Raw genomic sequence first — 72089 nt, forward strand, 5'->3', positions numbered from 1 at the left:
CCATGTAACTTATTTATTTGCCTTCATAGGTTTTGATTCATTGAATATTTGTTTTGACAATTTACACTTCCAGGGTAGGATATGCCATAAGCGTTATTTATTTGCCTTCATAGATTTTGGCAGGGTACGCCATTTTCGTGTGCCATAACCATTCACTGAACAGTACTATACTCCCATGTGACTTATTTATTTGCCTTCAGGTTTTGATTCATTGAATATTTTCAATGAATCAAAGTGTGTGTGTGTGTGTGTGTGTATGTGTGTGTGTGTGTGTGTGTGTGTGTGTGTGTGTGTGTGTGTGTGTGTGTGTGTGTGTGTGTGCGTGCGTGCGTGCGTGCGCGCGCACGCGTGCGTGCAACATAGCAGAGGTCAGAGGTCAAATCGGTCACCATATTCTTTTCACTTACAGTACCTCATGGATACATGTACAATTAGGCTGGCCAGTTGAAACACTTTTTATCAGTATAGGCTTTCTAAGTATTCCCTGTATAACCTAATACACTATGGTACTTTGATTTGAAATGCAATGCAACCACAAGGTTACAGCAGTTTGAGTTGTTTCAAAACAACAAAGTCCTGAGACTTTATAGTTCCATTGTGGTTCCTCTCACAAGCAAGTTAATAAGTTAAAACACTGTACAGTACAAAATAAATGAGAAAAAAAAGAGAAAAAGAAAAGCGATCTATGTGTCCCTAGACAAATGACCTTTAACAAGCTTGATTAAAAGACCTCAGATTGGTTGTCAGTTTGACACTGCATGGTCTCAAGGTTGTTCCACTGTGTAGATCAGGGGTCTGCAACCTTTTCTAAATGAAGTGCCAAGTGTTTTTATTTTCTAGATCGTCAGTGTGCCATATCAACATTAATTAATTTTAATGACACCACATTATTGTCCACAAATATAGTTTGTAAATATAGTATAATAACAATAAAGTTTTTCCTTCTTTTTAAATATTTTCTTTCACGTTGTTATAATGATCATTATACTCAGGGCAATAACAGAGTTCAGTTTTAATGACACTTAGAATGCAGGATGTAATTTACACACAAATGTGAGGGATTTGACTCATTTTTTAAAATAGTTTATTTAAAACCAAAAATACTCTCTCACACACTTCCCAGTGTGCCAGTGATCACCCTCCTTTGTGCCAATGTTGGCACTGGTGCCTAAGGTTGCCTACCCCTGGTGTAGACACACTGGTGCCTAAGGTTGCCTACCCCTGGTGTAGACACACTGGTGCCTAAGGTTGCCTACCCCTGGTGTAGACACACTGGTGCCTAAGGTTGCCTACCCCTGGTGTAGACACACTGGTGCCTAAGGTTGCCTACCCCTGGTGTAGATGTAAAAAGGCACATACAGTATATCTTCTACACTGGCTCTGGTGAAATGATTGTGAACTTCCCTTAGCCGATTGCATGAGTACATCAACCACTTTGTTCTTTAAAGCAGGTGAAATCAAGCTCACAAGCTTGTAGAATATTTTTGAAAATACTGACGCAAGATTGAAAGTGGTTAAAGATCCAATCCAGGATTTTTTTTTAAAGATAATATATAAGGGTTATATCTACACTTGCATTCTTAAGGTCCTTTCAGACGGGGAGCGTGTGACACAGGCATTGTCACCTGCATCAACGACAGGTCTGCTCAACACAATCCAGGTCTAGTCAGTCGCACGAAACTAGCACGCGCGCGACAATTTCACGGGACCGTGCCCACGAAAATACGCTTGTGTTGTCGCCCCTCAACTTCTCTGTGCGTCTAAAATAAACGCACGCCATTCATTGAAAATTAATTTTCTAGGCGCTCCAGTCACTGCCCATCTGAATAGACTTTTAGACTCTTGCCCGTCATAGCTTCACCCTTTTTAATAATAGCTGATGCCAAATATGCTGATTTATGGCTTATTTGTGCTCTTTCATAGGAGTTGCACACTGAAAACATCCAATATGCTATTTTCTGAACACGTGAGCATAAAGTATAAAGCTTTATTGTAAGTGAATAGATAGCGCCAAAGTAGCTCCGGTGTAATTGATTTTGTTATGAGATAAGCTGACAGCTTGTAGAGCAGAATTAGAATTACAATGCCTTCGTTGTCAATATGGTGTTTTATATTATTTGGCATCTTTTCATATGTGTCAGAAATTAGCTGCTGTGTTCAATATTTGGATTACTGTGGCAGTGTAGCAGTGATCGATGTTTGTGTTTTTGGTCTGATAAGCAGTGGTTCTTATTTGGATGAAATCGACCGGTTAGTTTTGAAGTATTTGTTGGTTGCTAATTCGTTTTCAAGTAATTGATTCCCTGGATCAGACTTTCACTCATCTGTTGTAGACCTGAAAAGAGTGTTTAGCCCTTAAAATTATGCTTTTAATTCAACTGAATCAGATATTATAGAAACATAAATATAAGCCCTATTAATGTAGACTGCTATTATAGTAGGGCAGTGAGGGAAAAACTACTGGCAGCGGTGGCCGAACGGTTTGCGGAGCGGTCTTGTTATCGGAAGGTCGCAAGTTCGTATCCCCGGACCGGCACGTTAAAATGACCACCGCTGAAGTGCCCTTGAGCAAGGCATTGAACCCCTACCATGAAATGTTCTATGAGCAGGGTCTGGCTGTAAACAAGTTCGTCGAGCTTAGTCCATTCACCCTGGGTAAACAAAGAACTTTGCTTTGCTTTGCTTTACTTAACTCACACTGTTGAGCATCGAAAGGCGTTGTCGAGACTTTGTGAAGTTTCTCTAACATACAGATATTGTAATTGTGAATGCATACATACAGTAGGCTATTATCATAATACACTAGCATAGCCCCATTATAGCATCCTGAAAGTGCAAAATAGTGCATCACTGTACAATCACAAGAATGAGACGGTTCAGTTGAATTTGTATTTATAATGAACCCTAACCACATATCTACTTTTTTTTTTAGTACGAATTAAGTACCAGTGTGCAATATCAGGATATCGTCTCTGTTGGGTGAAAACATCATATGTCCAAAAACGTATTAAAATTCAAAAGCATCAAAAGTAGCAGAGTGACAAGCTTGAAACGTGGTGCGAAGCAACACATTTTGAGCTTTGTGGTGAAGTTTTAACTAGTATGACTGTATGAGTAGGGCGTTGATTTACGATATGATATGATATAGTACTTTATTGTCAGTTCACACTGAAATGTGTCTTTTGACCCAACAGCCATATATGCAGAACACATATACACACATTTGACATAGATGTAGCACAAAGAACAAAACAATATTACAATAGACAAGAGCAATGTCCACCGCCTAGATTACCCCATGGCTACTACAACTCCTGATTAAGCCTCAAAGTCGACTGGTGGACAAAGGATGCTGGGACACCATATCTCCTTCCTGATGGTAGAAACCTATATTCTCCATGCAACACATGGCTAGTGTTTACGGGGGAAAAGGAAACACCAAAAATGTTACTATGTTTCTGCCCGACAGCGACAATACATTTCCTTTCAGAGTGGCCGTACTGTTACTACTGTACATACATTCCTGTAGCGAGGATTAGACAGACACAGGCCGCTACAGTATAAGGAACTGCTCTAGGCTCTAGCTGCTCCTAAGTATAGCAGGTGTGACTCCGCCTTCCTGTGGGAGTCTCCTGTCAGTGCCACAGGTCAGCTCACCTTCAGCACACTTATCAGAGAGCTGCTACATGGAATCTGTATATTGCTTTGGACAAAATGCTTCTTTGGAGATATCCAAGTTTATTCATTCAGCAGATTGTTAACGTTGCCTCATCTAGGGAATAAAATAGCCTTTCGAACTGAGTTTTCTTTTTTTTTTAAGGATTTGATGTGGATTTTACAAATTGATTTTTGGATTATATATTTTATATATATTGCACCAAAGCCCATGGATGTGTAGTTTCTCTTCGCCAAATATAATATTGATTCAAAGCAGCATCATAGAAAAACCTTTTGGTAAGTGAACATTTAGAAGCCTCCAGTAACCTTGAGTCTGTGTCTATCTTTGTTGTTCCCCCCTGTGAATGATCAGAAGGCTTTTCTGAAGAGATGGTTCACTGTTGGGTGGAAGAGGTCAATCCACCGGGTGGTTTCATAGTAAGAGATGCCATTTCATTCAGACATACAGTTCAAGTTTTCCACCTGACAGTGACAATATGATGTGTTCTGAGTTGATATGACGACACATGGCTGATACTAGAGGTTTGTTTATATGATGTGGAAAAAAGTTATTTTGGAGGGGGTGCCTGGTGTTTACAATGCCTTTGGAATGTACACACAAATAATTGTTTGGAGGCTGTACTTTGTATTGATTCATCAGCAAGGCTACCTTTGTTACTGATTTGATTTCTTTGATTTCAGCATGTGCCCGGTTTATCTTAAATTTGTAATTCCAAGTTGTAGCTGTATTTTAAGGATTCTGCTTCTTGCACACTGGCTGCTGCTACAGTTTCACTGCAATCACTAGACTTGAGAACATCTGGTGATTTACAGTGTGCACGCACGCACGCTCGCTTGCACGCACGCACGCACGCACGCACGCACGCACGCACGCACGCACACACGCACACACACACACACACACGCACGCACACACACACACACACACACACACACACACACACACACACACACACACACACACACACACACACACACACACACACACAGGGTGAGTTATGGAGATTAATATGCTGATGTGATCAGTAAAACTTGGACTAATTTTTAACTAAATAAAAGTATCAAAACCACAGTTTAAACATACTTTGTCACAAGTAAAATAAATAAATATATATATATATATATATCTGTATTTTAGCATCACAATAAGTAGCCAAAGTAAAAGTACAGTACTCATTTTGCAGATAGTCCATTTTTGAATCATATACAGTATCATCATGCTATGTTATAATTATTGACCATGAACCATTAAAGCCTTATTTTATACTTCTTTTCTAAAATATCTACAATCATACCTGGTAGATCTGCTATTTTTTTTAATATCTTTGACTCAACTAATGAATCTGAGGTGTGGTGTATATTTTAAGTAATAGTACTTGAGTAGGCCTATATATTGTACTTCATGGTTTCTTCGCACCACTCTGCTTGAGGGGATGTTCAGAGAACTGTGTATGAAGCCAGTAATCCTTTGGCTGTGAATGCGTAACAGTTGGCTTGGCAAGTGGTGCTGAGTGCTGACACCTTGACACTTGATGGTGTGCCCCCGTGTTGTTACATAATGCAATCACTTGTGTGCTTGACTTGCTAATTTTATCCTCTTTACAAGGCTTAAGTCTCATTAGCGCAGGAGCACAATGTTTCAGACAGCAAGGCCTGATGGATTTACGTAGTTGCTCCCCCCCCCACACTTCCCCCCATTCCCTCGCTCCCTTGTTTTTGTAATAATAAGAGGATACTAAATAAATCATCTAAAAAACATTTGCGCGCCCTTTGAAGTAAGTCCATTAGGATTGTATCGTGTCCAACACCATCCTTTAATTAGCATTTTCTATTTGTCTTCCATTAAAGATGATTGCAGAATAACAAAAAGCTCAATGGTTGATACCGGGAGGAGCAGTGACTCAGGAGATACTAAAACGAAACAAAATGTTCCTGTTTTGATCTCTGGCTAACACCTGGCTGCATTTCAAAGTAAGCAAGATATACTGAACCCTAACCCCTACTCCCGATGAGCAGGTTGGTGCCTTGCATGGGTAAATGTAACAGACATCGTAAAACACTTTGAGACACTTTAGAAATGCAGCCAGACAGATATCACTGTAGCAGATAGACTGCTAGACCTGTGTTGATTCCAAGGGAAATTCAGTTCAGTCATAGCCGCACCACAGGGATAGAACTAGAAAAAGTGCCCTTCTGGGCACAGGTCTCCACCAGGAGGATAGGAGTGTGTGTGTGATGTTTGGCAAAATTAGGAGCAATATAAACGTGTGTGTGTGTGTGTGTGTGTGTGTGTGTGTGTGTGTGTGTGTGTGTGTGTGTGTGTGTGTGTGTGTGTGTGTGTGTGTGTGTGTGTGTGTGTGTGTGTGTGTGTGTGTGTGTGTGTGTGTGTGTGACGCGGCTTGGCCTGTTGTAGTGCCACCATGAGGCTGATTTGAAAACTGGCATTTCTTCCAAAGCCTAGTGGGAATATGCATGCACAGTTTCACCACAATCGGACGCTGCATTGAGTAGTTGTGGCAATATGTACAAAACGGGTACTAAGCGGGCTACTCCTGAAAAGTTCAGAAGCCAATCGTAGCCAATGAGGGTGGATTATGAGAAATCAAACCCGTCTTGATCACATGACTATGAAGAGCATGTGTACCGATTTGCGTGAAATTTGGCTCAAATCTGAAGGAGTAATATTAGAAAATGTGTTTTACATATGTCGGCCTCCTGGTGGCGCTATAAAGAGCAGATGTGAAAAATTCCAGGCAAAGGTTTTTTCTTGGCCTCTAGGGAGTTGGCATACAAAGTTATCCACAGATCCGTGCAGTTAGAGGTAAAACACTTTTCGGCCAGTTATAGCGCTACTATGAGGCTGAGTTGAGAATGTTCATGTGGCATTTCTTCCTCGACCTAGTGGGAAGGAATGTGCGTGCACAATTTCACGGAAATCACACAATGTGTTCATGATTTGCAGCATTTTGTTTGAAACTGAGCACTCCTGAGAAGTCTGATAAATCTGAAAGACCCGTTTCGTTGAATGGCTCTAGAAACACTGTGTACCAATTTGCGTGATGTTTGGACAAAATCTGTAGGTGTACTGTCCAAAAACTTGTATTGCACAAAGCGGCCTCCTGGTGGTGCTATAACAGGCCGTTCTGGAAATTTTGGGGCAGAGGTTCATCATTGGCATCCAGGGAGTGTGTGTGCAAAATGTGGCATCGACCGTGTTAACGGTGCCGGAGATTAGCTGTTCACAGACGGAAGGACGGACGGACGGACGGACGGACGGACGGACGGACGGACGGACGGACGGACGGACTGAGTGCAAAACATACTCTCTCCCCATGCCTTCGGCCTGGTGGAGACAACAAAGATACTGTATCGGTAGAGAATAAGTGATGCAAGGCTGCAGACTAGCTGACACAGTTGTGAGGACTGCTGGATCACTTCCCTCCACTCCCTCCCTATCCATCATCAGGGTCCGGAGCTCTGCAGTGAGCTAGCAACACTAGGTCTGCTGCCCCGCCACAGTGATGCGCCCCTTCCAGCTGTGCTTTGGCTTGGCTCCAACCGCGTCTGTTTGCTTGCTACCAGTTCGGCTGCCTGGCACAGTGTCAGCCTCATTGATTGAGTACTTTATTGATGATTTTACAGGCAGTACAACAAGTTAAAAACACGCTAAATAGATGAGACAAAAAGCCAGAGGCTTAATTGTTTCCGTCGTGTTCCATTAAACATTCAACAATTGGACAGTGCAACAAAAACGACTACACAACAATATAGAAAAAACTCAATAACTCATCCTCGTCTCCCTGACCTTGTCCGTGACCAGCAGGAGGCCAACTTAAAGGTCCACGTTTCTGATGTGCGTGTGTGCGTGTGTGTGTGTGTGTACGGTTGTAATGCACGTAACTCGAGAACCGCTTGCCCCACCGACTTCAAATTCGACACACGCGTTCCACACCCCTGCAGGGAGTGCAGTGCCCGTTATCGAGTCGGTCGGACCCACGGTTGTCCAGAACCACCACAAAAGGCTCTGGTCAGGCTCTGCCAGTGGGCCTAATGAGGCCAAGTCCCCTCACCAAGTCCCCTCATCTCACCCCTTCCAACCTCTGCCTCAGCCAATTGATTGCCATGGCAACCCCACACCTGACAATTGATTACTTAACCAGTCCACTTTTCACAGTCAGTCAGTTTGCCCTCTTCAGACACAGGCAGACAGGCAGATACAGAGATCTCCATGTGGGACACAGACAGACAGTTAAAACGGTATTATTAGGTTCCCAAGTTGCATCGTTCTCAAGTAGGCCGGTGAGAGACAGGCACGTACAGGTCTAGTAAAGGCAATTTAACATCCAACCTGGCCCTCTGCGCCTGGGCTGACCAGGTATAGCGCAGTGCTTCCCAAACTGGGGGTTGCGACACCATTTGCTTATGATTAGCTTAATGTGCAACATTCCCCAGGTTAAATCACCACCTGGAAAGTTTGGGAACCCTTGACATAGCATATATGAGCCACTATAGTAGATAGCGATACAGGCATAGGTATCATATTTGCTTTTAAGCTTACCAGATTCCAGATCTGGAACAAATTGACAGCCCAGGACACACAGGTGTCCTGATGACATGGTGAAGGTACAGGACAAAGGACATGGGGGGTTACATGGGCATTCCTGGGATACGTAATCACTAACCACACAGAGGATTTAAAAGGTTGTGGATCTTTAAGGCAAAGAGTCTTTAAGCCACGAAGTCTGACACTGACCACAACAAACCTGCTGGTGTTGTGTTGCTTCAGCAACGTCATGATGAGAAGCACAGGTGGAGGAGGAGGGCACATGAGGGGAAACCAGGCTCTAGACTAGAATCTGTCACAACTCACAATTGCCCAGAAGCCTTAGTTGTCTCCACCAGGCCGAAGGCATGGGGAGAGAGTATGTTTTGCACTCCGTCCGTCCGTCCGTGTGTCCGTGTGTGTGTGTGTGTGTCCGTGTGTGTGTCCGTCCGTCCTTCCGTCTGTGAACAGCTAATCTCCGGCACCGTTAACCCGGTCGATGCCAAATTTTGCACACACACTCCCTGGATGCCAACGATGAACCTCTGCCCCATAATTTCCAGAACGGCCTGTTATAGTGCCACCAGGAGGCCGCTTTGTGCAAAACAAGTTTTTGGACAGTACACCTACAGATTTTGTCCAAACATCACGCAAATTGGTACACAGTCTCTCTAGAGCCATGCAACGAAACGGGTCTTTCAGATTTCTCAGACTCCATCCTGATTGGCTAAAATTGGCTTCCAAAGTTCGCAGGAGTGCTCAGTTTCAAACAAAATGCTGCAAATCATGAACACATTGTGTGATTTCTGTGAAATTGTGCACGCACATTCCCACTAGAGGAAGAAATGCCACATGAACATTTTCAACTCAGCCTCATGGTGGCGCTATAACTGGCCGAAAAGTGTTTTTACCTCTAACTGCACGGATCTGTGGATAACTTTGTATGCCAACTCCCTAGAGGCCAAGGAAAAACCTTTGCCTGGAATTTTTCACATCTGCTCTTTATAGCGCCACCAGGAGGCCGACATATGTAAAACACATTTTCTAATATTACTCCTTCAGATTTTATCCAAATTTCATGCAAATCGGTACACATGCTCTCCATAGTCATGTGATCAAGACGGGTTTGTTTGATTTCTCATAATCCAGCCTACGATTGGCTTCTAAACTTTTCAGGAGTAGCCCGCTTTGTACCCGTTTTGTACAAATCGCCACAACTACTCAACGCAGCGTCCGATTGTGGTGAAACTGTGCATGCATATTCCCACTAGGCTTTGGAAGAAATGCCACTTGACAGTTTTCAAATCAGCCTCATGGTGGCGCTACAACAGGCCAAGCCGCGTCTCACACACACACACACACACACACACACACACACACACAGACACACACACACACACGTTTATATTGCTCCTAGACATTTTGCCACACATCACACACACACTCCTATCCTCCTGGTGGAGACCTGTGCCCAGAAGGGCACTTTTTCTAGTTTTCACTGATTCACTGAAAAAACCTTCCAACCACTTTTTGTTAAAGCATAACGTTGCTGTTGGACAGAAACCGTGTATCACCATATTTCACATGTTTTTTTTCCATAAATGAATGCCCTACTACTTTGTCACATATCAGTGTCATACTCATACAGAAGTAGCAACATGTAGCAACATGATGACAAGTAGGCCTTCAACTGTGTCTCAACGAGACAAAAACTGAATACGTAAATATATGCAAATCCAACAATAACCACCTTATCAAAACACTTAACAACACTCCTTTGAAACAGGTTGATGACTACAAGTATTTGGGTTTACAGCCTATAGTATCTTCTTCCCAAAAGGACTTTCAAACTAGGAAGGGTATGGCCTGGTCAGCCTGCAATGACATGCATAAGATCTGATCATCCCAGCTTAGTAAGAGGTTCAAAGTAAAAGTATTTAGGACGACCGTCGAGCCGATTCTACTCTATGGCTCCGAGACATGGACACTTTCAAAGAAATTAGAGAAACGGCTGGATGGCACTTACACCTGCCTTCTAATGAGAGCGCAAAATCTCTTTTGGAAGAGCCACCCATCGACTTCTCTAATATATGGCAACCTTCCCCGTGTTTCTTCACTAGTCCGATCCAGAAGATGGCCACTGTTACAGAGCTGATCATGAGGATACAGTATATTTTCCCTTCTTCTCTGGAATCCTACCTCAAAGCAGACCAGAGGTAGAAAACTGTCGTTCCCTGATGCCATCGCTAGGGACACATGCATCAGTAAGCAGGAACTGGTGAGTCTGGCGTGGCATTGTGAAATCCATGATCTCTACCGCGGTCGAAAAATGATGATGATGATGAGCAAGTAGCAAGATGATTTGAAAATGGTGGACCCTGATGTAAAGAAGTCTTGTGCTTTTCATGGTTTTGTCCACAAAGTAGCAGCTTTTGTATTGACTTGTGCTTTTGTTTGAAATCGAGTCCGTCACGCCCCGTGACACGCTCCATATATGGCCGTGTCCAGATATGAAGATCACGATACTGACCTCATCAAACCCTGGGTACATGGAGGAGACTGGATCATCACCTAGATATGGAGTCGGCCAGCAACTCTACATCTGACCTCAAACCCTTAGATCTCCATAGAGCTGACTTGTTCTGACATTCCATATGTTGATCATTCCCCACCCGTCCTTCCTCTTTGATTTCTCCCTTTTGACTGATACCTGCAACTGCATGTCCATTCAAACTCTAGACGGGCCTGCCCCAAAGTTGTTACTTGCGCGAGCAGAGCGGCTGCATATGTTGGTGACACCCTTGGCCAATCTGGGATTGTGAAGTTTTGGTGGTCCCCTCGGCCAATCAGGGATTGTGTATTTCTGGTGGTGTCGCTGATCGGCCAATCCAATCAGGGAATGTGTATTTTTACTGGCGTCGCTTGGCCAATCAGAGCGCAAGTTGGCAGCTTGTTGCGTATGTCGGTGGCCCCCTCGACCGATTGGATTGGCTCCGTATGTTGGTGGCATCGCTCGGCCAATCAGGGATTGGCTGATGACGTTCTTTATTGGAGATTCTTTATTGTACATAAATATTGGCATATCGGAGGTAGATGAACTAATAAAATGGTTTGAGAATGAAGGAAAAGAACAAATATCTAAAGACTTCGGAACAGTCAATCAAAGCAACAGAGTTTTCTTTAAATATTATAGAAGGAAATAGATCAAAGGAAACCTTTTTTATAGTTGTTTTGGAAGAATTATTCATTTTCAAAGAGAAGAGTGTCTTGATATCATAGGCCTATCGTGAAACTTGTAAGAATATAGTTTTGTTTTCGATCGGTGTAAGTTTTATTTTAAATGTTTGTTTATGGGTTTCATCATTTCAACTTGACAAGAGTCACAGATAAGTTGCGTGCTCTGCTCGCACACAAGTAGGCCATTCATGGCCAACTTAGTGCTAAGCTCAAGTTGGCAGCTCATCAGAGTGCATTTCTAGTTAGTGCAGCCGTGCCTGGCAGCTGGCAAAAATTGAGGCCTGGCCCTACCTGGGCCCTCATCAAACCCTCTACACTCAAGACACTGCCTGTCCCCACTGCCACCCTTAGATCTCCATATATGGAGCTGACCTGTTCTGACATTCCATATGTTTATCTGACCTCATCAAACCCTGTACACTCAAGACACGCTCCATATATGGCCAGTACAAAATTCATTCCATATGTTGATCCTGACTCCCCATAAAACAGCACACAAATATTCAGCCAAAAAATGTTTTATTTTATTTTATTTTTACTATAAACCAGCCTGCTCACACTCCCCTCTCCCTCCTCCTTCTCCTCCTCCTTGTCCTCCTCTCCCTCCTCCTCCTTCTCTCTGTCCACCTACTCCTCTCGAAGCAGAGGGGTAAGAGTGAGATGAGGAGGAGGAGGAGCCTCCTCATCTCACTCTTACCCCTCTCCTTCTCTGGTTGTCGATCTCTTCAAGGTTCTCCATTGTTCACCAAACAAAACAGAGGCTCTCAAGTCCCTTTTATGCTGCAGTCCTGATTGCAAATTTCTCACCAGACCTGAATTTTATAGATTTGACTATTTGTGTGTTGTAGGTTGATGCTTTGAGATTTTTGTGAGAAGTGTGTGCAACAACATTTTGTGTAGTGTTTGGACAAGGACACAAGGTGATGTGTAATTGACATCAGAGTGTAAAGAAGGAAAGTCGGAGTCTAATGCAGATAAGGGAGTGTGATGTAGTGCAAATTGTGTCGAGCGATTAGGTACATGAAGTGAAGGTTGTGCAAATTGTGAGTTTTCGATTTTTGTCCATTGTCAACATCGGCTACATTTTCCTCCAACTTCTCTATATAATAACATTCAAGTCATCTGTCTGTGGTAGGTGGGCGGACAGATCACGGCATTAAATAAACACTACCGAATCTACCATCCTAGGCAGTTATCTACTAAATGATACACTACATACACATTATAATAGACACATTTGTTGAAGCCAGGGCCAGGCACAGTCTAGACTTCTAACCACTAAGTGGTTAGAAGTCTAAATTTGTCTTTTAAGATAGTTTCCTACAAATAACAGTAATAATTAATTACACTATTTACAGTATACCACACTCCATATATAAATAAAGTTTATTAAAGTTATACCATAATAGCATCAAAAGGCTAGAAGGCTGTGAAAAGACTAACAGACATAAGTCACATGTTATGTATTTATGCTACGTATTCTGGTTCATTCAATCCATTTCCATTCATGTCATTACTATTTTCAACTCTTAAGTTTGAGAATGAACTCTTGTTTTGTTTTTGCATTTTTATAGTGCCTTCATAGTTCATACAAACAATGTGCCTTACATTCACTCTTTCATGCACACATTCTCTCTCACACACGCACGTTCTCACGCACGCACGCACGCACGCACGCACGCACACTCACACACTCACACACACACACAGAGACAGCACAGGAAACCATGCAAGGCACCAAGCAGTTTGGGGGGTTCCGTGTCTTGCTCAAGGACACTTTGACACAAAGCCAGGAGGAGCCGAGGTTTTAACCGATACAGACAGCCAGCCGCTCAACCACCATTATCCTCCCATCACAAAATAGTAGTTTCTGCTTACAAATCCAATGCTGTGTTGAAAAATGTATCGCAACTTTGATGCCGTCAATAAGAAAACGTTGCCTTTAATAAATCCTAACAGGTTTTTTCTTTTTGTTGCTTGTTTCAGTTCCGAAAACAAGATGCACAAGCAGGTGGAGGTGAGGATGCATGAGAGCCACATGGAGCCCATGCCCATGGAGGAGGAGAAGTCAAAGGGAGCGTGTGGAGGACTGTGTCAAAAGCTCATAAACAACATGGTCCTCACTCTGACCATCCTAGGTAAGGTTACATGGTCCATACTGTATGTCAGCTCTGGAAGAAGTACTCACCTTTTGTTGTTCTTGGGCAGAAGCCACAAAAGTATTAAAAATAACAGATTTGTAACATGACTTATTATATTATACTAGTTTAAAAAGCAGGTGGCTTGCGCACATCCAGTTCCTTGCTGGTGCTGGACAAAAGGTAGATACATACAGAGAGACACAACGTTTCGGCCGTGAAATTAAATGGTGTTTTAACAAAATAAACACTGTTGGAGCAAAGACTGTGTCCGGACTTCTCCTTCTCTGTTATTATATTATACCTCATTTTGTAATGGTTTAACTGCTATACCTGTAGGTATGGATGGATGTTATAATTAAAACGCTGCACGCGTGCGATGATGTTTTCTTTGTGCTCCTGGACCTGCAGTCAACATCAAAGTTAGATCCACCTGGTTGTTGCGTGTTGACAGAAATAAAGAGTAGTTGTGTGTTGGCATAAATAAAGAGTATTGTTGTGTGTTGGCATAAATAAAGAGTAGTTGCGTTGGCAGAAATAAAGAGTAGTTGTGTGTTGGCAGAAATAAAGAGTATTGTTGTGTGTTGGCAGAAATAAAGAGTATTGTTGTGTGTTGGCAGAAATAAAGAGTAGTTGTGTGTTGGCAGAAATAAAGAGTAGTTGTGTGTTGGCAGAAATAAAGAGTAGCTGTGTGTTGGCAGAAATAAAGAGTAGTTGTGTGTTGGCAGAAATAAAGAGTATTGTTGTGTGTTGGCAGAAATAAAGAGTAGTTGTGTGTTGGCAGAAATAAAGAGTAGTTGTGTGTTGGTAGAAATAAAGAGTATTGTTGTGTGTTGGTAGAAATAAAGAGTATTGTTGTGTGTTGGCAGAAATAAAGAGTAGTTGTGTGTTGGCAGAAATAAAGAGTATTGTTGTGTGTTGGCAGAAAAGAGTAGTTGTGTGTTGGCATAAATAAAGAGTAGTTGTGTGTTGGCATAAATAAAGAGTAGTTGTGTGTTGGCAGAAATAAAGAGTATTGTTGTGTGTTGGCAGAAAAGAGTAGTTGTGTGTTGGCAGAAATAAAGAGTAGTTGTGTGTTGGCAGAAATAAAGAGTATTGTTGTGTGTTGGCAGAAAAGAGTAGTTGTGTGTTGGCATAAATAAAGAGTAGTTGTGTGTTGGCATAAATAAAGAGTAGTTGTGTGTTGGCATAAATAAAGAGTAGTTGTGTGTTGGCAGAAATAAAGAGTAGTTGTGTGTTGGCAGAAATAAAGAGTAGTTGTGTGTTGGCAGAAATCAAGAGTAGTTGTGTGTTGGCAGAAATAAAGAGTAGTTGTGTGTTGGCAGAAATCAAGAGTAGTTGTGTGTTGGCAGAAATAAAGAGTAGTTGTGTGTTGGCAGAAATAAAGATTAGTTGTGTGTTGGCAGAAATAAAGAGTAGTTGTGTGTTGGCAGAAATAAAGAGTAGTTGTGTGTTGGCAGAAATAAAGAGTAGTTGTGTGTTGGCAGAAATAAAGAGTAGTTGTGTGTTGGCAGAAATAAAGGGTAGTTGTGTGTTGGCAGAAATAAAGAGTAGTTGTGTGTTGGCAGAAATAAAGAGTAGTTGTGTGTTGGCAGAAATAAAGAGTAGTTGTATGTTGGCAGAAATAAAGAGTAGTTGTGTGTTGGCATAAATAAAGAGTATTGTTGTGTGTTGGCATAAATATAGAGTAGTTGTGTGTTGGCATAAATAAAGAGTATTGTTGTGTGTTGGCAGAAATAAAGAGTAGTTGTGTGTTGGCAGAAATAAAGAGTAGTTGTGTGTTGGCAGAAATAAAGAGTAGTTGTGTGTTGGCAGAAATCAAGAGTAGTTGTGTGTTGGCAGAAATAAAGAGTAGTTGTGTGTTGGCAGAAATCAAGAGTAGTTGTGTGTTGGCAGAAATAAAGAGTAGTTGTGTGTTGGCAGAAATAAAGAGTAGTTGTGTGTTGGCAGAAATAAAGAGTAGTTGTGTGTTGGCAGAAATAAAGAGTAGTTGTGTGTTGGCAGAAATAAAGAGTAGTTGTGTGTTGGCAGAAATAAAGAGTAGTTGTGTGTTGGCAGAAATAAAGAGTAGTTGTGTGTTGGCAGAAATAAAGGGTAGTTGTGTGTTGGCAGAAATAAAGAGTAGTTGTGTGTTGGCAGAAATAAAGAGTAGTTGTGTGTTGGCAGAAATAAAGAGTAGTTGTATGTTGGCAGAAATAAAGAGTAGTTGTGTGTTGGCATAAATAAAGAGTATTGTTGTGTGTTGGCATAAATATAGAGTAGTTGTGTGTTGGCATAAATAAAGAGTATTGTTGTGTGTTGGCAGAAATAAAGAGTAGTTGTGTGTTGGTAGAAATAAAGAGTAGTTGTGTGTTGGCAGAAATAAAGAGTAGTTGTGTGTTGGCAGAAATAAAGAGTAGTTGTGTGTTGGCAGAAATAAAGAGTAGTTGTGTGTTGGCAGAAATAAAGAGTAGTTGTATGTTGGCAGAAATAAAGAGTAGTTGTGTGTTGGCAGAAATAAAGAGTAGTTGTGTGTTGGCATAAATAAAGAGTATTGTTGTGTGTTGGCAGAAATAAAGAGTAGTTGTGTGTTGGCATAAATAAAGAGTATTGTTGTGTGTTGGCAGAAATCAAGAGTAGTTGTGTGTTGGCATAAATAAAGAGTAGTTGTGTGTTGGCAGAAATAAAGAGTAGTTGTGTGTTAGCAGAAATAAAGAGTAGTTGTGTGTTGGCATAAATAAAGAGTAGTTGTGTGTTGGCATAAATAAAGAGTAGTTGTGTGTTGGCATAAATAAAGAGTATTGTTGTGTGTTGGCAGAAATCAAGAGTAGTTGTGTGTTGGCATAAATAAAGAGTAGTTGTGTGTTGGCAGAAATAAAGAGTAGTTGTGTGTTAGCAGAAATAAAGAGTAGTTGTGTGTTGGCATAAATAAAGAATAGTTGTATGTTGGCAGAAATAAAGAGTAGTATTGTGTTGGCAGAAATAAAGAGTAGTTGTGTGTTGGCAGAAATAAAGAGTAGTTGTGTGTTGGCATAAATAAAGAGTAGTTGTGTGTTGGCAGAAATAAAGAGTAGTTGTGTGTTGGCAGAAATAAAGAGTAGTTGTGTGTTGGCATAAATAAAGAGTAGTTGTGTGTTGGCATAAATAAAGAGTATTGTTGTGTGTTGGCAGAAATCAAGAGTAGTTGTGTGTTGGCATAAATAAAGAGTAGTTGTGTGTTGGCAGAAATAAAGAGTAGTTGTGTGTTAGCAGAAATAAAGAGTAGTTGTGTGTTGGCATAAATAAAGAATAGTTGTATGTTGGCAGAAATAAAGAGTAGTATTGTGTTGGCAGAAATAAAGAGTAGTTGTGTGTTGGCAGAAATAAAGAGTAGTTGTGTGTTGGCAGAAATAAAGAGTAGTTGTGTGTTGGTAGAAATAAAGAGTATTGTTGTGTGTTGGCAGAAATAAAGAGTAGTTGTGTGTTGGCAGAAATAAAGAGTAGTTGTGTGTTGGCAGAAATAAAGAGTAGTTGTGTGTTGGCAGAAATAAAGAGTAGTTGTGTGTTGGTAGAAATAAAGAGTATTGTTGTGTGTTGGTAGAAATAAAGAGTATTGTTGTGTGTTGGCAGAAATAAAGAGTATTGTTGTGTGTTGGCAGAAATAAAGAGTAGTTGTGTGTTGGCATAAATAAAGAGTATTGTTGTGTGTTGGCATAAATAAAGAGTAGTTGCGTTGGCAGAAATAAAGAGTAGTTGTGTGTTGGCAGAAAAGAGTAGTTGTGTGTTGGCAGAAATAAAGAGTAGTTGTGTGTTGGCTTAAATAAAGAGTAGTTGTGTGTTGGCAGAAATAAAGAGTAGTTGTGTGTTGGCAGAAATAAAGAGTAGTTGTGTGTTGGCAGAAATAAAGAGTATTGTTGTGTGTTGGCAGAAATAAAGAGTAGTTGTGTGTTGGCAGAAATAAAGAGTAGTTGTGTGTTGGCAGAAATAAAGAGTAGTTGTGTGTTGGCAGAAATAAAGAGTATTGTTGTGTGTTGGCAGAAATAAAGAGTAGTTGTGTGTTGGCAGAAATAAAGAGTAGTTGTGTGTTGGCAGAAATAAAGATTAGTTGTGTGTTAGCAGAAATAAAGAGTAGTTGTGTGTTGGCATAAATAAAGAATAGTTGTGTGTTGGCAGAAATAAAGAGTAGTTGTGTGTTGGCAGAAATAAAGAGTAGTTGTGTGTTGGCAGAAATAAAGAGTATTGTTGTGTGTTGGCAGAAATAAAGAGTAGTTGTGTGTTGGCAGAAATAAAGAGTAGTTGTGTGTTGGCATAAATAAAGAGTAGTTGTGTGTTGGCATAAATAAAGAGTAGTTGTGTGTTGGCATAAATAAAGAGTAGTTGTGTGTTGGCATAAATAAAGAGTAGTTGTGTGTTGGCATAAATAAAGAGTATTGTTGTGTGTTGGCAGAAATAAAGAGTATTGTTTTGTGTTGGCAGAAATAAAGAGTAGTTGTGTGTTGGCAGAAATAAAGAGTAGTTGTGTGTTGGCAGAAATAAAGAGTATTGTTGTGTGTTGGCAGAAATAAAGAGTAGTTGTGTGTTGGCAGAAATAAAGATTAGTTGTGTGTTAGCAGAAATAAAGAGTAGTTGTGTGTTGGCATAAATAAAGAATAGTTGTGTGTTGGCAGAAATAAAGAGTAGTTGTGTGTTGGCAGAAATAAAGAGTAGTTGTGTGTTGGCAGAAATAAAGAGTATTGTTGTGTGTTGGCAGAAATAAAGAGTAGTTGTGTGTTGGCAGAAATAAAGAGTAGTTGTGTGTTGGCATAAATAAAGAGTAGTTGTGTGTTGGCATAAATAAAGAGTATTGTTGTGTGTTGGCAGAAATAAAGAGTAGTTGTGTGTTGGCATAAATAAAGAGTAGTTGTGTGTTGGCAGAAATAAAGAGTAGTTGTGTGTTGGCAGAAATAAAGAGTAGTTGTGTGTTGGCATAAAGAAAGAGTAGTTGTGTGTTGGCATAAATAAAGAGTAGTTGTGTGTTGGCATAAATAAAGAGTAGTTGTGTGTTGGCATAAATAAAGAGTAGTTGTGTGTTGGCATAAATAAAGAGTATTGTTGTGTGTTGGCAGAAATAAAGAGTATTGTTTTGTGTTGGCAGAAATAAAGAGTAGTTGTGTGTTGGCAGAAATAAAGAGTAGTTGTGTGTTGGCAGAAATAAAGAGTATTGTTGTGTGTTGGCAGAAATAAAGAGTAGTTGTGTGTTGGCAGAAATAAAGATTAGTTGTGTGTTAGCAGAAATAAAGAGTAGTTGTGTGTTGGCATAAATAAAGAATAGTTGTGTGTTGGCAGAAATAAAGAGTAGTTGTGTGTTGGCAGAAATAAAGAGTAGTTGTGTGTTGGCAGAAATAAAGAGTAGTTGTGTGTTGGCAGAAATAAAGAGTAGTTGTGTGTTGGCAGAAATAAAGAGTATTGTTGTGTGTTGGCAGAAATAAAGAGTAGTTGTGTATTGGCAGAAATAAAGAGTATTGTTGTGTGTTGGCAGAAATAAAGAGTATTGTTGTGTGTTGACACTTGACAGAAATAAAGAGTATTGTTGTGTGTTGACACTTGACAGAAATAAAGAGTATTGTTGTGTGTTGGCAGAAATAAAGAGTACTGTTGCTTGTTGACAGATAGTTCTGTGTTGACAGAAAATAATATTGTTGCGTGTTGACAAAAATAAGAATAGTTGTTGCGTGTAGACAGAAATAAAGAGTATATTGTTGCGTGTAGACAGAAAAGGGTAGTTGCGTGTAGACAGAAATAGCTCAGTATCTGTGACCCAGGACTATTACTGTACAACCTGAGAGACTGTTGTCACCTTGGGTTATGTCATTAATCGTCTGCTGTAAATGAAGGCAAAATACCATGTCACAATGATTGTCCCAAACCAACTTTACCAGGGCTTTGGTTTGATTCTGTTTCCTTTATTTATTTATATGTAAATTACTTAAAGGACCACTTCACCAGTTTACATCTTCATATAATTGGTCCTCACTAATGTTCATGATAAAATGCAGCAATGTTTTTCCCGACTCGGTCTGTGTCTCATAGGAGGGCTGTGAGCAGTTCAGAAACCTGTCTACCAGCGACATCATTGATCGGGAATCAAAGCTATAATAGAAACAGCAGGCAGCCTTTCTATTCCTGAAAAGTTGCAATGCAATATTGGAAGCCATTCGTGTAGGGCTTCACAGTACATTTCATAGTTGTTACAAGTCATTTGTTACATTTATAGTATTGTCATTCATTGTGTTACGGTATGTATTGTCATACAGTTCCAGGAGAGTAAGGGTCTCATATTTTAATAGTTTCAGGCCTTCTTAGTCCGTTCGCTCCCAGTGACAGAGTTCGTGATAGTTATACATCGGAATTCCATTTCTACTGTTGTAAAGATTAACCGATCGTCATGTCCAATGTACAGGATAATGAAAAACAATGAAGGGGGTAAAAATAATAATAGTAATAATTTAAAAAATAATAATAATAATTATAAAAATAAAAACAGAGGGAAGAGGAAAAACAAAACGAAACAAAGAATAAACAGAAGATAAAAAAAACAAACATGAGCACAACAAATACCAACAAATTGTGGTATTTTATCATGAACATTAGTGAGGACCTGTGCGACGCTCCTTTGTGGAGACGCTGCCTTCATTTGTCCCCGAAATAACTGCAACACAGTTAGTGTTGCTGCCCGCCTGCCCACCTCCCATAACACAACAGCGCATTTGCATTGTTCCATCTGACCGGCGTTGATCATCATGATAAAGAAATAACCGCTCGCCGAGGGACGATACAATCCGTGATAGTTTTTTTGTTTGAGTATGAAGAAAAAAGGAGACAGAAATCTGACCGACAGACACTCACAGAGTCACAGTCACACTACACACAAGACCCCTCCCCTCCATCCGCTGAAACACACAGGAGGGAGCCCTCCCCTCCCTGAAACAAAGAGAGAGAAACTAGAAAAAGTGCCCTTCTGGGCACAGGTCTCCACCAGGAGGATGTTTTGTGTGTGTGTGTGTGTGTGTGTGTGTGTGTGTGTGTGTGTGTGTGTGTGTGTGTGTGTGTGTGTGTGTGTGTGTGTGTGTGTGTGTGTGTGTGTGTGTGTGTGTGTGTGTGAGTGACGGCTTGGCCTGTTGTAGCGCCACCATGAGGCTGATTTGAAAACTGTCAAGTGGCATTTCTTCCTCAGCCTAGTGGGAATATGCATGCACAGTGTAACCGCAATCAGACGCTGCGTTGAGTAATTGTGGCAATTTGTAGAAAACGGGTACAAAGCGGGCTACTCCTGAAAGGTTTAGAAGCCAATCGTAGGCAATGAGGGTGGATTATGAGAAATCATGCTCTCACATGACTATGGAGAGCATGTGTACCGATTTGCGTGAAATTTGGATAAAATCTGAAGGAGTAATATTAGAAAATGTGTTTTACATATGTCGGCCTCCTGGTGGCGCTATAAAGAGCAGATGTGAAAAATTCCAGGCAAAGGTTTTTCCTTGGCCTCTAGGGAGTTGGCATACAAAGTTATCCACAGATCCGTGCAGTTAGAGGTAAAAACACTTTTCGGCCAGTTATAGCGCCACCATGAGGCTGAGTTGAAAATGTTCATGTGGCATTTCTTCCTCGGCCTAGTGGGAATGTGCGTGCACAATTTCACGGATATCACACGATGTGTTCACGATTTGCAGCATTTTGTTTGAAACTGAGCACTCCTGCGAACTTTGGAAGCCAATCTTAGCCAATCAGGATGGAGAAATCTGAAAGACCCGTTTCGTTGAATGGCTCTAGAGAGACTGTGTACCAATTTGCGTGATGTTTGGACAAAATCTGTAGGTGTACTGTCCAAAAACTTGTTTTGCACAAAGCGGCCTCCTGGTGGCGCTATAACAGGCCGTTCTGGAAATCTTGGGGCAGAGGTTCATTGTTGGCATCCAGGGAGTGTGTGTGCAAAATTTGGCATCGACCGGGTTAACGGTGCCGGAGATTAGCACACACACACACACACGGACACACGGACGGACGGACGGAGTGCAAAACATACTCTCTCCCCATGCCTTCGGCCTGGTGGAGACAATAAGATGAGAGGTGCACCGAGACGATCGGCTTGGTATGCAGCGATTCTGTTGACCTGAGTTGCATGGGAGTCTCCGAGCCACCATTACGTGACAATATGCCAACCCCCTCCCGTCCTGTTTTCAGGAAGGGAGGGGGAGAGGCATTTTCTTCTTTTTTTTGGGATCACGGGCCCGGAGTCAAAGTAATCAATAAAAAAATGCGGTAAATGTAGAAATCCGTGTCCCGCACCGGACCGTTGGGATTCGAACCACGTAGAAATCCCTTTCTTGCACTGGCTGTGTTAATTGCTGTCAGGCAGAAACCTTTCATCTCCATATTTCAGCTTTTTCATTTTTGTCAATTAATTTGTCGTACTAGAGTCTGGTGCAAAAGTGAAGATATCTATAATCTACAAGCTCACAGCGCATCGCAATATGATGCAATGTGAGCTTGTAGATCGGCAAGGTTTCCATGTCTAGTTTGATGATGTTAGAATCGAAAAGAATACTTTATTGGCAAAACATTTGGAAGGACAGTATCACCAATTAAAAGCGCCAAAAGGGAACAAACACAAACATGTTGAAGCTTGTTTCCATTTAGGTCCATTTATTATACAACAATCACCCAGCAGACTACAGATAACCATACACAGTGAAGGAGAGTAGGCTACACACTGGACAAACAACTTAACAGAACAACACAGAAAGCAGTTGTGTAAGTACTAAGTAACTAATGTACTCAAGTACTGTACTTTGGGGTATTTTTTTTTTACTTAGCCTGGCATGGCCAGACTAATATCACTGCATAGACATTAGTCTGGAACTTCGGTGTGGTAGATTTCTCTCACTTTTACTTAAATAAAACATGTGAGTACTTCTTTCACCACTGATAGAACGACTGCCCTTGTAGCCAGCTATAAGGAGTATTTAAGTGAAGCCACGATTTAAGGTCTTTGTTCTCGTGTTTTTAAGGTGTGTTACCGTTAGATTCATGGTGATGTTCTTATTGTTTGCAGGTGTGTTACTGGGCTCCTGCACGGGGATGCTGCTCAGACACTACTCTCCTCTGCCTCCGGATGTCGTCATGGTCATTTCATTCCCAGGAGAGATCTTGATGAGGCTGCTGAAGATGCTCATCTTACCTTTGGTTGTTTCCAGTCTGGTCACAGGTGAGTGGCACTGGTGCATGTTGGTTCAGATAGATGCAGTAGATGGACCTTTATTGATGCTATCCATTTGGGAATGCATGTGTTGCAGTAGCAACAGCAGCAGCAGCGTCCGTGCGTGCGTGCGTGCGTGCGTGCGTGCGTGCGTGCGTGCGTGGGTGGGTGCGCATGCGTGCGTGCGTGCGTGTACGTACGTGTGTGTATATATATGCATATGCCTGCAGGCCGGTGTACAACAGTGGGTATGAGGATAATAGTCTATAGTACATTAATAAGATATGTGGATAGGCCTACAGTATGTTACTGTTGTAAGCAATGTAAGAATGTGGTTGATTGATTGATTGATTGATTTTTTTATACTAAAGCTATTCAAATATAGCTTATATCTATAAGATCACAATGTGTTGCATCAACCTGTAGAACTGCTATTGTTGATTATTGAAATCACTTGAAATATATTTTGATACCAATACTTTTGTAGTTGTAACATTTTGAATGAATGACTTTTACTTAGTTGTAACAGAGTATTTCTACCTTGTGGTATTGCTACTTTTACCTGAGTAAATAAACTACTTCCATCACTGCGTTTATGTTATTTTCCATTTCCATTTTATATGAAAACAAAGTTTGCAGTGGCCATGAGACTAGGCTATATTATGAAAGAGCTCATTGTCTATCTTCCACTCAGTGCTTTTTAGTCGATATGTAATGTCTTTATTATACACAAAAGAGATCTTTCTAAATATCGGTAAACAACATAATTCTTCCTCCAGAAGAGCATTGGACAGGGAGGCACCATTATAGCCCACTCTTTATTTCTCACCAGAGACAGACCAAAATAAAATACGCTTCCAGTACAAAAGGGCTGTTTTGGATTGCTTCCAGACCAAACAAAAAATCTGACTGCTCGGTTTAAGGACATTTTTGTTTTGGCCGTGGCTGCTGAGCCGGTACTGGTTGGTATACGCACATTGTACAAGCTCTGAAGGTCATGCAATCTCATGGCTATATCCTCAATAACCATCGGCAATGGTAGACAGTAAATACATTGTTACTTGAGTACTGTACTAAAGCACATTTTTGGAGATTTTTTTTTTTTTTTTTTTTTGTTTGTTTTTTGGAAGCTGCTGACTTTCACTCTGCTACATTGTAGAGAAAGAATTTCGCACCCCTAGAGTATGAGGCTTATAGGAAAATAAGAATACAAATAAGAGACAAAAGTCGTGACGTATAGTGACTTTTGTCTCTTATTTTTATGGTTGACTTCCTTGCTGTATTTTGTTTTACAAACAAGTGTCTTTACTCTTTACACATTGTTTTATTTCTAATGTTTTTTATAATTTGATCTCAATGATGTATGAGTTTACGGGTGGCGGGGGGATTATGACACTACACTGCCAGTCCGTGCCACGGCAGTGCCGGTTTGTAAGCGGCAACTGCCGATAACAGCAGCAGTGTACCGTGGCTCCCAACATGCGTTGCCGGGTAAAAATCACTTTTGGATTCCCTGTGTACTTTTAATACTTTTGTATTTTGTGTGATGCTGTTTTGTGTAAGTAGGGCGTTAATTTACGAAAAAACACAAAACATTAAAATATGGAGATTAAAGGTTTCTTCCCAACAGCAACGATTTACTTTATCCAGTGTCCACCTCTGCTGGTTGGTTCGCTACCCCTACTTCTACAAGACCTGAAGGTGTTTTGAGGTCATGCAATCTCACTATCCTCCTGTGACCTTAACCACACAAAACTATAAATATCGTTACTGTCCATATCAGTGGTCACCAACATGTCCGTACACCGGACGGACCGGTCCGTGGCAAAAACTTGGTCTTGTCCGTGGCAAATGTTAGATTTTCTGTTTTACACACCATTATAATGTTCTCATTTTGATCATAACACCCACTTACTGAATGTCAAGTCTCCAGGTTTTCTTCAGAATAAGTATGACAATTATTTATTATGACACTATGGCACATTAGGAGTCCACTAGTACTAGTCGTTCTCAAATGTTCCATTTGGTTCAAATGGAACCAAATGGACCTGGGGGGGGGGGGGGTCCCTGTGCGACGCAGAGCACAGGTTGATTGCGTCAATTATTTTAATCCAATACCCACATATTGTATCACATTTTGTCGATTGATATAACTTTAATAACCTCCAAAAACAAGGAATGTTTTTGATTCGATTTGAAAGTTTAATGGCCTACTGAAAAGGCGAGTTTGGACGATTTTACGCACAGAGCGCATGGCTGTTATACCATCGGAATGTTATCCACATGACCACGATCGTCCTTCTGGGGGGTCCCCGTGGACCTTTGGGGGTCCCTGGGCGACCCCCCAACACAATAGATAGCCTACAAGGACAACACAAAAATCACAAAGGCTACAATGAATTTACAATCAGCTGTTCTACAAGCTCACAACACGCTCACAACGCGCTACATCTGCTGCGCAAATTGAGATCTCATTGCGAGGTCTGTCTGTCTGTCTGTCTGTCTGTCTGTCTGTCTGTCTGTCTGTCTGTCTGTCTGTCTGTCCACAGATATCAATTTAAATATATTAATTTAACAAGGGTGGGAGGGGGGGGGGGTGGGGGGTAATGATGTAATTCTTATAAGTCAAGCATGGAGTGAAGTCTAAATTCTCTAAAAATCTTTTGGTGCTTTTACGCGCCGTGGAGTGGTTCTCGGGCCACCCACACACACACACACACACACACACGCACGCACGCACGCACGCACGCACGCACGCACGCACGCACGCACCCACGCACGCACACACGCACACACGCGCACACACACACCTGTGCGTATCATTTGGCATGCATTTTGCATTCTGTGCGCCTCGGTGGCCGAACGGATTGCGGAGCGGTCTTGATACCGGAAGGTCGCCAGTTCGAATCAGCGGTCCGACACGTTCAAATTACCACCGCTGAAGTGCCCTTGAACAAGGCATTGAACCACTACGATGAAATGTTCTATGAGCAGGGCCTGCTGGAAACAAGTTCTTGAGCTTAGCCCAGATACCCTGGGTAAATATAGTAATCATTTCATTTCATTTCATTTCCTGTGCGTCGAATGGACAGACAGACAGACCTTGTAATGAGATCTCAATTCGCGCAGCAGATGTATAGCGCGTTGTGAGCTTGTAGAGCAGCTGATTGTAAATTCATTGTAGCCTTTGTGATTTTTCAAATCGAATCAAAATCATTGCTTCTTTTTGGAGTTTATGAGACGAATATCAATCTACAAAATATGATACAGTATGTGTGTATTAGACTAAAATAAAACATGCAATCAAACAAAAAGTACATGTCGGAAAAGCGCAGCCTATTATTTTTCGGGGACAAAGGAGTGTCGCAAATTTCGCAATTAAGGGACCCCCCAAGGCCATAACGCACGGAGGGCGTCGCGGCGCACGTGCGGGCGTCGCGGCGCACGTGCGGGCGTCGCGGCGAACGCCGACAAAAAATTAAAAGGTTGCGACAACAAAGGTCAAAGGTCGCGACGTGTCGCAAAATACGCGATACTCCACGAGCGCCCATTCTCCGCGGAGACCGTACCGTGCGTCATGGTGAACGGGTGGAACGTCGTGGAAAAGAGGCGCAGGTCGCGACGAAAGCTCTGGAGGTCGAGGCAGGTCATGACCAAAGGCCAAAGGTCAAGACGACTCGCCGCGGTCGAAGATGGAGTTGGCTGTCTCTCCAAAAATGTCCACCATAAGCCAACATGGTGATGACCCTTGGTCCATATCCTTTTTTTCTCTCTTTTTCATAAATTAACGCTCTACTTGATCATCATACTACAGCGTCACACAACAGCATTTGCAGATCCACAAGCCCGAAAAGCGTCTCAAAAAGCGATGTGACAGTTTTGGACATGCAGTTTCCCACACAGTGACGATATACTGTATTCAAGCATCTCCAACCTTTCTAACAGCAACCATTTTAACACTTTACCTGCAGTAGGCCAAAACTTAATTCAAGGTGCAGTGATTAAAAAAGCGACCTCAAAATGGGTCAGGGACCCATTGTTCCAACACTGGTTTATAGTAAAATCCCTTATCGTGTGGCAGTACCTTTTTGAACTTGCCACAAAGACCATACTTTTGCCACTTACATACTGGTCATTTTAATACAGATACTTTTGTACTTTTACTCAAGCAGGCTACATTTTGAATATGGGACTTCTACTTGTAGCAAGAGTATATCTACAATGCAGAATTTATACTTACCGGTACTTAAGTTGAATTGTTACCTAAGTAAAACATCTGAGTCTACTGTACTTCTTAAGTTCTTCCATCACTGGTTCTAAAACCCTTATGATCATTATCCCACAGGTCTTGCTGGTCTGGACCCCAAGTCCAGCGGCCGGCTGGGCACCCGGGCTATGGTCTACTACATGACCACCACGATCATCGCAGCGGTGCTGGGCGTGGTGCTGGTGCTGGTCATCCACCCCGGAAACCCCAAGCTCAGGGGGCAGATGGGAGCGGGCAAGAAGAACGAAGACGTCTCCAGTCTGGACTCCTTCTTTGACCTCATCCGAAATCTCTTCCCCGAAAACCTGGTGCAAGCCTGCTTCCAACAGGTGGGATTTATCCTAGAACCATATTAAAATGTTTTGGAACTACTGATCTAGAAATAAAAAATCTATTGTTAAAGTGCAGCTACAAGTTATTAAAATAATGATAATTAGTACAGTAAGAGCAAAACATTTAGCAAAATCTTTCACAGAATTGTGAAAAGATTGAATCATTTTGAACATTTTGAACGGGGGTCTCTCTTATGGGGGTCCTTGGCAGGAAATATTTTCAGATGGGGGTCCGTAGCCATTCTTCTCCTCTTTTAAATATTTTGAGTGCCCGGATCTCTGTCTTTTTTCAATCAAGGTTTGTGTTGAGGTCTTCTACTTCACACAACTATGGCCATTTTGACAGGTGGTCACCTAGTGAAGGTGATTTCCCACATGGCACATGCTGATTCTGTTCATGGCTATAATTCTGCATCGTATCAACTCTCTTTTCGTTTTCTGATCCGTTCTAGAGCGGATATAACCCATGGCAGAACCCAAGAGTGTCGTGCACCTCCAAAATGATTCCACTGGTTTAAAATTTGTTTAGTTTGGTATAATAAATTGTTAATGTTTCTTTTGACTACGGAGACTAAACTAATGATTTTAGTTTAGTTTTATAGTCTCCCTAATTTTCTAAACCGGATCACACGTCTCAATTTTAGAATGAAAACCAGAGCTTTCCTCTGTGGTGGAAAGCCTGGTGATGTGAGGCTGGTTTATGGCTGATTGTATTATTAATTTTAATAATTTGATGTTTTAAATGTCACTTGCAGATTCAGACGATTTCGACCAAAGTACCAGTGCCCACTAACAGGACCAGAGGACCGCCCCAGTTCACCATCAAGAGGTCGCTCCAGTTTAAAGGAGGAATGAATGTCCTCGGTTGGTCAAACATTTTAATTCATAGTGTATAGTTGCCTTAACTTGCCTATATACATCACAGACTTATTAAAACATGATCATTTTCATTCCAATTCAAGGTCATCCATTTGGCAGAAAATAGCAGATCGACAATTGTCTATTTTCAGCTAAAGCTTTCTCCACAATAAAAGCAAACAGAAAATACACTAGCATAGAGCCCTGAAGTGGTTAAACTTTACCCTTTACCCTTTAACCGTTAAAGGGATAGTTCAGATTTATTTTTACTTAAGTTGTATGAAATACCATTAATATAGTGGTTGCAACAGTATTAATTAATTGCCCGAGTCTCGTGGTGGGAGTTCTGCTCTGGTTTTGGTGAAATATTAAGTAGTTCCGGTCATTTTGTGGGGGGCACAGGGGGGCACGCATTGGGACTTTAATAAACATAAATCATGTTAGGTTGTAAATGGGATAGGCGTTTATAAGCTTTTAGCTTCAGCCTTTTTCCACCTTTGTGTGACAGTTTCCTTGAATTGTATAATTTGTACTTGACACTGGAAGATGATCAATAAACTAACTAACTATATACACTAACACTATGAACCACATTCATAAACTGGTGGCAGACATCTCTCTTATAGTATGTCCCATGCCCTTTTCTTGCAGGTTTAATCGGGTTTTTCGTGGCGTTTGGAGTCACCATGGCCAACATGGGACCAAAAGCCAAACTGATGCTGGAGTTTTTCAACGTACTGAATGAGATCGTAATGAGGCTGGTGGGCTACATTATGTGGTAAGTAAACCCCACAAAGAAGTACATTTACTCAAGTACTGTACAATTTTGAGGTATCTTTTACTTTACAGGAATATTTCCAATTTTCAATACTTTTACTTCTACTGCACGCAGAGGCAAATATCATACTTGCACTGTAGCTACTACACTCCACTAGGCCATGAAGGAAGTAGGAAGAGTTATTCTGTGTGCATAGAGCATATTATTGATTATTATTATTACAAAACAAACCAGCCCTAAATACTCCCTACATAGGATATTTATACTTTTTGAAAACGTACAATGTGATATTCTGCATAACGACGAGTATGTTTACTTTTGGTACTTTAAAATATATTTTGATTCCATTTCCACCACTGTGTGTGTTTGTGTGTAGGTACTCGCCCTTGGGTATCGCCTGTCTGATCTGTGGAAAGATCATCTCCATCGCCGACCTGGAGGTGGTGGCCAGACAGCTGGGCATGTACATGGTGACTGTCATAGTGGGTCTGCTCATCCACGGAGGGATCTTCCTGCCGCTCATCTACTTCGTCATCACCAGGAAGAACCCCTGGACCTTCTTCATGGGAATCTTCCAGGCCTGGGTCACCGCTCTGGGAACAGCGTCCAGGTGGGGGAGACATTTCTCACACATTCAACTTAATGATTTTAGGTTGTGAGTTGGTCTTTTATTGACATCATGGCAATGGAAAAACCTTACATGTCCAGGACTGTTACTTTTCGGGAAATGGAAGTGAATTACGGAAGGGAAAAAAAAACAGAACCTGTGTTCCAATGGATCGAATATAGTAATTATCCCAAACTAAACTGTTTCAATTGTTTACTATGTAACTTAAGTTAATATATTTATTTATAGCATAATATAACATTATGTCCCACAAAATTATAAAGTTGCATTTTTAAGGAATAACAATCATCCTTCCATAAATGTATAGCATCAGGGGGTCCCTAGGGCTTAAACGTATTAGACTATACGAATAGGGGACACACAAGTTTCATCCTGGCATTTTGCCAATTAAGGCACCAAGGCTGAACTGCCAGTCAAAGCGAAGACTGCCAATCACAGCGTGTCCTCGCCGGACATGCTTGCAGAGACTCTTGGGTAATGAAGGCAGAGTTGGCTGCCATGTTATGCCCCATAGTACATACTGCTGCTTTAAGCACTTTCACGTTCAATCGCATTGCGATGCGTTGTAAGCTCATAGATCTTTTGCCTGACTAGACATTTGCAAACACACGTACGGTGAATAGTGCACTTGTATCGTGCATCGAAAACATCCAATCTGCAAATTCATTCCCATTTCACCTTGAATATGCAGAAACTTGTCTTGAATTGTCATATAAACGCAAAGACCATAAACTAGTTACTGTTGAGAAAATAATGCTTTGTTATTGCCTTTGACTCAAAGTTTTCATTCCCCAAGGGATCACACATTTCACACTGTCCTTACTTTGTGTTTTTAATGTCAATGGGACGTAGCCTACTCACTCATTTCCCAAGGTGATCTCAGAACTCTCTCCTTGGTTTCTGGCTCGGCAACAGCTCTGTGGTCTATGCTACACCTCTTTGAAATAAACCAACAAAAAACAAAACACATATGTGAGACGATCTGGGAATCCATTAAATAAATAAATCTAATGTTTTTGCCTCTTGGGGCGCGGCAGAATCTGTCTTTGGAGATTAGTCATTGGATAATGATGATAATTGATTTAATTTGATCGTAACCACTTGAACCCCAGCATGCCTATTCTCTGGAAAACATTTGCCAAAAACTAGCTTACCGCATCTACAAGCTCAAGCTTGTGGATCTGCACTAGAGCCAGAGGCGCCATTTAAAAAAGAAATATAGGGTGGCAAAAAAGTTACAATTTGAGACCGATTTCAGAAAGAAATACTGACAATGGTTTCACAAAATTGAAGATTCTTTTAAAAGTGTCTAATGTATGTATTGGTGACAAGAAGATTTGACTCAGCACCAATCTAAAATCGAATTAATTAACCTGCAAAAACGTAGGAAGGTAGTGAAAATGCATAAAATTACAGAATTTTGAGGATAATGCATTCACCAACACATTAGTTTGTACTTGACATTAGCCCCTTGCTAGGGAGTGGAAATTCCCCTGGGATATCAAATGAAGCCCCTGGCTATAGGGCTCAAGTTTGGTTAAACAACATGCATTGCAATAATGCTTGTGGTAATGGCAGGAGTGAAATAACATTTAGATTGGTGGCAGAGAGAGAGATGAAAGAACGGACCGCAAAAACATGGTGATTGATGATGTTTTAATTTTATGGCTGCTTGTAAACACAGACTTCTTGGTTAGGAAAGATTTCACAAGAGAAACGCTGTGTCATTTAATTACGTGATTGTTTGTCTTACACCGAAGAGTTGTTTCTGTTCTATACACCCTAACAGTGCCATTTTCAGACTATAGTGGACTCTGGACAGGAGACGGCTCTTTGTGTCAGCTTTTGTTACCTACACACACGGAGAAGGCCTCCTCTAACACGCCACACTCTCGGTTAAGCGGCAGAGGTGTAAAAAAAAAGAAGCATGGAGGGCCGTCCAGTGCGGCCAGAGGTCAAAAAGTGCCGTTTCCAAATGGAGGACCCTGATGTTAACAAGTCTTAGTGCTTTTCCTGGTTTTATCCTCAGTAGCAGTTTTTGTATTGCCTTGTGCTTTTGTTTGAAATGTACCCATTCTACAACATACTGTGAATATTCAATCAATCACGGAACACTGGTGGTGAGCGGCGGCTTTTGTTCTTACTCACGGCGGTCGCCCTGTTGCTGATCATCAGGGTGTGTGTTGGACCACGATGATCTGTATCTAAACTTTGAAACCGTGCCGGCAGTTTTTGAGCCCGAATCCTTCACTCACCAGTCACCTCCCAAAACTGGAGTGCCTATATTCCTCAACAACAATGCTATACGAAGTATTCCCAGGGAAGCGTTTAAAGGCCTGGAGAACCTCAAACATCTCTATTTGGACAATAACGGACTTCTTAAAGCCCGAATCCTTCACTCACCTCCCAAAACTTTGTACAACAACGGGATCAACCATCTGGTCCTGGGGACCTTCTCTCTTCTACAGTCCATGAAGAGACTGCTTCTGAACAACCCTAAACTGTGACTGTGAGCTGCTATGGTTGGCCGACCTGCTGAAGCAGTACGCCGGCTACGCAGAGTCAGTGAGTGCCGCCACCTGCGCCTGCATGGCCGCACGGTGGCCATGTGCACTGCAGAGGAGCTCTGTGAGCCGCCCAGGATCACGTCGCAGCCGCAGAACGTGGACGTCACTTCAGGGAACACTGTCAGCTGCAGGGCCAAGGGCAACCCCAAACCTCAGATCAGCTGGCTCAGGTGCTGGAGGATGAGACGCTGATGATCCAGGACACCCGGGAGACGGACAAGGGGGTCTACCAGTGCATGGCCTGGAACGTGGCCGGGGAGGTCAAGACCTCAGAGGTCACGCTCCGGCTCTGTAAGCAACTGCATGTCATTCAACGAAAACATGCCACTTTGTGTCCTTCAGAACAAAATCATTTGTATTAGAATAAAACAAAATGAAAGACACAACAGATCGTATCTGTGAGTTCACTTCTTTCCAATTGCAGCTTGGCAACAATTCCCTGGCTTATAATAAACCTCTTTGAATTTAAACTAAAGGTTTAAAAGTTCCACCCTATTTTAGAAACCAATTAAAATCATTCGAGTGAAAGTCTTGGCTGTCAAAAAAAACTATATTTGTACTGTTCTGTGTTGAATGTCAGTTTATTTCAGCTACAATATAACGAGATCTTGTGATATCGTCCCATGATGAGAACCCTACTGCTGTGTTTTGCAGTCAAACTGCATTTCTGTCTATTGTAGATCAGTTATTTTCAGGGAAGAGGTTTGGTGTACAGGGGGAAAAGAAGAAGTAAAAAAATAATAATAAGTAAATTATTGAGGGTTTATGTCTGAACACACATGACCATGAATCCAACATAAAAGATAATGTTTAAACAGACAAAGACACAAGCATCAATTTACACAACACTGGTGACAATGCTGTCAAACAAGTGCATGAAGCAATCTGCTTCAGAAATCTATGAAAACTTTACAACTTTACACAATATGCAGTGGGGGTCCCTGCTCCTCTCTCACTCAGCTAAGGGGTCATTGGCCTGAAGAAATGTTGAAGAGCCCTGATCTAAAGCACGTGGTTGACAAACCTTTTAGCTCAAGACCCAAAAGAGAAATTATACATTTGCCCGGGACCCATAACTAGTGAAGATCTACAAACTCACAACATAGCTAGTGTGAGCTTGTAGATTGGCTATTTTCATTACTCCTTACATTTTATTAAATGTATTTATGGAAATGATTAGATCTTTTCATTGTATTTATCAAATACTTTTGATAAATTGGTTTTAATTGATAAAGTTGAGTTTGTTTTTGTTTAAACCTTTTTTATATACCATATTTGAATGTATTTAATGATATTAGGTTCTTAGCTTGCTTATGATTCTTACATATTTCTATGTATTTGATGTATTACCTTGTGTTGTTCTTGTAAATCGCTCTGGATTAAGAGCATATAGCTGCTAAATGCCTAAATTATAAATTGTAATGTAGGAAAAGCCAAAAGGGGAATACGGTATTTACAGTACTCGCGACCCAGAAAAAATGGGTCCCGACCAGCTGTTCGGGAAACAGTGATCTAAAGCATTTCTGTTCATATGTCTTGGTCTAGTGCTGGTACCTTGCCCGTCACCTTCCGGTGCTTGGAGGACAACCTGCACATCGACAAGAGAGTGACGCGCTTCGTCCTCCCCGTGGGAGCCACCATCAACATGGACGGCACTGCGCTCTACGAAGCCGTGGCGGCCATCTTCATCGCTCAGATGAACGACATTGACCTTGACTGGGGGCAGATCGTTACTGTAAGGTGAGACGTCAGTCTGCAACTCTACAATTATGATATGATATGCAAGCAAGGTAAACAATTATATAACTTGGATCTCCATATTTCAACTTTTTGTAAACAGCTATATTCTGATATCAAACTTTCTATAGGCAAACAGAAAATACCTTTTCAGGTTGGGGATACAAATGTTATCCAATCAGGGGGGAGAACTTATTCAGGATACAGGATAAAGAAATTAAATGGAAGGTGATGACTCCGAAAAAGAATGAGCAGACAAAAATGGAACTGGAACACTATAAAATTTAAGCTGATACTGTAGTGTATCCTCTTTGAGAGATTCTGTCTCAGCTGATTGAATGAAATTGGTATCCCATCTGAAAATGTATTTTCTGTTAACAAAAGAGACAGGGAGACCGCTTTTTTCTTTGTCCCTCCTCCCTTTTTTGTAAGGACCACTTCACCAATTTTCAACATTTCTTCATATAATTTGCCCTTCGCTAAATCCCACCCCAAAAAGCGATTGTCCAATGCCAATCCAAATAGTTTAGCAACTGTTGCTATGCAGGTCAAGCTTTCGCCACCTCATAGCTGTCAATGTTACTTTGCATGGCTGCGTTGTTGAACATATACACGGCTTAATGCAAGAACGATGACTTCTATTTCAGCATGACGGCTACCCTGGCCAGTGTGGGAGCCGCCAGTATCCCCAGTGCTGGACTGGTGACCATGCTGCTGATCCTCACTGCGGTCGGCTTGCCCACCCAGGATATCAGTCTGCTGGTGGCTGTCGACTGGCTGCTGTGAGTACAATACATGGGCACGAATGCACAGTGGTGCAGGTGTGGCAAATGCTACCCCTTATAGTGTGCACGTTTAACCTCAAAATCACTAATTAGGGCATGTTTAGGGCATGAAGACAAAGGTACATCTAATATTTTAACTTTTGGAAAGGATTTTAAGTGGTAACTTATTTCCCTCTGCCTGCACACTGCACACAGAAGCACAAGCAAACATAATACTGTATTATCCAAATGAAATGTATTGAAATACAAAACCCTGTCTCTTGAGTCTGCGTACAACTAACACCACTGTCTAATTTTAGTTTAAATACAATACGACAATCTACGCAGACATTGTTTTGATAACATTTCTTGTGAGAATCTATCTGTAGTTTGATAGCTGCTGGAATGTACAGTAGATGTTAAATGTTGCTATGGATGGTTGCTATGGATGCTGGATCACGTGACCCGCTCTCCCTGTTATAAGGCTTAATTTGAATGATACGCTGTGTGTGGACGTGCCCGTGAGTGTGTTTGTGTGTGTGTGTGAGTGTGATTGTGGGTGCATGCGTGTTATTGTTTGTGCGTGCATGTTTGTGAGTTTGTGCGTGCGTGCCTGTGTGTTTATTCAAGTGTCATCCTTTCTTGGGCATGATTAATTACAACAATCTTTTGATGTGATGGAAATTCACTAATGAGAAAACCTACGCATAATGGTGAACTAAATTAACACCAGTTTACAAATCACTGCTGTCGTGCAGAAACCTTATATCTCCATATTTTTTACTTTTAGTGTTTCTTTTCATAAATTAAAGTCGGGCGACTTTGTCATACTACATACAGTTTCACACAAAAGTAGCAGAACTAGCCAATCTACAATCTCAGCAATTAAGTGAAAGTGGTTAAGTGTGTCTCTGGGTTTTATAAATATCGAACCAATGAAAAATATTATTAACAAGAGCTTCTGACAAAATGATTACTACATTGGATCCGCTTCCTGAATGTAGAAGCCTGGAGATTTTATGGTTTACGTTTGGTATTAGCCATTCTCCTGCTTGGAGTATCAATACTCATCAATGGGTTGGATTGGGGGGGGTCAAATCAGCTCACCGCTCCTTGGCTGCGGCTCACTGCTCCAAGAGATGGGTCAAATGCGAAGAACAAATTTAACTGTGGTAACATGTGTGACAAATCGTACGACTTTGACTTTTGTGTCTACATTTACTTTGATCTCGCAGGGATCGTTTCCGCACGTCCGTCAACGTGGTGGGAGACTCGTACGGCGCGGGCATCGTGTACCACCTCTCCAAAGCTGAACTGGACGAGTTCGATGCTCAGCAAGAGCGGGAAGGCCGACCACCCGATGAATACGACACCATGGGAACCAAACAGCAGCAGTATTATGAAAACAACAGTAGTAACCAGAATGTATACGCCCACCACCACCACAACTCTGCTCTCATGGACGACTCCAAGGTACAATATGGATATAGAACGGACATAGAGACTTGTATGTAGAGAAAAGCTCCCCAGGTGTTTGTCATGTGCTCGTGCTGTTTTAAGTTGTTGTGTGTTTGTCTTTTGTTTTATGTTATTTTGTATATTGACATAATTATGTTTATGTGAATATACAATGTCACACATTCATCTAAATCATTGTTCAAAGGTGTGAAATAAATCTATATGTAATACTGTACACCTGTTAATCATATGAAAAAAAGCAGTTTTTGTGATACCAATGTATAGCTAATCAACAGCATTCCAATATTTATATTCACCACTTGTTCTTTTAATACATATAACATCCTTAAAGAAACTCACTTTTCCTTAATTGAAATCTGTATGACTTGCCTATAAGATGTTAAGCATAAGCTTCTCTCAAACCTTTTCTGCTCTCAAATCATTTTGTGTTTTGTGTTGATGTCTTATTTGGATATCTACTGTACATGCGCACCATGCGCGTACATGTTTGTTTTCGTAATTGGACATGTATTCGTGGTAGCCCTTGATCAAATGCTGCTCTTTGGTCAAAGTCTGCTGCAGTGGTAGACATAAAAACTGCTGTTTCATCCAAAGTGATGATATTCATAAAATGCCAAAAGCAAAACACCCTCAAAAGTATTCATGAAATGCAACCAACAACAAACAAAACATATTTTATTGATTTGCTAATTATTACATTGGATGTCCGCATGGTGCAACATTGTGTCTGATATTCTGAATGATAATTATTATTAGGGATACTATTGTTATTGTGGTATTGTAGTTCGGTTGGGCAGAGAATCCATCAAATACATGACCAATTGTGAAATGAACTTCATATCAATATTGTACTGTAACTGTACATGTTACTGCATCACATTTAAAGCTACAATCCACAAGTTTTATGTCCGTTGTCTCTCTCTATCAACGGAGAGAGAGCTAATTGCAACAATGTCCGAACTACATTAAAGATGGCAGTGCATGTCGTAACCAATCCGGTGTGCCGCCTGCTTCAAAAACCTTACGGACATTGAACCTGTTGATGTCTTTATGGAAGATTATAGGCAGACCACCTCAAATTACTGCAGATAATGGTTGTATTGATTAAAATCAATTGTATTCATCAATAAGTTCCCAATTGTATCTTCGAAGAGACTACACATTGGGGATCCTCAAATCAAATTCAGTCAAAAATGTCTGATCTCTTTCTAACTGGCATCCCTATTTTAGACATTCTAGGTTTTTTTATTATGCATTTATTTTTAATTTCTTTTAATCAAAATGTGTAAGTGGTTAAGGTTTTGGTTTCTCTGCTCCCAACCTGTGACAGTGTGCATGTGACGGTGCCTTGATCCCCACATTAAACTAAGCGGCTCCGAGTACCATGAAAAGCGCTATATACAAATTGGATGCATTATTATTATTACTACACAGTTAGATGACTTGATGACTGCTTTCAGGTGACCACAAATGGCATGCCCCCAAATGGCCTCCAGAGAGAATTCTCTCTTGTTGAGGAAGAGCCATGGAAGCGTGACTAACGTGCACAACAAGACGGAACTTTCCCTGAGTTCCACCAGCTTTCGTCTGTCTGTCTGCCCACAAAACAAACGAAAGACATAAACTTCTGAAAGAATCTAATTTACAGCTACGATATGACATCTGCAATACCAACAGTCTTCTCTCCACCTGCTCAACAGGGGGTGCTAGTGGATTGATCACTTTTTTTCTAATTTGAAAGGCAGATTTGATGTGATCATGGCAAAATGAAACAAACGAAAGACATGAACATAATGTGATCATGGCCTTGCCAGTTATATGCCATAAAATGTCTAAAATCAGAGGTAGGGTAAAAATATGTTTTCATTAATTTCCACAAGAGCAATGTCGGCCTGTAATTTCATATATTCCTCGAGTTATCCCATTAACTTTGTATTTTTTTTGTTTTGTTTGATGACAAGGCAGAAGGCTATGGCAGCCAGAAAGTTAACTAAGAAAACTGGTGTCAATCGGTACTATAAACCGCAGGCTGCTAAGGTGCATTACCTGTTACCTCTCCGACTGTTTTACCTGCAGGCGAATATAATCCTTTAAGTCAAACAGTCAACTGTGTTGTTGTCAGCTCACATGGCCTGCAGACGTAAGCACCACCACAGCTTAAATCTTGGACTTAAGTCTGTAAGAGGAGTGGATATGGCCTCTAAATAACAGCAGGTGTAATTATTTATAAACAAGCGACCGATGCAAACTGTCCAGTGATGCAGAGAGCCCAGGGCCAAGGCCACAAACCAAATGTTGGAACTGTTATGCTTTGTTTCTAAACGACTGGTCCCTGTCCCCTCCATTGGACCATTTGGACGTGTAACTTGTCATAAAGTTAAGGTCCCATATCTACAGTACATTGTAAATTGTGTTTTAATTTAACTCCGAGCTATCAGAGTTACAGACCCGTTAAAGGTCCATTTGGACTCCCCTGCTAGTCCCCAGACCTGAGCTGGAGAAACGTTGTTCTAATGCACAAGCACTGAATGTGTTCTGTTTTTGTCTGTTTATTGCAAATCACTAAGTTTGTGTTCATAGGAGCGTGTGTGTGTGTGTGTGTGTGTGTGTGTGTGTGTGTGTGTGTGTGTGTGTGTGTGTGTGTGTGTGTGTGTGTGTGTGTGTGTGTGTGTGTGCGTGCGCGCGCGCGTGCGTGCGTGCGTGCGATCCGCTGCACAGAGAGAGAGAGAGAGAGAGTGAAAGAGAGACCACAAGATAAAGAGAGCGTGACATTAACATTCAAAGGGTTGACTCTCCCACTCTCAGCGGTGCCAGTGCATTGCTCTGTTGTTTTGTTTGTTTCAAAACTGTATATTTCTTTGCAGAAAAAAAAAAGAAAAAAAAAATGGACAACCTTGCCTTGAAGATGTCAACTGCAAAGTGCAGTCCGTATGATGACAATGACATTGCTGGACATTATGACATCATAGAGTATTAGGACTGACATGGGATCTAATAAAAATAAAATAAAGTGAAGTTCTGTCTCTCTGCAGCAGCCAGTTTAAAGGGATAGTTCACCTCAAAAATAAAAATAAATAAAATCATGGGTTTTTTCCCTTGCATTCCTGAGCCAATATTGCAATATATAATTAAATGAAGCAAAGAGAGACCTATCTTAACAAGAGCAATGCTACATTTAAAACAATTTTAACCTGGACAGTTAGTATAGCGTGGTCCATTCTGTGATTTGGTTTACATACATTATTTTTATAGAGATTTTTTTTATTCAATATGGAAATATTTAATCAAATTAATGCAATAAAATATCTCAGTGAATTCAAGGCTTCATGGGGATACCAATGGATATAGAAAAAATACATTTTGTGGTGAACTACCCCATTTAAATACAATCTTGAAGAGGAAGGCTGTGCCTTTCTTGTAAAACAAACCCATGGCTCACGCAGTTCAACTGTATGTAAATATAAATACACAAAAGAGTGCTTGTAATTTAAGTATAGCATTTATCGAATCTGTGTAGTGGCATTTATGTTTTATTTTGCACCAGTTTGTATTTTCATGTTTAAAGTGCCTCCTTGCACTTTGTGTATATATTCTATGTAGCTCAAATGTATTCTTCAACTGTATAGAATTTGGCACTTTTGTGATGTTTTCTTTTGCTATACATTTTTATAAAATAGAAGACTACCATATATTAAAACAAATAACTTAAAATGATAGAGCTAAACCGTTCTCTCACATAGGCCCTACTGTAGGTTATTGACTTTGTACTGTAGGCTATAGATACAATGTATACTTTTACTGTAAATGGCAGAGTGTACCAAATAATCAGATACAATGGATCCATAACAGAAACAAAAACGATACCTTAAGCACTTGTTGGCAAATTTGGCTGTAAAGTCAAATGAACATTTTAGAGTACCCTACCTCGGGTGTGAACCTACCTTGGGTATAAGATAAGATTGCAGCTGTCAAAAACACTAGTTCTGGCAGCCCACATTTAGGTCTATTTCCAGCTACACCAAATTTAGCCAACTAAAGTGTTTTGGCTCAGGGACGGTATCACTCTGAAATAGAAAAGCTTTTGTTTGTCCTCTATTGGTCGACTATTTAACATCGGGTCCATTTCATTCCTTCTAATAGAAGGGATTTAAAAAAAGCACTGTTTTGGACATACAGGATTTCTGTCCAACAGCGGATAACCTGAACCAATTCAAAACCCATAACTTGTTTGTCTATTCCTTTTATAATTGATTTCCTTATAGCCCTTTCCTGTACTAAAGCTTTGCTCTGTAGTCAACTGGCCTGATAGGCTATGAAAATATATTTTTTTGTTGTTTTTTGATTCACACATATTGGTCCAAGAATGTACTGTATACGATAATACGATGATATTTCCTTGAGGTCTGACGCTTTCCGTGTTATTGACTGTAGCATGCTTGCTCTGATGTTGACGATGTGGCGGGGGTTGAAAGGGATCATCTATTATAATAAAGTTGGAGACGTTTCCGTGTGTCAAGGTGTTTGTCTGGAAACCTCTATGCCCAAATATGGATATGAGATCCCCAAATCTCAGAGTGCTATAAAAGTATCTACGTCCTGTAGGTAGACTTAGAAATTAAACTAGTGTTGACTAATCATTACAAGTGGCTCTTATTTTGAAGAGAAAGAGGAAGTCAGTTTTGGTTGTAGCCAAGCTAGCTTCTTGCTATTATGATGCCTGCAAAGTGCAAACCAAGCTAAACCAAGTACCGGTAGTAAACAAGAACCCACACGTGGATTAATTAAACACAAGCTTTTAACCAAAGTTCATATATGATATGAAAACCATGCATGACTTAAACAATGTACACACTTTGGAAGTAAGTTAAACATGGAACCTCCGCGTCCGCAGTATTATAGGTGAGTAGTTAATACAAGTCTCATGCTGGTGCATGCTACTGTAGCCTCTGTACCCAGGCTTTAATTTTCGCTCGCGATCGGCTAGGTGCATGCTGGCAAAACAGTAGCCCCTTTCGGGACCCTCGGTTACCGTTTCTGAATTTTGGCCGACGGTATCCCAAGGTCCCTGATCGGTTCATAAGCACTCAATAGGATGCAAATGTACATACCCTCCGTTCACGCCGATCTGCGCTCCACTTGAGTGTTGGTGAGATGTTTCAAAGATGCATAACGTGGCGACAACGGAAACAACGGAAACGTGGGAGAAATCGCCCCGATGCCGTTAAGTATTTTAAATCTTTGTTTGAAGTTTTGTCTGCTCTGAAATTCTCTCTTCCTCACTTCCTTGACTTCCTTATTGACTTCCCATTGTACCGCCACCCGCACCGAGACTGGCTAGCTGCGCTTCCCTACGTTCCTGCCTCTGATTGGCGGAGCTCGTACTTGCTGTGGTGGATGTTTGTTTTCCATGTTGTTGTGTCTGCGTCTACATTCAATACACTCACGTTATTATGGCCCAATATTTGTAGCTCTGTTTCTGTGGCCAAAATGTGGCGGCATCGGGGCTTAATGCGATTCCTCCCACGTTTCCGTTGTCTCCTATAGCCGCGTTATGCATCTTTGAAACATTTCACCAACACTCAAGCGGAGCGCAGATCGGTGTGAACGCAGGGTATGTACATTTGCATCCTATTGAGTGCTTACGAACCGATCAGGGACCCTGGGCTACCATCGGCCAAAATTCAGAAACGGTAACCGAGGGTACCGAAAGGGGCTAGCAAAACAGCTGCCCAAAAAACATTAACAGGTAGGCTACAGTACAGTTACTGTCACTGCCTGCAAGAATGTGATGTTATTAAATTGAAGTTCACTTTAGCCTGCTTACTACTTTGCTGAAATGGTTACAATTTGTGTGAGCGAAAACTGCAGTAGCCGAGGCTTGTAAGATCCGCAGTTGCGGGGATGTGTTTGTTTTAAAGTGATGTAACGTCAAGCTTTAATATCGCACCATAATGCATCATGTCGTGCAATGGGGGGGTCGGTACGGGGGACCCGATCATGTGCTCTACCCCCCCGCCACGGCCGCGGTATTGACTTGTTACGCCAGTGCTTTGAAGAACCATATGAGGAACATGAAGAACCATTCACTAAAGTAGTTTATGATTCTTTGAACCAACCATACATTATTCTGTGTGTACTGACAGCATTGATAACTGATGTCATTGATGGCTGACCTCCAGGTATCATAGTGCTATATAAACAACAACAACACAAAACAAACATTATCTGCCAGACAAATGGACTGTCTAAATGTTTTAATACTTCTGTGCAAATATAAATGACAAATAGATAAACGGTGCCTCTGTGTTTATTTCTCAAAATGTAGTTGTTAATGTTGGCAGAATTCCAGAGGTCGCACAGTGATGGAATCCACACATTAATTGTACAAATGCAAAACACTGACTTATTGTCATATAGAAGTTACCTAGAAACTCTAGCCCATAGACAAGAGAAATCACTACGCTGAATAATGCACAGTACTATAAGAACATAAATTATGTATATGGGGAAATCATTACTTAAGTTACAGTCAAATTAGAAAGTAATATCGCACAAAATAACCTCACAATAATATTTTTTTTTACATAACTGGATCACATCCAGTTATGTTATAGAGTAGATTTGGTGCATGTACTTAATAATGTATTTAACCACATTTAATGTTTTAAAAAAGTACTATTCCCACTATTATTTACAATATAATGATAAACATTCAACAGAAAATGAAACAGTGCAATTTTCAAAATAACAAAAAATGAATGGTATTCTTCTTAACTGACCACTTTATATGAAATACATTATTATTACGTATGTGACAATATGACAATAATTATGTCACCACTTGAAAGTGATGTTCTGTGGAGTGCGTACATCTCCACCAGGTCGGGTGGCCTATACCCAGGGCTGTGTAAGAGGTGAGTTGCAGCCGCCAGGACCCAAGGAAGCCGTGAGGGAAAACAAAGGTATTTCTACAATATATGGTTAAACCTTTTGCATTTGGTCCGTCAGATGTGTAAGTGCTTTTGAAGTTTTGGACATAGTCTCTAGGAGGAGTAGCAAAACGTGTTTTGTAGAAAATGCGAAAATTCAGTTAGTTGGAAATGGGTGTGGCTATATATGGAGTTGCATTCATAATGCATCATGAATGATTCAAGGAATTCTGGAACAAATACTGTTTGATTGTACAACCTACGGTTCAAGGGTTATAGGCCAAAACATAGAAGGTGGGCTTTAGTGCCACTATGAGGCTGATTAGAAACACTTGGGGCGAAGGTACTTCCTTGGCATATACTGGCTGCGTGCATGAAAAGTACAGCGCTGATCCGTCCAATCTCCGCTCCAGGCTCTGATCAGCCTGGCAGAGATCATAGTAATAATAATCACAGATGTCAAAGGTTTTGAAAAGTCAGTTAAAGTTAAAGTTTGGTCTTCCTAGTACTGCTTGTGGGCTCAGAGCCCTGAAGATTCACAGAAGCCTGTTTTGTTCAACAGCAACGGCCGTCCTGCACTCGAGATTACATTCATTTGCTCAAAACGTCCAGCCCTTCGGTTCTGACACACGCTCCCTCAAAGAAGGTCCCACGTCCCTCAGAGACGTCCAGTACCCCAGAGTGTCACTGAAGAGGCTGTTTTTCAGGGAGCTCGTTCAAGGGGATGACGGTGTACTCCTCTGTGTGCTGGTCTTCCTTGGGCGTACCTTTCTCTAGGAACGTCTCCATCTCTTGCTCCCTCTGCTGGTTGCTGCCGTTGGCCTTGCTCTCCTCGGTATTGGGCATTTGCTTTGGTGCTCCACGCCACCTAAGGGTGCAAGTTATTGGGGGGGAAAAAATAAATATACTAAAAAGTAGATATTATTTTAATATGAAAATGTTATGTGTATTACAGTTATCTTACCTGCGCCTTGTTGCGATGGCAACCAGGACTACTATCATTGCGATTGCGCCAACAACAAAGGCAGTGATGATCATCCAACCTACCACCATAAGAGAGAGATTTACATCAATGCATTGTTCTTTAGGTACCATATGGTCAACATGTAGTAATGGAATTGCTATTGTCGGTCAGAAGCCTCATATCTCCATATTTTAACTTTTTGTTTTTTTCGTAAAGTAACGCCCTATTGATCACACTACAGCGTCACGCAAAATAATCAAAAGTAGCAGATCCAGTTTATGTTCTGAATAAAATAAACAATGTCCAAACAACTCCAAACAAAGTCTTATTAATGTATATAATGTGCGCATTAAGCAACAGAAATACACAAGTACTATAAAGGACAGACAGTCTTGCTTTGGACTTACTTGATGATTTGCGATCTTCTTGCTTAGATATGTTATTGTCAGTCGCTACTGAATGTTCAACACTGAGACCTGTAGGGACCAGAATATGAGTTAAAAAACAAACATACTCTTCATACACATGATATACCTGCAATTGTGACATAGCAGTGGTTCTCAAAGTCTACAAATGGAACCAAATGGCACTCAGTTGTAAGCGGGCAAAGATGAACTATCCCTACAAGTTGATATATAGGACTGCTCCACTGCATTTATTACCTGGAAGTCGATTCTCTGATATTATATTCTTCTCCAACTCCTCCTCGGATGCTGGAAGTGACACCTCAACCTCATTGACCAGATGTGGAACGATGTGGTTACTGACAGTAGATGTAGACATAGGTGTAGTATGTAGTGCAGCGCTGCTAGTTGTAGAGTCTGTTACATCATGTTCTTCTGTGACAGCGTGGTGATGTATATCAGGTATAACACTAGGGGTAAGGGTTACACTGATAGTTGTACTGGGGTCTGTAACTGACTCTGAGGAAGGACTATAACCCTGGGTGGTAATGCTTGAGTCAGAAGTGAGGAGAATATCTGCCTCTGTAGTACTGTGTACAGTAGAGGTAAGAGTCGGGACTTGGCTAGACGTGACTTCCCACGGTGTTGATGTGTATACATCAGCACTGCCCTCGAAAATCCCGCTGGCCTCTATGGGATCAGATTCGTCCGAGCTGGTGGTGGTGCTGCCCTCCTCTTCGGCTTCGTCCGTGGGCGACTGGCCGTATGGAAGTTGAGATGTCGTCGTTTCATTACTACTACTTCTGGGCAGTTCACTGGTGGCTGTGGTTGGGAACGCGTAGCCTACGATGAAGCCGTCCGTCACGGCCTCTCGCAGCATGTCCTCCTCCGCTTTGGCCACCGGTAGCTCTGTGACACCTGTGTGACAAATGAAAAAGGAAAAAAACTAAGCATCACCACAAAGAATGTACCTACGTGCGTTGCGTCATGCCCTGACCTGGAGGGAAAGGAAATTCACAGAGCTTTGTAGTTTGTATAGATCTAAGGATAAGAGCTTAATCAGCAAACAGACATAGTGCTTGTATAAACTTGTTGTGCTATGAGGCTTTTTGATGAGGAGCGGTGAGTCAGTTGCTCAAGTATTGATTTACTTAACTGACTAATCATTCCTGTGTGTTAACCAAAGGAGTGTCAATTCTGTCAAATTGTTCATTTCCATTAAAGCATGCTACGCAAGCTTTTGGCACACGATAATGACATGGTTAAATTGAGTAACTCCCCCACTCCCCTGTCTCATGCAAACGTTAATCATGTTCAGCATTTGCACTGCAGCAGATCTTGAATATAGAGATGGACGCAAAATATATATAATGCCGATGGTCCCAGTGATGCAATAAATCACATTCTTTCTTTATTCCAATTTCCAACATTGAAAAGTGTTTTCAATGTTACGGTAAGGGTTGTTTTTTTAAAGAAAAGTAAATATACTTATCCAATTGAACCCCAGGGTCCCTATAATGTGGTGCAAACATTCCATGAAAATAGACGATCTATAAGCTCACAACGTGTCTATGTTGTAGATCAGCTATTTTCAGCTAATATGGTGTAGAGTGAAAACAGGAGGGGTCTAGAACAGACCCCTGAGAGACACGAATCACCTATGGTAAGTATATAGACCTATGTTTTAAATTGTCTGTATTACTTAGGCTACTTACTGTACTTACTTACTTACTGTACTTCATCTGTGTATACATTCTCAAGAAAAGTAAATGAATACTTAATATGATCAAAATAATGCCACAGACGAATAACAGTCTAAGTCCACACTATTGATCCATAATGTATAAATGATAGATAAGGGTTCAGGACAACGAGGCCTTTTCGTGGAGGGGTCAGAATGAAATTTGGACTTAGACTGTTTTTCGTCTGTGGTACTAATCAAAAATTATATCAGGTTCCAGTCTTATAGGCTACGCCACGTGCATCTTCCATCTCTGTCTAGTCATGTTCAGTGAGGTTGATCACCATGAACATATTGTTCAGCCAGATTTACATGCATAACTGCTTTTTGGTTTCGTATTATACCGTTGCTGTCAGGCAGAAACCTCTCATCTCATCTTTTTATGTTCCCCCCTCCTCCGTTTTTTAACACCCTACATTCTCACACTACAGTGTCGCACAAAAGTAGAAAAGGAAGCAGATCTACAAGCTCAAAACGTGCCACAAAGCGTTGCATTCCGAGCTTGTAGATCTGCTACGTATGCTATTTTGTTGTTTGAATGCTGAAAAGTAACAGTTTTGGACATACAAGGTTTCCCCCCTGACAGAGCCACGACAGGGGATATCATTAATGCACCTCCTGGAGCTGCTCAGCATTTTTGTTTTGACAAAGACTGTGTGTGTGTGGCGAGCGGAGCCAGTGGAACATGGACACCGGTGATGTAACAGGAGCCTGCATGGAGTGGACATTCTTACAGATAGAGAGAGTCTGGAGCCTGAAACACCATGCAGGAGCATCTCAGGTGAAGGTGGGAGTGCTGACTCACAGTGTAGGGGAGAGAGGGGGGAGAGAGAGAGATAGAGAGAGAGAGAGAGAGAGAGAGAGAGAGTATTCTGCAACAGCTGTGAACTGTTGCAGAATACGCTATGGTGAGCAGAAAGCCACCAGCTGTGCATTGCATTTCTAATACAAAGTGTAGTTTCTGTTTTTCTTTTGAAAAGTAACGGTTTGGACAAGGTTTCCTCAACAACAGCAACTGTGTGTGTGTGTGTGTGTGTGTGTGTGTGTGTGTGTGTGTGTGTGTGTGTGTGTGTGTGTGTGTGTGTGTGTGTGTGTGTGTGTGTGTGTGTGTGTGTGTGTGTGTGTGTGTGTGTGTGTGTGTGTGCGTGCGCGCGCGCGCCTGCGTGCGTGCGTGCGTGAGTGAGTGAGTGAGTGAGTGAGTGAGTGTGTGCGTGCGTGCGACTAGAGTCACTAGACTTTCTATTGGGAATAAATGCGATAATAAAAAAAATCTAAAACTAGCTCAAGTTCAAATGAGTCACGTTTTGAGCTTGTACACCTGCTGTACTATTGTTTGACACTGTGGCCCCATTTCCACCGGTTGGGAACCGGTTCAGTTCAGAACCAGTTTTTAATCCATGAGCCAGCCAAAATTGGAACATTCATTATAAATTGAGTGGGAAAAACCATACCTATATTAAAATGTTTCTATAGGATCAATATAAGTAACTTCCACAGAAGTAGCTTTTTCAGTAGGCCTATACGTGATAGGTGAATAGGTAAAAATGTAATTAATATTTATCACCATGAAACTAACCCTTACACAAAGACAATGATTTCTTGTATTACACATTTGCTGAAATTGCATTTAATTATGCAAATTAGGCATTATGTAGGATAATGTGCAAAAAAAAATAGAACAAGCTACTACTGTGGAAGGGTTATCATATATTAATTTACTTATATTGACAATGTAATATAGGTATGGTGTTGCCCACTCAATTCATAATTAACGTTCCAATTTTGGAGGTCTGGCTCATGGACTAAAAACTGCAGGTTCTGAACTGAACCAGTTCCCAACCGGTGGAAAAGGGGTCTGTATGACGAAATAGGACATTAATTAATGGAAAACCATATAAATTTAAAATATGGAGATGACAGCCTGAGTGACATTAGTGACAAATATTTAGACACATACTTTAATCCAGATAAAGGATCGAATTGCCACACTTCAGTATCTTACTTAAAACACCCACAAGTCACTCTGGATAAGAGAATATGCTAAAAGAGAGAGAGAGAGAGAGTGCGCCAGAGAATAAACTTTCACTCACCATTAACCGGTAACGAGTGGCCAGGGGTCAAAAGTCCAAGAATAACTCCAAAAAGTAGAGTCCTCATCATGACACGAAAAGTATAAAAGACAAAAATGGCGATGACGATTAATTGAAGTTGAATGTGGTTCTCTTATGTTCTATGGATCCCAGCTGTCAAATGAGTCAGTGGAGCTGACTTCGTCAAAGTTATAGTTAGTACAGGAAGGTAGGCCTATTTGAGCTGCAGGTGAAATCTGACTTTATATAGACTCGTCAGTGGGAGGCACTCTGTTGAACAATAGCCCTGCATGTAACAAGAACACACCCACTGTTTCTACTGAAACTCACCGGAACGGTGTGGGAAATAACCCACAAAACCGTTAATGTTGTTTTCGTAAACAAAAAAATATATATATATTTTTTTATGGCATGGCTCTGCTGGAGGCTGGCCATCTATGAAAGGGTCTGTATGTCGTCTGTGTGTCTGGAGCTAATCTCGCAAACTGGCTGCGGACCGATCAGTGCTAAACTTTGTATACATGCATGTACTTATTCAATGTTTTCCAGGCCAAGGACCTCTTAGCTGAGAGAGAGTGAGAGAGAGAGAGAGAGAGAGAGAGAGAGAGAGAGAGAGAGAGAGAGAGACGAGAGAGAGAGAGACAGAGAGAGGGAGAGAGAGAGAAACAGAGACCCCATATTGTATAAAGTTGTGTTGAAGATGAAACTTTCTCATAGATTTCATAGATATAGCTTTGTAGACTTGTTTGACAGCACTATCATCAGTGTAAAATGTAAATTAATGTTGTTGTTAATGTAATTGTGTTCTTTTTTTGATGGATTCATATTAATGTGTATTTTCTGAAATGTAACGACTTACACCGGCAATAACCTAAACATGACCTTTGACCTACTTGGCCCGCTCTTTTCCCTCAAGTGGACAATCTACAAGTTGAGCTTTCAGATCTGCTTTTTTCTGCTAATGTTCCCTCCAGAATATGGATGCTATAGGACGGGTCCAAATGGTTCATCTTAAAAAATAGAAAAAGTTACACAAATATTTCTGACATCACAGATGACTGACAACATCATAGATCTGACATCATAGATCTGACATCATACAGTAGATGACAACATACTAACACATTATAGATGACATCATAATTCTGACATCATAGATAAAAGATAACTGACATAATAGATCTGACATCATAGACTGATGTCACAGGCTGCTTCACGTGAAGTCACATATCCTCATTGGAGTCACACAGTTCCCATCAATCAAATCACGTGAGTAGTTGTAATAGACATTAGTTAGTAGCAGTACTTGTGCGCTCTGCTAACGCTCTTGTAACGCGCAAGTTGGCACCTCGAGTGCATTTCTAGTTTGATTTGTCACCTATTTGGCATGGCTAAAATTGGGATGCAAGAGTAAAATGGTTGAAGAAAATCATATATTTCTTCTGGTAATTTGTTTTTCTCTCAGCCGATGGCACTTTCCTAAATTAACTGTGAAAAAAAATGTTTGAGTATAGCTACAGTGGAAACTCTGTTTACCTTCTGTTCTTTGTTTTTATTTAAGCTATGCAAGTTTATTGGTTTTCTGCCTTAGGGGAAATAACAATAAATGAAGAGTTGACATCATGTCCTGGAAGAGCAGGTATTTTTGAGGCACTAGCCCCACCTATGCCCAGCTGTGTGTGTTTGTGTGTGTACCCCATAGCGATGATTTGATTGGCTGAGAAATGTGCGTACCCCATAGCGATGATTTGATTGGCTGAGCAATGAGCGTACCCCATAGCAATGATTTGATTGGCTGAGCACGGAATGTGCTCAGAAAGCTATAGCCAGCTTTCTGTGGCTGTGTGTACCACGGAATTGAGGATAGAAATCACACCTGTGTGAAGTGAGGGGCGCTAATATATTAACTCATGTTGATTAGGTGATGTAATTGTGATGTAAAACAAATGGTGCCAACACAAACATTAAACACCATTAACAATAAAGAGATAATATGACGTAAATGACACATTATGACGTACAGTTTCCCTTCATTGTCAATGCGTTTACAAAACAAATATTGAACTAAAGACAAACATTAAACCATGTAGGAGGGGCTATAGCGCCCCTCAAAAAGTGAGGACAGAAAAGTGAGGACACCAATTGTGATTGGCCAGAATGTGATGACGTATGATGATGTATGATGATAAGAGCACCCCTCACTTAGTCACTTCACACGAGGGTGATGTTTGTTATTTGCATTCTCTGCCTTGTAAAATGGCATTCAAGTTATTATATGCTAATTAATTCCAGTGACAACTCACAACATGTGTGTGTTGACACTGCTGTTGTAGGAGCCCCCACCGGGAGGACGTACAGCAGAGCCTCTGTCTACACTGCCATACAAAAAACGTGTACCAAAGAAATTGCAGATCTACAAGCCCATGTTGTGTGGGCATGTACATCGGGCGGACATTTTGTGGTGCTACATTATTTTTTTCCCATAGAGAACTCCTTTGTTCAAGAATCAAATGTTTTATGGTCATGATTCACCACGAGCCTGGATGGCTTATAATAATTTATATGAATATCTTTGGAATTCTTAATGGGAAAAAAAAATCTATGTGTTTTCTATGTGTGGCACCACATATACACTGTTATGCCTATGTGACATCTGCATGTGACATCACACAATGAGGTATGAATCGAAGGGTTAAGAAGAAACTCCTGATGCCTGCGGGGTTTCACCTCATTATAATAAAGCCTGATTGAAAACAACCTGAAGGCAAACTGCTTTGATTGATAGTCATCTATACCTGTGGGCTTTATGCAAATCATTGTTTTATTAGGCCTCCAGAATAGTGCAGGGAAGGGCTTGACAACCAGCTAGTCAAGCTACTCTAATATGCTGCTGCACATCTGTGGATATATTGAAATCAACACAGACATTCTGCGCCCTGCTGTATAATAGTGAGGTCTGGCGACCCCCAGGGTCCTTGAGGTGGTTCCAAGGGGTCCCCAACATGTTGTTTGAGGGCCCTCCTATGCCCAGCTTTGTGTGTTTGTGTGTGTACCCCATAACGATGATCATGCAGCTGCATGTTAATTGAGAACCACCAATTTCACGGAGGCCACGCAGTCAAGAACGAAGTCAAGAACTTCCATAGAAAAGGCGGTTAGAATTTCAATACAAGGAAATACAAGGAAATACATGGGAATACAAGGGAAAGTTTACTGGATTGACTGGTTGAGTCAACATTATTAGGAAATGTGCCCATAACCAATCACATGTGTCTGCTCGCTCATACATAAATTGCAATTAATGAATAGTAATTAGTTACCATGAGTTTACTGTTTAATATGGAAGGTTAAGATTACAGAATAAGGACAACTATTGGAATGGAATAGAACAGTGGTTCTGAATCTTTTTTGAGCTCTGGACCACTAGCATAATTATGTCAGTTAAATAATGGCTGTTAGGGGCTTGATTTAATTCTTCTTAAATTAACAAATTAAATGAAGCCCTCAATATTTTATTCCGAGCTTTTCCCCCCACACCATGCCCATACCCCCCAGACCCCACCCAACACAACAGTGGTCCCCAGGTTGATTCTTAGTCAGGGTGGTGGTCCCTGGTTCATTATCAGTTGAAAATCCCAGGTTCTCAAACATGTTCATGCCATGACCCTCACCCCGCTAACGTGAAGATCGGCTGCCCAAATGTATTTATTTGACACCCCTCATCTGAAAATGTTGTGTGCCGATATGACCAATATGGGCATATAGTATACTGTACTGATGACATCAGGGCAATCCTTATATGGGCATAAAAGGGACAAGGACTGGCAGATACAGAGATCTCCATATACTGTATGGGCAAAAGGGGCCCAGACAGACAGATACAGAGATCTCCAGACACAAAACTGACAGACGTTTACACTGTGACTCCCATAAATCAGTCTAATCGGCGGTGAGTGCCGCGTACTCGCGTAGTAGCCTAGTCTGATCAAGATGTTTGAGGGGTGTACCCCATAGCGATGATCTGATTGGCTCAGCAATGTACCCCATAGCGATGATCTGATTGGCTGAGCACGGAATGTGATGTATGATGATGTATGTATGATGATAAGAGCGCCCCTCAATTCACACAAGTATGATTTTTATATAATTTGGTATCAGTCAATTTAACCACTGATTCTTATCTACAACCTTGTAGATCTGCCATTTATATAAAGAAATATGGAATCCTTTAAAAAAGAACATTTGTACAACATATATTGTATGGGGGGGGGGGGGGGGGATTGCAGCTGCATGTTAATTGAGAACCACCAATTTCACGGAGGCCACGCAGTCAAGAACGAAGTCAAGAACTTTCATAGAAAAGGCGGTTAGAATTTCAATACAAGGAAATACAAGGAAATACAAGGGAATACAAGGGAAAGTACGTGTACTGGATTGACTGGTTGAGTCAACATTATTAGGAAATGTGCCCATAACCAATCACATGTGTCTGCTCGCTCATACATAAATTGCAATTAATGAATAGTAATTAGTTACCATGAGTTTACTGTTTAATATGGAAGGTTAAGATTACAGAATAAGGACAACTATTGGAATGGAATAGAACAGTGGTTCTGAATCTTTTTTGAGCTCTGGACCACTAGCATAATTATGTCAGTTAAATAATGGCTGTTAGGGGCTTGATTTAATTCTTCTTAAATTAACAAATTAAATGAAGCCCTCAATATTTTATTCCGAGCTTTTCCCCCCACACCATGCCCATACCCCCCAGACCCCACCCAACACAACAGTGGTCCCCAGGTTGATTCTTAGTCAGGGTGGTGGTCCCTGGTTCATTATCAGTTGAAAATCCCAGGTTCTCAAACATGTTCATGCCATGACCCTCACCCCGCTAACGTGAAGATCGGCTGCCCAAATGTATTTATTTGACACCCCTCATCTGAAAATGTTGTGTGCCGATCTGACCAATATGGGCATATAGTATACTGTACTGATGACATCAGGGCAATCCTTATATGGGCATAAAAGGGACAAGGACTGGCAGATACAGAGATCTCCATATACTGTATGGGCAAAAGGGGCCCAGACAGACAGATACAGAGATCTCCAGACACAAAACTGACAGACGTTTACACTGTGACTCCCATAAATCAGTCTAATCGGCGGTGAGTGCCGCGTACTCGCGTAGTAGCCTAGTCTGATCAAGATGTTTGAGGGGTCCCTCCTATGTCCAGCTTTTAGTGTGTGTGTGTAAACACAAAAATTGTCCTAACACAAACATTAAATGCCATTGATAATGAATGACCATTTTTACGTCATAGTGTAAACACAAACATTTAAAGCTGGGCATGATGATGTATGATGATAAGAGCGCCCCTCACTTCACACAGGTGTGATTTTTTAAATAAATAGCAGATCTACAATCGACGTGTTGTGAGCTTGTCAGCTTGTCATGTCAACTATTTTCAAATAGCCAGTATATATAGGGTTTAAAGTGGCTATACATCTCAAGGGCCCCAGGGGTCCCCTCTCCCCCGGGCCTCCCTTTGAGTACCCCTCATCTTAGTGTTTGGTTTGTACAAACAGGGTTACTGTTTTCACTGTTTTCACTGAGTGTGGTAATATTTGCAGGATGGCTCATAACATGGGAATAGCCTGGGGACATGCAGGTATTGTCTGGTGGTGACTCAGATGGTATGATGATATTCAGGTGACTCATGAAGGTGTGGGCTGGTCCCTGTTCAGTCTTGTATCTCCACACCCCGACCCAGGAGTGCCGGTGGTGAGTACATCTACTCGAGTACAGCTAGTACTTGAAGATAGTACTTTTGAGGTACAGTACTTCTGCTTTACTTGATGTCTGTTTTTCAATGTTTTATACTTCAATACAATTATTATTCCTGCCAGCCTGGAACGGTCAAGGCTTGGGATTATGTTTTCGGTCCTGTCTGTCTGTCTGTCTGTCTGTCTGTCTGTCTGTCTGTCTGTCTGTCTGTCTTTGTAATAGCGCCACCATAAGGCCAATATCAGCTAAATAATACACATACAGACCTCACGCAAATCGGTACCGATTATATCATGTTCATATGGTCAAGATATGTATATCTATAACCTTGTAGATCTGCTATTTAAAAAATAAATAAATGAAAATAATTATTAACAATCTGACATATATCAGATTATTATCGATTGGCTTCCAAAGTTTGTGGGAAGGGCCCATTTTGGACAAAATGACACAAACCTAGAACACATTTTCTGATTGGCATCAGACTTAGTAGGCCAAGGAAGATCTGCCACCCCAATTGTTAGTCAACCCAGCCCAGCGGAGATCTACACTCATAGAGGGGCGCATGCACTCTTCATCGATGTGCAAGGTAGTCCTAGTCCTCTAGTAGTCTAGGCTTTCTCATTGGCCAAACCGCGATGCGCTGTTTCTCTCTCTCTCTCTCTGTGTGTGTGTGTGTGTGTGTGTGTGTGTGTGTGTGTAAAGCAAAGCAAAGCAAAGTTCTTTGTTTACCCAGGGTGAATGGACTAAGCTCGACGAACTTGTTTACAGCCAGACCCTGCTCATAGAACATTTCATGGTAGGGGTTCAATGGGGTTCAAGGGCACTTCAGCGGTGGTAATTTTAACGTGCCGGTCTGGGGATACGAACTGGCGACCTTCCGATATCAAGACCGCTCCGCAAACCGTTCGGCCACCGCTGCCCCTGTGTGTGTGTGTGTGTGTGTGTGTGTGTGTGTGTGTGTGTGTGTGTGTGTGTGTGTGTGTGTGTGTGTGTGTGTGTGTGTGTGTGTGTGTGTGTGTGTGTGTGTGTGTGTGTGTGTGTGTGTGTGTGTGTGTGTGTGTGTGTGTGTGTGTGTGTGTGTGTGTGTGTGTGTGTGTGTGTGTGAGGCCGAACCCAAGCGACAGCCCCGCCCCCTGCTATTCATTTCAGTGGAAGTTGCTCAGTGGCGGAATAACCGTCTACTTCTGCATTTGGTGTCCAAAGGTGGAGTGCAACCGAGCGCTCAATGTTAAACCCGAGCTGCACAGGGTTTCCGCAGGCAAAATGCAGGGGCCCGCCTGCATTCTCAGCTCTGACCAATAGGGCCCAGTGCTTCAACGCTGGAGAGCCTCCCTGGGGGCTTGGTGTGTGTGTGTGTGTGACAATGTGTGACAGTGTTCTTAGAGAAGTTTGGTTCCTACCTAAACTACTGCGCTGAAACTGACACAGAGGCAGCTATAGCGGACCCCCGGCCGCAGATAATAATAATGTAGCTTGTAATGAATTGATTTAATCAATTTGGGCTTGTTTTATACCTTAACAGAGTAGCCTACTATACTTTCTACATTGTGGTATTGCTACTTTTACTTACACATCCGAGTTTCTGTCAGCAGTGAGAGGAGAAGTGCATGCGTCACGGTTTGCAAGCAGTGCCAAGCAGAGCTTCCTCTGTCTATCTGCTCTCTCTATCTTCACCTGCGCAAGCAGTACAGGTGCCAGCTGTCACCGCTAGATCCGGACACTGTGACTGGCTGTCGTGGTTTGACACACATCCATGATGCACATACACAGTCTTCATTTAGATACAAGCTTAGAGAATACTGCTGGACACGTGATTCTACAATAACAACCAAAGCCGGGAGACTAAATCTAATAATTTAGTTTCCTTTAATTGAACAGGCAAGATTTAAGTCCTGTTTGCTACATGCCTACACCCACTTGCACACAAAAATGCGGTTTGAACTGCATGGTCTTGTCTTTTGTTGATTTCCTTGTCTCGATCTATATTTCTACAGGCCACCCAACTGTCAGCCTTCCTGCCTGTCTGCCTGCCTGCCTGCCTGTCTGTCTGTCTGTCTGTCTGTCTGTCTGTCTGTCTGTCTGTCTGTCTGTCTGTCTGTCTGTCTGTCTGTCTGTCTGTCTGTCTGTCTGTCTGTCTGTCTGTCTGTCTGTCTGTCTGTCTGTCTGTCTGTCTGTCTGTATTAACAACCCTCAGGACAAAAGGGACTACAGACTAAATTGTGTTCTTGGTAACTAAGGAGTAGGACTGACTCAGCATAATAAAAGGGGCCCACACACAACGGGGAAACACTCTCATCTTAATCACCACCACCGCGTCTGAACAGCTCTACGGTAGTGACTAACACTAATGTGTCCAAGTGTGTTCTTTGAGAGGACTACTGTATGTCCATGCACGCACATGTTCAAAAAGATGTAATCCAAAAAATTGCATAACACTGAAAATGCCAGTGAAATATTTACTCAGGGTTCCTCTTCCACTTCCGCCCTATCTTGGCTCTCAGTCAAATTAGCTTGTAGATGATTTCAATTAAGGTGAAAGTGGTCTCTCGCAAGAAAAGTGACAAGAAAGACCTGCTCACACACCTTTAACCCTAGAAATCTAAACAATTTTTGTTACACCATCACTAAACACGGGTATATTTTACCCAATATAAAATATTCCATAAAGAATATCAAGATCGGTGAAAAACGTGCATATTATTTTAAAAATATTCCTAAAAAAAAGAGAAATGATGGGAACTTCTCCTTTGATCCTCCCATTCCTAAGACATGGTCCAGTGAAGAAAAGAATAACAAAGTCCATTGTGGGTGCATTGGATTTTTCTCTATCACACTATCACTAAACACAGGTGAAATTCACCTGAACACCTGCCTGTAGGAAAGAACAGGGATGTGGGCAGGGAAACAACCCTACCTTCTATGATGTCACTGAGCATCATGAAGGTACTGAAAGACCCACCCACCTCAGACATCAGCAACATTAAGAAAATTGCAAAAATATAATCGTCCGGGTGAAAATCACCCATAGTGTTCTAGGGTTAAACCTTTAAACTCAGGTTTATGTGTAAATATGTAGCCTAGATTTGTGCCCCCCCTCCCCCCTTCTTCCTCTTCCCTTAATTTCTTTCTATTAAAAAGAATAATAATAAGAAATCCCTGCTTAATTGGCACTCAGCATCAAGGGTTGGATTGGCTATAAATCTCTGCAATGTACTAGCATCATGTCCAGTAGGTGTTGTACATCATGTCCGGGGGGAAGTGCGTCATGTCCAGGGTGTTTACTTGTACATCATGGCTGGTCGAAGTACTTGTACATCATTTCCAGGGGGTGCTTGTACATGCCGCATCATGCTACAGAAACAGGAGATAGCCTGTATATGGGCCACATGGCTCAGGAAGTTACCATTGTTCTAAAGGCTACTACTTACTTACTAACAAACACTTTTATCCACCAGAACATGCAATTCATTTGCCTCCTAGCTTCTTCACTGACAGAATTCAGAAAATGTTTGACAAGTAGCCATAAAACCTTGGAGGACATACAAAGATATGAAATCCTCCTCCTGCCTTAATATTCTGCCAACATGCTTTTTCAAAACGTTTAATTCAGACTGCATGGCCCTTTGATCTTGTACAAATTGCCAACATGTTTCTACTGTTCTGCAGACTGCTTCCCACGGGCCCTGACATCTGCTGTCACTAAGCCAATCCTGTAACCAATCACCTCGCTAATGAATTATTATAGCCCCGAAAATAACACCTCCCGACTTAAAAAAGGTGTATTTCAAACCACTGAACAAATTCTTGTCATTAAAAAACTTTTCACGAACTGACAGGACACCCGCTTCGGATACTCAGGATGGCGGGGGGGGGGGGGGGGGGGGGACATAGAGGTTGGTGAACCAATAGGGAGCCGCAGGGGCGTATACACAAAAGTGACACCTGCCCTTTTGCCCTCTGGACAGCAAAGTTCCCTTTTGAAAGTTAGTTTTTTGTACCGTTTGTTCATTTTATTTTCGTTTTGTACAGTGTGGCCCATGGTGATATCGATCAATTCTGGATTAAATGCCTCTATTAATTATGCTCCAAAATCTATACATTTCACACACTATTAAGGCAGCCGGCGGTTCTTTTTTCACTTGAGCACCTGCCCCTCAAAATGCCTGTGCACACCACCAGGCACGGAGCCAGGAATTCTTTATGAGTAAGGCATGGCCAATACAAGGTATAGGCCAGGGGGTCGACGCAGATTGATAGACAGAAGTTACCGATCGAAAGTCCGAAATACAATGTATATTTATGTTGTACGTAGCTGTAGCTTATATTGTTAGCCTACAATTGTTAGATGATTGCTAAATGATGACAACAACATACACTTTTATTTTGTACTTTCATGAACCACAAGCACTGAACCAGATATAATGGAGCCTACATGAGAGAAAAAGGGAAAAAAGCGTCATATAATATAATAGCATCATAATATAAGTGTCAAAACAGAGCCTTGTTTATTTTTTTTGCCAAGATACCGCAGCTACTTTTTATGTGCGTAATTTCTGGCAGCGGTGGCCGAACGGTTTGCGGAGCGGTCTTGATACCGGAAGGTCGCCAGTTCGTATCCCCGGACCGGCACGTTAAAATTACCACCGCCGAAGTGCCCTTGAGCAAGGCATTGAACCACTACCATGAAATGTTCTATGAGCAGGGCCTGGCTGTAAACAAGTATCTGATGCTTAGTCCAGTTACCCTGGGTAAATATAGTAACTTTGCTTTGCTTTGCTTTTGCAAATTGATTTCAGTAGCTAGGAATTTTGATAGTTGTGTTGTTGGTAGCTCCTCGATATAGTTTATAGAAACCCGATTGTCTCTGTAGAGACCGACAGTCCACCGGATGCAAAAGCAGCAACAGGGACGGACCCATAGGGACGGACCTAGCTCTGGTGGTTCTCCCCCAGCGTGGGTGGTGGTGGTGTGGTAGGCTGGTGTGATTGCTGCCGGTCAGCCGGTGTAAGCAGTGCCTAATTGGTGGTAGCCTGGAAAAACTTTTTTCTTTCTAGGGTGCTATTGCTGTGTCTCTGCTCTGCTTTCTCATCAATCAAATGAAGAATGAGGTCGGGATGTGTGTGTGGTGTTTATACGTCGTCACTGTGAATGGGAGGGGGGCATTTCACACCAGAGTGTGAAAAGACTCAAACCCCTCCAGACACGCTGCGACGCAGGACACAGAGAATAGATGTGTATTCTTCTGTCTGATTCTTCTGTCTGTCGGCCTTGAGCAGCGGCTAGACGGTGGCCTATAGGCAATATAATTTTAAATAAACGGTTGTCGGAGGGGAGGCAGAAACGTATCAAAGTAAGGCATCTGCCTGCCTTTGCCTACAGTAAATCCGCCCCTGCACGCCACTAGGGAGCCGCCGTCGGTTTCCAGCGCTAGTTTGAATCCGCCCTTCTAGTCCATGAAAAGGGCACGTTCTTTCAGGCTAAACAAAAAGTATTAACTTGAGCAAGAATTTACAAAAATATAGAAACACAATAATTCGGCAACCAGACAAACACAACCTACTGTAAAATACTGTAGAGTGCAATGAAATAAACACTTTTCTGGTGGGTTTCTGAAAGTTGTGAAATTCTTCTAAATATTTACATCTAAAGTAGGAAACGAAAAGGATATATTACTCGTGCCCGATAAAAATGCTTGGGTCTCCACCAAACAGACTACTACAGATTACTACAGACTGGCAGTCCAATCAATGGAGTCAGTTGGAAGGTGTCAAAAAACGTTGCTGAATTGAATGAGTTGCAGAGAGCTGACCCCGACAGACGGCTATAGCGTATGGTGCTAAAAAATAGCACGCTTCCCTACAACTTGCGACCCAACGCGACAGTGTACCAATGAATTCAGCAGATTTCCGTGAACAGGGATTACATGACATGGGAAGCGCACACAGCCAGGGCAGGGCTGAGGGGCAGAGGCCATGATGATGGTGGTGACACAACAGCATTGAGACAGACAGCCCTTGAGCTGAAATGCCCTTGAACAAGGCATCAACCACTACGATGAAATGTGTTCTATGAGCAGGGCCTGGCTGGAAACAAGTTCTTGAGCTTAGCCCAGATACCCTGGGTAAATATAGATTTCATTTCATTTCACAGTCAACGTCTTCAATAACATCCACTTAAACGTGAGCGTAACAGAATTTCAGTCCCAGCATGACTAGATGTCAGTGCTGCATTCGACACGGTCTACCACAAGTCACAACATTACTAGACAGACTGGGTGGGAGTGGGAGTTCTGCCACAGTACCAAATAGGTTTGAATCATATTTAAAGGACAGGGACTACATTGTGCCTTTAGGTAATTACACATCTGAGCGGACAACAATGGTGAGTTCAGCAAGGCTGTATGCTACATTGCTAGGACCTCTTCTGTTCAACATCTACAACAGGGGTCTTCAACATTTTTCAGGCCAAAGACCCCTTAGCTGAGAGAGAGATGAAGCAGGGAACGCCACTACATATATTGTAACATTGTGTTGCATATTAAAAGTCGTTTGTTTACACAATGTCTTTGCTAACAACAATTCAACTCAAGAGACTTCACCACTAATGAATGCAATGATATTTATTACGAGTAATGTTTACAAATAATTGGATTAACATTATGTGATATTTGGCACGGGCATCAGAGGAGTCGGATCTCTGAAGCATCAGAGCAGGAAAGCAGGGATTCTGGGCGGTACTGTTGGAGAGGTGGTGGGTGACCTGAACTGATAGCACAAGTGAGACAAGGAAGGAGGAGGCGTCCTTTTAGGAAACGCTGACAAGAGCTAGATCAATCTTTGCAACAGGACCAAATTATTTGATTGGAGGAGACTGATTTGGAATGCCAGTTTGTTCCGCCCCTCAGTTGAACTCTTGTATTACCGGTATAACTTCCATTTATGTTGGATTCATGTTAGGCCTAATGTGTATTTTCGATATTAACATTTTCAAGAAACAAATATTTACCAAATTCAATTTGGTCACCCTCCTGTTACTATGATGACCACTTAGGCCTTAGGGGTTATATGGACCCTCTGTTGAAGACCCATGATCATCAACTGATTTTTTATTCTCTTCCTTTTAAAAAGGATTGTTTAATCAAATGTAAATGTCCTTTTTTAATGTCCTGGGCAGTGTTTTCGACAATACAGCATACCTACTGTCTGTATATAATAATAGTTCAACCCAGGCACTACAGCAGACCTACTACATATAGTTCAATCCAGGCAGTGTTTTCCACACTGAACTGACTGAGAGTGCTCTTGTTAAAGTACAGCACAAGGACAGGTGCGTGCACAGAAGGAAATCCACTTGAAAGGAGGAAGGTGAAGTAAAACAAAAGTCTTCTCTTAGAAAAACAGCTTGAGTATAGTCTGGCAGTTAGCGCCTTCTGCTACTTCCATGGCTGCTACTAAACCCTGGAGGTGGACGTTTCAGTGTGTGAGAGCTAGGGAAGAGTGCAGTGGAGACTAGAGGCCCAGGGATTCTCTGATGGAGAGGATGCAGGATGGAGAGGCCACTCACTTACACATTTTCACACATGTTCACATGAACCATGCACACTATACCTTTTCACATACATATTCCTGACCTGTGGTTCACTCAGGAATCAGGATGGATCAATGAAAAATTAAATGTCACAGCTGAAAAAAAGTGTGTAGGCTATGTAGGCCTATATGGCCAACTCATATTATGCAAGTTGTGAAACGGTGTGAAAAAGCCCCCCACAATAGCGCTGTTTTCAAACAATGAACACAATGGCCTATGTAAAATTATGATTTACTATCCTGCTGTTCTACATACTGCCAACATGCAGGTGAAGAATCACAGACTGAGGCTTTAACCTTTGCATTTAATTAACTAGTCTATCCGAGACCATTGTGGGTTTATGGAAAAGGCTTCTGAACATAATTGCTCTGATCTTTAAACAATTAGCCTACTGAAAAAAGCCTTTTCTTCAGTCACGCACGCACGCACGCACGCACGCACGCACGCACGCACGCACGCACGCACGCACGCACGCACACACACACACACACACACACACACACACACATGCATACACTACTGATACTTAACGGTTATTCACACATCATTGTTTTATGTTCATTCTTATTTAGGCTATGTTATTGCATTTAAGCTTAAATACATTTTCGTGCAAAACGAATGCTTGCAATGGATTCAGAATCATGAATAATCCCAAATTTGACACGTTAAATGCTACTTAAAGCATAATTAAAATTAGACATTTTTGCCTTAATAGGATGTTAATGGTACCCAACTTTCAACCCCTGAATTTACCATGATCCAAAATGTATATAATTTACAATTCATACAAAACCTTCAATGATTACTATTGCAATTTCTTTTGGGTCACGCCCCTTTTTAGCTTAGATTGACGGGATGACCTTTTACGCAGAGCCTGGTAGTCGATGGTCACTGAGTGAGAAATTTGATATAGTCTTTTTTATTGGCCTAGAATATTGTCTATATACATACATTCACTTGCTGACCGGCTGTCGGTATTGAGCAATTTGTTTTATAGGGGTTTATATGTGATCCTACCATTAACATCCTATATAAGGCAAGATTTTAAACATTTCATTATGCTTTATATAGCATGTGACATGTCAAACTAGGGGGTTTTCATGATTCTGAATCCATTCCAAGCATTAGTTTTGCACAAAAAACACTCCTTGAGTTAAACCGGTCATAGCCACTTGCCCAAATGTGCCCAAAATGTGCTGACATCATCACATTTCATCACATCTGTGATGACGGCTCAAATGCCCAATAAATAATGGGCCACACCTTCATATGAAAAGGGTTGAAAACCACTGCTGTAGAATAATAAAGGAAGAGATTAGCACAAGGTTCTGTGAGGCAGAGTGAGTGGGAGATAAAGGTTTTATTACTCAATACTCACAGTAAGGTAATGTGAGAGGAGGGAACGCCATGCACTGTGGGGGATAATTGTCCAGGACAGGTTGAGGCCTGGACACTGCATCATGTGTCTTAATGTGGAGACTCCATCATGTCTCCCAGTCTTAGTGTGGAGAGTGCATGGAGACTCATGTCTCACATGCAACTGAACTGACACACATGTGCTGTTCACATAAAGCCACGGTGGTGATTATTCTTTATTCGTATACCTCGGCACCTGGTTTTAGTTAGTGGATGTGCCTGCTTTATTGTTCTTCTCCTAATGAACTGAATCAATGGAAATGAGCTCTTAAGGCTTTTTTTTTTTAATACATCTTTTTAGCGTTGTGTTATTGTGTACCACTGTAATATTTGAAAACCTACGTATGTTTAGATGGGGGGGTCCATGGCCAAGCACATGGAGCCCCCAAGGGACCAAGAGTCCAAGGGTCCAAGGGTCCTTGATGTGAAACAGGTTGAGAGAACCACTGTTATACGTCGACAGGTAAATATTGTAATTGGCCTACTTTTCCTCTAATTCAATTCCTCTATTTGACAGCTTTGGTTACTTGCAGATTTACATTATATTCCAAAACCTACGCTTGATTTATGCCCTTTTATACTTCAGCTATTTGAAAATAGGCGCTCTACAAGCTCACAATGTGTGGCGTTGTGAGCGTCTATAGCTTGGCCATTAAAAAAAGTTTTACAAATTTGATAAAATAATGTTTGTACTTTACTTTGGTGGTGCTGAACGTATATTTTGACACCAATACATTTTGTAATTTTACTCAAGTCAAATTTGAATATACTGTAGGCCTTCAACTTGTGACAGAGTATTTCTACATTGTAGATAGCCTATTACCATTTCTTTATTCAGATTCTACCATCACTGCTACAGTGCTACAGACCAGAATGCAGTACCCAAGACCAACAGTGGGAGGCAACAGTACTCCAACAGGTACTGGCGTATGCCGGAAATACAAACGAAGAAGAAGAGAGAGAAGAATAAACAGTAAAAGAAGAAGAAGGAGCAGCATTTTTTTTTATTAGCATTTAGCAACATGGCTAACACATAGTGGTGTGGAACTGGATATCATATAACTGTTATGAACATTTAATATAAAGGTAAGCAGCGACACAACTACAACACGATGCTGTGAATGAAAGAACACTGACTAGTGACTATTGACTAATACAGGTCTAAGTATCTGCTGTGCTTTGGGTTTTGCCTCAAGTAGACTCACAATACCTTCTTTAGATGCTAAAAAAACGGAAACTTGTCAACTTTTTATAAAGCAGGGGTGTTCAACAGGGAATCCGGGACCCATATGAGGTCCTCAGCGATACTATAGGGGTCCGCCAAATATTTGTTTAATTGGATTTTTTTTTAAATACATGAACCACTTGAATCCTATTATAGCACAGTGGTTTCCAAACTTTTTTGGACGTGCACCTCCTGTTACCTCCCGACCTAGCTGATGCACCCCCCCCCCCCCCCCCCCCCACACACACACACACACACACACACACACACACATGGAAATTAAATATATGAACACATCTCTGCAACATATGTTTATCATGATGTGAGTCTTGGCCGCCTGCAATGCATATATGTTGCATAAGCTAGAGACATATATTTCCTATATATCCATTATATATGAACTTGAATATGGCCTACCGGTATCTATGAAATCTATTTCTATTACATGTGATCTGCAACACAATTGTAAACAATGTAGTGGGGGTCCTTGCTCATCTCTCTCTCGGCTAAGGGGTCCTTGACCTGAAAAACCTTGACCCCTAAATGTATATGTCATGTTCTATAACAGCTATAATGTTGAAAAGTAACACAAGTAACTTGTCCTGTTGTCATAAATTGTTGCTCTCATGAAATGGCATAATAATCAAAATAATAATGCCTACAAAAAGACAATAACATTGAATCATGGTTTAGCTCGCTGGCCAAAAATATCATATCTGCTCACAAGCTTGTATTTTTGGCAAGCGACAGTTGCACAGGGCAGATGACAAATAACTTTTATAAAGAGATTACACATTTATAATACTTGAAGAGCTGGGATTGTCTTAAAAAGATTATATATACACTGTATATATATATATATTTTAAGAGTAAAGAGATCCTACTGTCAGCTGTCCAGCAGTCCGAATATTATTAAATTACATTTCAGAATGGGCATCTGAGCATGTGCTACACCATACCTCTTGACTTACACCATGTGTCCTTTGGGAAACCGGGCCATTGTTGTTACAGTAGTCAATGTTGACATGTTTTTCTAGATCCTGCTGAGACATAAGTCCTATAACCCGTGCTATATTTTTGACGTGATGATAGCAGGTTGACTTTGTGATTTTTCAGGTTTAAATTCAGGTTTGAGTCCATGACTACACCAACGTTTACCTGACAATGTTTTTCTCTTGCAGAAAATGTCCTCTGTATGTGGCACAAGCAATGGGGACCAAGGTGGAACAATGGAGGTACATTTAATGGATTATATATTATACTGTATTGAAGCATGGTCATTGCAATACATTGAAAAAAAAAAAAGGTGCTTTAAGTTTTTTTATATAACTAATTAATAACTACCCACGTGCAGAAAATACATTTTCAGATCTGGATATCAGTTGGACCATTTTAGGAGAGAGAACTTATACAGGATACAGAATAAACTAGTGAAATCGGAAATGACGTAGTCTCACAAGCCACTATTTAATTTGTGTTGTGGTTCTGAAACTTTTTAGCTCGAGAAGATCCATGCTCACGTATATAGAATTTGTTTTATTATTTTTCATGTTTTTCTTTTATTATCTTGCAAAATGTTTGAAATTTCTTTTCAATTTCTAAAAATGTTTTGAAATAATTGAAAAAACGTACAAACGTTAAAAACAGATATTTACTCGTGACCCATCCATGGGCCCACGATCCATTGTTTATAGGAAACAGTGTTCTGGAAGTGCAGAAAATGATCAGGGTTGTCCCGCTTCGTCTCGTCTTTGCAGTCATGTCAATTTGCGTACTATAAATCAAATTATTTAGCAAATTTAAATATTTATTTTAACGGAGCGGTTTCTTACAATGGCTACTACCCTCTATGCCTATGGCCACACGGTGGCACTTGGCAACTTGTTAGATATTTTAACATATTTTACATATATTCATGTGAACAGAAAATGATTATGCAAATTAAAATATCAATTTTAAAGATAATATTCATGTTAACGGAAATTACTTTCTCAGCTGTCATGAGGGTTAGTTCCAGACTCTATAGCAGTGCTTCCCAAACTTTTTATCACGTGACCCAACATCGAGGAGGGAATTCAATGATTAGGTGATATAATGATGATGGAAAACAAACATTAAATTGTCTTTTTTGTTAATGGCATGTAATGTTTGTGTTAGGGACAAGATGATGTAAATTGTCCCTTCATTGTCAATGGCGTTTTTACAACAAACATGGAACTAAACACAAACATTAAACCTGTATATAGATCTATAGCAGATCTACAAGCTCACAACAGCTATTTTTTGGCAAAGACATTTGGTGTTATGTAGCCATAAAAAAAGTCCAGTGGATGATGGACAAATGGACAATTATACCATAAATTAAAATCTTGATTTTAGTGAGCGTTTATAGTGAGCGTTTATGTGATAAACATTAATAAGGATTATCGGCCCATCCCTACATACTGGACCAAATGTTTTTAATGCTTCATTATTTCATGTCTCCAGAGTGATGAGGAGCTGAATGCCTTCCTAGACTGGCTTGATTAACACCTGCTACTGTGCAACCTTTCACTAATAATTACATGCATTTTGTTTTGGAAACATGTCTTGTTATAGATTTAGGAAAATGAATGACAAACTGTGGATTAATTTCAATGCACTAGTAGTCTTTGTGTTGGCACTGTATTTTACTCCCCCACCCCCTTTATACTCATAGAGCTATAATATATCTAGAGAACGGATTGAGGAGCAATAGCCCGCACAAATTTGTATGTTTTCTCCCCCCCCCATAAATTAATGCCGTACTTAAATTGTCATACAAGTTACAACAGTGTCTCACAAATTAGTGAAAATAGCGTTCAGTGAAGATAATATTTCATTGAACCAATGAACAAGAGCTTGTGACTAAATAATAACTAGATTGATTAAATCCATTAGAACACCCTCTGTGTCATTTATGATATTGATCATCTCTGTGTTTGGACACATTTGTACTTGTTTACCCTCAGCTGATGCTTCATATCCAAAATCGCCTGGCTGATTTGTTTATTTCTGTAACACAGTTCTTATGATGCAATTCCCCTATGGGAACTCCAATACAGAAATGACTCTGTGACCCAGGGGGATTATAGCGCCCTCTAGCGGCAATGATGTCAGACTTTGGTGCTCTATTGCAGTGGTTTTCAACCTTTTCCATATCAAGGCCCACTATTTATTCAGCATTTGAGCCACGGACCACCATTTGATGAGATTTAGCCTCTCAGACATAAGACTTAGAATATTTTGTTGTCATTCGATAAGAGTTTGTCCACAATTCCATGCTCTATTGATGTGGCTATAACATAGGAGAGATAACGGGCAAACGATCAAAATAACAATGATTAAACCTCTTGTATATTCATTCAGTCATTCAGACGTTTAACAATAATTTAACTCTTGAGAGCGTAAAATGAAACCAAATGGACCCTTATGGGTCCATTTGGCTTCATTTTAAAGATGTATAAGTTAAAGATTTATAAGGGTCCATTTGGTTACCAACACTCCATCATCAGCTGTAGACCACCTGGAACCCCCTCAAGGACCACTGGTGTCCCCGGACCACTGGTTGAAAACCACTGCTCTATTGTGTTGTCTAATCATTTCCACTCGTGAGCCGAGAACATTCCTAGACAGACTTGATTAAGAACCCCTTATATAAGTTTTATTCCTCAAGTTAAACTTGATTAGTTGATTCAATCCATTTATGTGTCTCTCTCTTGGTGTTTCTCATTTATTTGTCACAAACATGCCTGCTCAAGGGCGACACGTTGTGCCTCTGCTTGTAAAGTGTCTCGAGACGACTAAGTTGTGATTTGGCACTATGATAAAATGTAATTAGGTTGATAGAGTTGTTCTTCCATTTGTTGTGGCAGGACTCAGACGCAGAGCATCCTCGTGTACTCATCCCAGAGCTGTGTCGTCTCTTCTACCAGCTGGGCTGGGTGACGGGGACCGGGGGAGGCATCAGTCTGAGATGCAGGTATGTGTAACACTGTTGCCAGATTTTGTGAGAGAAATAAGCAACGCGGTCCATGAAAACGGGTCCAAAAGAAGCGACTACTATAGGCCACATGATGACTTTAAACATATACATTGGTTATTGAATAGCCAATCTACAATCAACACATTGTGAGCTTGCAGATTTTACAGAAAAGTCCAATGTCGCTTATGAATAATAAGTGAATAGCCTCTGACAGTGTGATGAAACCAGTCCCGGAAACGGTTCCAAATCAGATATGATGGAACCAATTCCGGTTACTCAATGTTGGATCCTATTTTCGAATCCCAACCCTAAATGGAGTGTTGTAATATATGTGCTTTCGTTATCGTTGCCGAACTTGCCTTCGGCCAGAAACCGCCTTTCTCTTATCTCTAATTATTTTTTTCGTAAATTAACGCCTTGCTTGATCATACTAATGCGTCACTCAGAAGTAGCAGATCCACAAGCCTGCAATGTTCATACCCATCATCCATTGCTGTGCCAATAAATTGCCATGCAACTAATAGCGATTCATGATTTAATTGCATTTTTGGCATTGAACATTGGAACATACTGTGTAAATAATATATTATGTACAATTATTTTCTATATTAAACTATATTTTATATAGTTTGGCTTTTAGGCTTTGTAAACAAATGCGCAGCGCAGAATAGATATGAGAAATAATAATTTTATATATGCAAATAAATAACTCCAAATAATGTATACAGATGAATGGAAACAATGCTGACGATTGTGCAAAATAATATGAGGCTATCATATGATTGTGATCAGACAATAATAATGTAATAATTAGTGAATAACAGTGAATCCACTAAAGCCATACAACTGCTGCCACAATGGGCATTTATGGCACGATGCAACGCCATCCAGCACTATTCCAGGTTCTGTAGCCTGGTCTTGTGCTTGGCTGCTGAAGTGGTGGGCTGACTGTTTATTCTTGTGTAGAATGCAAATTAGTGTGAATGGGGAACCAACCTGTCAGCGGTGTTTGTGTGTGTGTGTGTGTGTGTGTGTGTGTGTGTGTGTGCACACACACACACATGCACACACACACACACACACACACACACACACACACACACACACACACACCGTGTGTGCTCTGTGTGAGAATTGGGCATTTTTTACGGGGATCACTGCCAACCAGAGCATGGGAACTGGAGTGTGGAGCGGAGCAGCCAAGATATGACTGGAGAGGAGAGCGTTGGCCTTCTCTTTCACTCCAATTCCACTCCTGTGTTGCTCATACTACATGCTTGAGCATACAGATAGGTAGATGGGAAGATACAGTAGGTAGATAGGGTTAGTTGGGTTGGGTATCGAAATTATGTTCGAAGTAGGAACCAAATCCAAATTGGGTTGAAACTTGCGGATACCCGAAATAAATGAAGGAATTTAATCATTTAAGGGTCCAATAGCTTTCCCTCAGAAACTGATGTAGCGATCTAGTATTACCCTTTAAAGTAAATGGGGAAAGTATCTGGGCTGCTGACTTTAGCAGAGAAAGACAGCTTTACTTTATAAAATACTGGTGTGCCACATTTATATAGTTGCTGTCAGGCAGGAACCTTGTATCTCCATATTTCATGTTTCATCCGAAGTGGTTTGTGCTACTTCGTCAGGTAGCGAAAATAGACAATCTATAATCTCACAATGAGTTGCGGTGTGACATGTTGTGAGCTTGCCTCGCAGATCTCATATTTCTCTCTCTCTGTGTGTGTGTGTGTGTGTGTGTGTGTGTGTGTGTGTGTGTGTGTGTGTGTGTGTGTGTGTGTGTGTGTGTGTGTGTGTGTGTGTGCGTGTGCGTGTGTGCGTGCGTGCGTGAAAAGTACGAGTTTTGGACATACAAGGTTTTCCTCCCGACAGTGAAACGATATGGAACGTCTCTATGCTGTGCTGTCACGATCTGAGGAATGTTGATAAACCATTTGGGAAGTTTGAGTTGTACAGTTTTCTTTTTGAAATGTGTAAATGCCAGCGGTTGTCAGGCTGTGTACACCAGAGCATGGCAGCAGCTGAGAGTTGCACGGTCGGTCAGAAACGGCAATGGAGGCTTGTGTTGTTCATTTAAAAGTGAAAATGCCTAACGGCACTCTGACATGTGATACGATGTTTAGATTGATTTGTTTGTGGGAAAGATTCAGTCGCCTGTTTATTGTGGGTTTTCCCCTGTAAAAAAATCAATACAACAAAATCATATGGATATGGACATGGGAACGGTGTGACTCCAATATGGATCTGTGACTTCACGTGGCCAGCCTGTCACGTCAAGTATGCCTGGCGTACATCATAGATTATCCATTGTATGCAGTTATGGAGGAAATCTAAAGGTCAGAGGTCAAAAGTAAGAGCACGATACTTGTTTGGCATGAGGAGACGCATATGTGAATCGAAGTTTCATTGCCGACGGTCAAACGGTTCATGAGCTATGCGCATTCAAACTTCAAATGCGTTCAAAATGTTTGCTGTAGGGGGTTCCAACAGGTCCATTTACGTGTGCACGCACGCACGCACGCACGCACACAGAGCCTCTTCTAGACCCCTGCCATGCTGTAAAAGCCGGCACAGGTGAAAAATTGTATGTCCAAAACAGTTAGTTTCAGGTAATGGGAGAAAAAAAGTACCTGTATTCCAATATATCCAATTATATAGTCACAAGCTTATACTTTTCATTGGTTCAGTATTTATAACTACAACAGATTTAACTACTTTCTTTCACCTTAAAACAAAAAATACCTGTGTATATACCAGGCTTATAAGCTCACAATGCTCACGTTATAGGGCATGACGTTCCCAAACGATATCCCCAAAATATAAAAAGGACATACAAGGCTCAACAGCGACGACATATGCACTAATCTGGGTGGAAAAAAGGGAATTAGTAGCTTCTCTTCTCTTTTAAAGAGAAATGTTTAGCATAATGGGCACGCCATAACTTTTCTAAAACCTTCCTAAAAAAAATTGTGTCATTTTGTCTTTGCATGACATTCTAGGGACCAGATTTACATCGCACCTTCAGGAGTCCAGAAGGAGAGGATACAGGTGAGCTCTCTGCTATTTCTTTTCTATTCCAGTGGAACCAAATGGACCCTTACAGGTCACCCTCAGCTCTGCTATCCGATGGGAACAGTCTGAGAGAAGTCACCTTACCTTACAGCTGCGAGGAGTAAAAAACGAAAAATGGTTTCAACTTGAGTTGAGACTTCACCTACAAGCTTACTGGCCCACTTGACAATTTGGTTAGAGACTTTCCTGTTCTCCAGAGACAGGTTAGCAAACCATGACACAAGGGAGAAAAGAAAACATAGAGGCCGTTAACATGGTTTTGTCAGTGTGGAAACGGGACAGTTTTCTAAGGCGGTACCAGCGCTGATGTCTCGTTTTACACACTGCCGCACAGTACTGCTTGAAGGTCAGTTTAGCGTTTGTGGCAGTCCCAGGATACTTAACAGCTTTCTACACATTCTACTGGCTGATTTTTATAACCACATACCCTAGCATCCCTATTTTGGGGCAAACATTCTGCAAAAATAGCTGATCTTCAAACTCACAACAAGGCACATTGCCACTTGTTATGAACTCGAAGATCAGATATTTTTAGGCGATGCGATTCGGTGTGAAGGGGTGATAAATATTCGTATAGGTATAAGTTGGATCATGTCTTCTAAAATCTATAATACTTCATGGTCTTTGCCTATGATTTTGATCCTTTATTATTATGG

The 72089-nt window shown here is 41.2% G+C and overlaps 2 protein-coding genes and 1 long non-coding RNA gene across 3 annotated transcripts in view; 2 read left to right on the top strand and 1 right to left on the bottom strand.

Annotated features, from left to right (window-relative positions):
- The first annotated feature begins 3731 nt into the window (after positions 1 to 3731).
- Positions 3732 to 39424, top strand: LOC306920106 (excitatory amino acid transporter 2-like). The gene is made up of 10 exons (XM_079496735.1): positions 3732 to 3954; positions 13445 to 13596; positions 22646 to 22798; positions 27135 to 27385; positions 28144 to 28252; positions 28898 to 29024; positions 29401 to 29634; positions 33765 to 33959; positions 34604 to 34738; positions 35956 to 39424. The coding sequence occupies exons 2-10, from the start codon at positions 13458 to 13460 to the stop codon at positions 36233 to 36235; spliced, it is 1623 nt and encodes a 540-aa protein (XP_079352861.1). The 5' UTR covers positions 3732 to 3954; positions 13445 to 13457; the 3' UTR covers positions 36236 to 39424.
- Positions 39425 to 42438: 3014 nt separating this feature from the next.
- LOC306920109 lies at positions 42439 to 44547 on the bottom strand. The gene is made up of 3 exons (XR_013789616.1): positions 44500 to 44547; positions 44093 to 44171; positions 42439 to 43996 (listed from the first exon to the last, which is right to left on the bottom strand). It is a non-coding gene; the product is annotated as an uncharacterized lncRNA (long non-coding RNA).
- Positions 44548 to 64075: 19528 nt separating this feature from the next.
- The window catches only part of apip (APAF1 interacting protein), a 20247-nt gene continuing 12233 nt past the window's right edge, over positions 64076 to 72089 (top strand). Inside the window, exons 1-4 of the mRNA XM_079496736.1 lie at positions 64076 to 64204; positions 65525 to 65578; positions 68237 to 68343; positions 71361 to 71409. Of these exons, the coding sequence (XP_079352862.1) occupies positions 65528 to 65578; positions 68237 to 68343; positions 71361 to 71409 (207 nt within the window). The 5' untranslated portion in view covers positions 64076 to 64204; positions 65525 to 65527. The remainder of the gene's footprint in view (positions 64205 to 65524; positions 65579 to 68236; positions 68344 to 71360; positions 71410 to 72089) is intronic.

This window comes from Electrona antarctica, assembly GCF_951216825.1.
Source record: "Electrona antarctica genome assembly, chromosome: 3".
Classification (NCBI taxonomy): Eukaryota; Metazoa; Chordata; class Actinopteri; order Myctophiformes; family Myctophidae; genus Electrona; species Electrona antarctica.

Coding starts and splice junctions, on each gene's coding strand:
- LOC306920106 (XM_079496735.1), top strand. CDS start 13,458: ATGCACAAGCAGGTGGAGGTGAGGATGCATGAGAGCCACATGGAGCCC. Junction 29,025..29,400: donor CTGGTGGGCTACATTATGTG/GTAAGTAAACCC, acceptor GTTTGTGTGTAG/GTACTCGCCCTTGGGTATCG. Junction 29,635..33,764: donor GCTCTGGGAACAGCGTCCAG/GTGGGGGAGACA, acceptor GTCTTGGTCTAG/TGCTGGTACCTTGCCCGTCA.